The sequence below is a fragment of the Nannobrachium achirus genome (genome assembly GCF_963921795.1).
Source record: "Nannobrachium achirus genome assembly, chromosome: 19".
In the NCBI taxonomy this organism is placed as follows: Eukaryota; Metazoa; Chordata; class Actinopteri; order Myctophiformes; family Myctophidae; genus Nannobrachium; species Nannobrachium achirus.
Window position 1 is genome coordinate 48,825,521 of NC_137826.1, and position 65,612 is coordinate 48,891,132.

The 65,612-nt window shown below is 42.7% G+C and overlaps 3 protein-coding genes across 6 annotated transcripts in view; 2 read left to right on the forward strand and 1 right to left on the reverse strand.

The window, feature by feature from the left end:
• Positions 1 to 8,507, reverse strand: part of klf8 (Kruppel like factor 8) — a 49,792-nt gene extending 41,285 nt beyond the window's left edge. For all 4 annotated transcript variants that reach the window (XR_013963082.1, XM_080749727.1, XM_080749728.1 and 1 more), the window contains exon 1: positions 8,338 to 8,507. Coding sequence is in view for 3 of the 4 variants with exons in the window: in XM_080749727.1 (XP_080605853.1) it covers positions 8,338 to 8,364 (27 nt within the window). In the remaining variant the exon portion in view is untranslated. The remainder of the gene's footprint in view (positions 1 to 8,337) is intronic.
• Positions 8,508 to 9,637: 1,130 nt separating this feature from the next.
• rbm41 (RNA binding motif protein 41) lies at positions 9,638 to 27,497 on the forward strand (the record flags this gene model as incomplete). The annotated part of the gene is made up of 8 exons (XM_080749524.1): positions 9,638 to 9,646; positions 14,794 to 14,879; positions 16,945 to 17,061; positions 19,509 to 19,710; positions 20,222 to 20,417; positions 22,215 to 22,795; positions 26,073 to 26,220; positions 27,385 to 27,497. 8 exons carry the CDS (start codon positions 9,638 to 9,640, stop codon positions 27,495 to 27,497), a joined length of 1,452 nt encoding a protein of 483 aa, XP_080605650.1.
• Positions 27,498 to 33,655: 6,158 nt separating this feature from the next.
• Positions 33,656 to 45,008, forward strand: cldn2 (claudin 2). The gene is made up of 8 exons (XM_080749735.1): positions 33,656 to 33,727; positions 33,883 to 33,998; positions 34,805 to 34,946; positions 37,531 to 37,679; positions 39,507 to 39,791; positions 40,497 to 40,566; positions 41,356 to 41,508; positions 43,083 to 45,008. Exons 4-8 carry the CDS (start codon positions 37,536 to 37,538, stop codon positions 43,283 to 43,285), a joined length of 855 nt encoding a protein of 284 aa, XP_080605861.1. The 5' UTR covers positions 33,656 to 33,727; positions 33,883 to 33,998; positions 34,805 to 34,946; positions 37,531 to 37,535; the 3' UTR covers positions 43,286 to 45,008.
• The last annotated feature ends 20,604 nt before the right edge of the window (positions 45,009 to 65,612 follow it).

The window sequence follows — 65,612 nt, forward strand, 5'->3', positions numbered from 1 at the left end:
AATACTAGAAATTTCACGGCTAATCTACCAACAACCATTATATTTCGGACGGCAAAGTGTTAAATGAGTAGTTCACCCCAAAAATTACTTTTTTCTATTGATTACTCACGCCATGGAGACTGGAATTCATGGATATTGTTAGTTTTTGTCGTACACTCCTAAGACAACAATTTGATTACAATAAATGTACCTCCATTGATTCCAGATGGGGACCCGAAAGTATTTGGGTCCCCATCCGGAATCAATGGGGGTACATTTATTGTAATCCATTTTCTTTCTTAGGAATGCGACAAATACAAACAAACTCATTATCTGTCAATATGAAACAAATCAAAAGTAAGTACTTATTCAAAAGAACTATTAAACAAATATTAATGAGAGACAACACACTTTGAATAATCAATATGTTTTTTTGTACATTTTCTTGTATTATTTTATATTTGTATTTTAATGTATTTTAGATTCAGACTGACGTGTGACAGTTGTTGTTTGTATGAATATTGTATGTTGATGTTGTGATGTTTTATGTGGACCCCAGGAAGACTAGCAACCGTGGCAGCGGAAGCTAATGGGGATCCGAATAAAGAAAGAAAGAAAGAAAGAATATGGTGTGAGTAATAATCAATAGAAAAAAAAGTCATTTTGGGGGTGAACTACTCCTTTAAGTGCTGAAATGCACCATTTGCTCAGGGGATACATTGAATCTTGACCAGATCGGGTCAAACAATGTGTGTCAGAGGTGAGACTTGACCTTTGATCTAAATGTCTCAATAGAAGAGCAGAGAGACCAAAAACAACCACCCCAATAGTATAGATTATATTGTATCAACATACTCTACCATACAGATTGGCCATGAATTAAATACAGAGGGCTTTCAATGTAAAAAAAAATAAATAAATACCGTAAAAGGTCTTATTTGAGATGTTCCTTTTAGGCAGGGTGTTTAAATGTACTTCTACTGTACTAGATTTCAATTGTATTGAGTACACTTGTACTGTTCTCCATAAAATAATCAATCAATCAATCAATTGGACTCAATTAATTTGATAAACTACATGAGTGAGGCTTTAACCTAATTCTATTAATACATCTATTATAAATTAATATAAATCTTTTGTAACCTAATTCTATTAATACATCTATTGTAAATGATCCACTTTAAAAAGTCGAAACTGCACTCATGGAGTTTGAACCAAATCAATAAAGTTGATTCAGTCAGTCAGTCAGTCAGACAGTCAGTCAGTCAGACAGACAGACAGACAACCCAGTAGCAAAGAGAACAGAAGTTTCCAGTTGTTAATAATTGTCTAGTGTAGACACACCCTGACTCAACTGACACACGCGTGCGCGCACGCGCACGCACACACACACACAAACACACACACATACAGTAGATGTACAAACACACACACACACACGCACGCACACCCACCAGTGTCATGTTGAGTTAAATAAGAATGAATGTAATAAATGATGTGTGTGAGACAGTCCAGTGTGTGTGCGTGCGTGCGCACGCCACGTAGGCTCTGAGTTAGGGATGGGACTAGGCCTGGGGCGGTATGGACATTTTGTTACCGCGATTACCGTCTTCCCATTTACCGCCGGTACTGCGGTAATTACCGCACCCCCGTATCTATTAATTAAGGTTCGGCGATAAGCCAAAATATTGCAATCATCTTCCCAAAAGTCGCCTCTCCACAGTGGAGAGGCGACACAGCCTGACTGCCCGAGTTATACTTCTCCGTACAGCACAGCGGGTCTGGCTTTCAAAGGAGCAGATCTACAAGCTCACAACACATCGCATCCGCAACGCGTTCTGAGCTTTTAGATCTGCACTGTCGGGTTACCATAGTAACGTAGGCTAGCTACTTGGGCTTTTCAGACAAACAGCTGTGTGAACAAACCAGAAGAGGAAGGGTAGTCAGATCGTGTACAGTGATTCTGTAAACTCACGTCACGTCACGTCACGTCACGTCTAGGGTTGGACACGGTAACCGCCGTACCGCCGTAGGTAGACCTCGGTTTACCGCGGTGTCAGTGTGCTTACCGCGGTAAAAAAAAGTTTATTTTTTATTGGAAAACCAGCGAGTTTTAAAACGGGGGAGAAGCGAGGACCGCATGCGCTCCATGCCGCTCTGCTCTGGGCCGTGTACCACAGTTTGGAAGCCACATACCGTACGTCACTCTCACTCTCAGAGACACAGACAGTCAGACCTACACAGGGCAGCCTGCGTAGAGGAGTACAAAGCAGCGTAAACTTTCTCTGTAATCCACACGACACAAGGATGTGAATACATACATTGTGTTGTGGCATATCTTTTTTTATTCATACGGATTACTGGCGGAGCGCGGGCCGCGTGGACTAAAACCGAAAATGAAACTATTTTACTTTTTCCACCGCGTCGTAACCGCGTCGCACGTTGTGCCCCGTCTGTCGGCGCGTCGGAGATTTTATAACCTTTTCTGTCAAGTCTTGTAACTAAAACCTGTATATAGCAGCACTCAATCACTGCGATTTGAGAGTTGAGACGACGTGAGTTTACAGAATCACTGTACACGATCTGACTACCCGTCCTCTTCTGTTTTGTTCACACAGCTGTTTGTGTCTGAAAAGCTAAGTAGCTAGCCTACGTTACTATGGTAACCCGACAGTGCAGATCTAAAAGCTCAGAAGTTCAGAACGCGTCGCAGATGCGATGTGTTGTAAGCTTGTAGATCTGCTCCTTTCAAAGCCATACCCGCTGTGCTGTACGGAGAAGTATAACTCGGGCAGTCAGGCTGTGGAGATGCGACTTTTGGGAAGATGATTGCAATATTTTGGCTTATCGCCGAACCTTAATTAATAGATACGGGGGTGCGGTAATTACCGCAGTACCGGCGGTAAATGGGAAGACGGTAATCGCGGTAACAAAATGTCGATACCGCCCCAGGCCTAGTCACGTCACGTCTCAACTCTCAAATCGCAGTGATTGAGTGCTGCTATATACAGGTTTTAGTTACAAGACTTGACAGAAAAGGTTATAAAATCGCTGACGCGCCGCCGGACGGGGCACAACGTGCGACGCGGTGGAAAACGTAAAATAGTTTCATTTTCGGTTTTAGTCCACGCGGCCCGCGCTCCGCCAGTAATCTGTATGAATAAAAAAAAGATATGCCACAACACAAGGTATGTAATCCTTGTGTCGAGTGGATTACAGAGAAAGTTTATGCTGCTCCGTCATAGAGTTGTGCTCCGTACTCTACTGCCCTGTGCACTGTGTGCAGGTCTGTGTCTGAGTGACGTATGTGGCTTCCAATGTGTGGTACACGGCCCAGAGCAGAGCGGCATGGAGCGCATGCGGTCCTCGCTTCTCCCCCGTTTTAAAACTCGCTTGTTTTCCAATAAAAAATAGACCTTTTTTTTGTCTTTTTACCGCGGTAAGCACAATGACACCGCGGTAGACCTCGGTATACCGCGGTACGGCGGTTACCGCCTCCAACCCTAGATGGGACGATATGAAAATGTCGATTATTGTGACAGCCCTAACGATCGTCCCATCCCTACTCTGAGTCTTCGGTTCCATTCCCACGCCCAGCGGACCTTTGCTGCGTGTCACTCCCCCACTCCATTCAAAGCCATTTCAATTCAAAAGAGCTGTATTGGCATGAGAACATACGTTTACACTGCCAAAGAGCATCAACTCTCTCTCCCTCTCCCCTCTCTCCTCTCTACACTGTGGACAATCAAGGAAGGCAAGAACCCCCCCACCCCCACCCCGATTAGGGCTGTCACAATTATTACATAATCGTCTAATCAATTATTTTGTCATAATCGTTTCCATGTTGAAAATTGAAAACCCTAACCCTCAACCTAACTCTAACCCTAACCGCATGTCGGACTAACGGGACGTCGGACTATCGAAATAACCTGTTTAAAATCTCCGCGTTTTTGTAACCACCATATGATCACTCTATTTAGTGTCCCAAAAAACATCCCCATCTACCAAAACAAAGTGAAAATACAGTGAGAGGACAGTGTGTTTCTGCAGGTAGACCCCACCACACCACTCCAGTCAGGGACATGCTGGGCCCCTGATTCAGCCCGGGAAAAAGAGTTGGAGAGGCCCTCATTGCGCGCTATAGAGAGAGATCTCTCCCTATAGCGCTGCTGCTACTCAAAGATTTGCCATTTCAGATCATGACAAGTGACAAGCCAGTGATGAGCCAATTACAAGAGTTATATTTCGTCGTTGTCGGGTGGAAACCTTGTATGTCCAAAACGTTTGTTTTGTATTTATCATATTTAAAAATGATTTAAACTAGTGAAAACAGCCGATCTACAAGCACACAACGCCTCGCACCACGAGGCGTTGTGTGCTTGTAGATCTGGCCTAAAAAAAAAAAAACCTTGGTTTCCGGTTGGCTGTCATTTTAGGGCTGAGTAGGTAGGGAATTTATTTTATTTTATTTTTTATTTTTTATTTTTTTGTGGGCATGATGGGTAGCAAGGAATTTTATTTTATTTCCTCATGGGAAGGATGGGTAGGTAGTTTTTCTTTTTTTTTTTTTTTTTTTCCTATGGCAATGATCGATATGCTTCTTTTTTAATATTCTGTTTTCCTGAGTTACCAATTTCTTGAGAAGCCGACTTGTCTCTCTCAGGGGTTGACACTAAGGTCTCAGAGGCACTTGCCCGTCGGGCAAGTACAGGTCATGTTCTACTTGCCCTCAGGTCATGGCCACTTGCCCTCATAATCGCAAAATCGTAACATTTGAATTAACGTTCATTTTAACGTATTTTTTACCTTCTACTTGCAGTGATGTTGCTAGGTTTTCAATATAATGGGGGACCCACAGGTGGTCATTCAAATAGGTCCCAGAAAAAAAATATGGGTCCCCAATTAAATGTTTTTGAGAGTTGTGAGCTTGTAGATCAGCTATTTTCCAACATTTGCATCTTAGTATAGTATAGTTTGATTACTTTTGATGCAGCAATGGTCTTTTTTTCTTGTCTTTAAATTTATTTAAAAAGTCCTTAAATTATTAATTCGTTGTCATCTAGGGACCCCCCCCAAATCATTTGGGGACCTCTGGGGGGGGTCTCGACCCACATGTTGACTCACTTGACTGAAGTGGAAGGGAGAATGTAGTAAGTAGTTTTAGTGGATGAATGAAAGTGGAGCAAAGATATTTGTTTCAAGACAGTTAGAAAGTGTTTATTGCTCTGGTGTTTTCTTTTTACAAACTGTGATTCTCTTCGAATGCTTTATGCTTGTGTCGCAACGTGAATGAACAACGTTGTGCGTCAGAGCGGCTCTTGGCTCGCTCCGATGCCGACTACCGTGTGCGGTTCGCGGCTAGCTTTCCTGCTTGGTTCGCTGAAAAGAGAGGCGGCCACGGCACGTCGCGATGGTAAAATCTTGCTCTTTCGAAAGACTATCATTTCGTCCGGAGGGTTTTACCGACTCACCCCATGGAGGCTAAGGTTAGAGTTGGGTGTAAAAAAGATGACATGTAGATACAGCGAAGCTATCCCCGTCGCGACAGACACTCTGTGGAAAGAGGATTGATCCTTCAAACGTATTCACATTTAGGTTTTGCGCGAATGAAACCCACTGATTTATACATAGTTGCAGAAGTTGCAGCTGTGTGCGCGTCGTGTCTTCATCTTAATGTGATCTTGTAGATTAGCTGTTTTCGACGGAGGCACGGAGCACGCACGTGTTTGCGTGTGTGTGTGTGTGTAGGGACTGGGGAGGAGGGATGGACTGATGGGGGGAGAGAGAGAGAGACGGAGCTGACGCAATGACGCATGAATAGTAAAACAAAACATTTGCGCACATGATATTTTAGTCGAAAGAAAACTTTGATTAAACTTCGCGAATGTGGTCGCACCAAAGATATTTTTTGTAAGACGTTTTTGATCGACTCGGTCGGATTTTGACTTAATTTTATTTATTTTTTTATTTTCACTCCAAATGCCAATAAAATCATCTGGGTCGCACGTATTTAATAGGGTCGGTCGCCAACCGGAAACCAGAGAATTTTTTTGTTAGGCCTCTGCTGTTTTCACTACTTTTGTGCAACGGCCTTGTATGATGAAGCAGGGCTTTGCTTTGCGAAAAAATGTATACATTTGAAACTTGGAGATTTCGAGGATTTACTTTGTTGGCCGCCCAGCCCCCAAAATGGAACGAAGGCCGACATTTTATTTTTATTTTTTTCCTAATGGCCGTTCTGGACAGGCCGGGAATGAACCGGCCGTTCGGGAGTTGTCCCGCTTTTCCCAATGGCCAGCAGCACGTCGTCCCTGACTCCAGTGGATGATAACTGCTGCTAGAGGGAAATGATGGGAGGAAAAATATATATATTATTGATATGTTGTAAAGTATTGTTGCGACCGCCAGGTCGCAGTTACTATCAAAACCTCGACCAGCTGTCCGTCACACGTCACACTTTTACCCTGCTCATATCTCCGCAACCGTTGCCCATCAATTCTCACATGACCCTCTTCTAGCGTCACCATGAGGCCGATTCTTGCAAAACACATTTTTGGACACTGCTCCTACAGATTTTGCCCTAAAATCACGCAAATTGGTACACAATACGTCTACACTCATGTCATCAACATGGATCTCTCCCATATAGTGCCACCATCAGGCCGATCAGACACTGCTCCTACACTGACGGTCGCTTATCTCCCGATTAGGGAGTCTTACTGTAATGTAACTTGAAGGAGCAGCGGTTCTACTCCAGAGTCTCTAACGGATGACTCGGGAGTAGAACCCCTGCTCCTTCACTTGGAAAGGAGCCAGCTTAGGTGCTTCGGGCATCCAGTACGGATAGCTCCCAAGCATCTCCCTAGGGAGGTCCTTGATGCACGTCCCACTGGGAGGAGACCCCGGTTCAGACCGAGGGCCAGATGGAGGGATTACATCTCCACACTGGCCTGGGAACGCCTGGGGATCCCCCAGGCGGAAGTTGCTATAGTGTGGCTCTGGAGAGGGACGTTTGGAGCTCTCGGCTGGAGCTGCTGCCCCCGCGACCCGACTCCGGATAAGCGGTTGAAGATGGATGTTATAATGTAAACACATGGCAAAGTTACATACTATGCCTGTTGAAATATCACTTTAAATGTCTCAATAGTTCTTCTATATCAGCTGTTTGAAAATAGCTCATCTACAAGCTTGTAGATCAGGGGTCTTCAACGTTTTCAGACCAAGGACCCCTTAGTTGAGAGAGAGATGAAGCAGGGACCCCCACAACCTGTTCATAGATTCCATATACCGGTAGTTTCATCGTTTGACAGCACAATCATCAGTGTATTTTGGATTCATGTCAATTTGTGTTTTCAGATATTTAACCACTTGAACCGTCAATAGTTCATAAACTTGACCTTTCACTCTGGTCTGCTCTTTTTTCCCCCTCTACACCAAACCTCTTTGCCAAAAAAGCCGATCTACAAGCTTATCCTCGCACAAAGATTTTGAGGACCCTCTGTAGTAACTCTGAGGACCCCCTAGCGGTCCCGGACCCCCGTTGTAGATCAGATACATAATAACAACACAAATCTTGCATGGGGACGTCCCTGCCACAAAACATTTTTCCAGATATGGGGTATACGGGGTCAAATACATACTAACTCGGGGGTCCTCGATACAAAGATTTCACGAGAACCACCGGTTGAAAATTAAACCATGCATTTAAATAATTAACCACTGATGGTTCGGGCTGCATTCATCACACTGACTGACTGTACATACGACACACTGCGTGAAGGTGTAATGCACCTGGCCCATTTCCCAGGGTTCATAGCGCGCGCGTGCGAGCGTGTGTGTGTGTGTGTGTGTGTGTGTGTGTGTGTGTGTGTGTGTGTGTGTGTGTGTGTGTGTGTGTGTGCTGGCCCTTTAAGAACTAAGATGGCTGCAGCTTCCTTCCTGCCTCTCAATGATCAGAGAGAGAGGGGGAGAGAGACACAGAGACAGACAGAGAAAGAGAGACATACACAGAGACAGCTAGAGAGAGAGAGAGAGAGAGAGAGAGAGAGAGAGAGAGAGACAGGTTTCTTTTTTATATCTATATGAGCTCCATTGTAACAGTATTAATAACAACAACAACAATAATAGTCTACTAATGACAGTTACATTACAACTGCTTTGCTTCACACAACCCTAACTGTCTCCTTATACTTTTTTGCATAACAGCCAGGCACATGTTGGTCTGAACTCAGGTGAACCACTGGCGCGCGCACGCGCGTGCACACACACACAAACACACACACACACACACACACACACACACACACACACAGTGCGCAGTAGAGAGAGAGAGAGAGACAGCGGGAGGTGGGGACTTACTTTCATACTCCGTGTCTCTGTGTGCATCTTGCAGAGAGAGGGGGGGTCGCCTCGCCTCGCAGCCAGCCAGCCAGCCAGGCAGAGGGGGGGTGGGGTGGGGGGGGAGAGGGGGGCGGGGGAGTGGTGGCGGTGGGGGGGGTCCCTTCTTCTGGGTGGATCCGGATCCAAAACTGGAACACACCCGGCGCCGATCTCGATCTGTGAAACGCGGCGGTTGGTTCACGTCTTTCGGTTCGATCTCCTCTCCTCCTACACCGGACACCGGTCCGATCCGCTCCGTTCCGGGTCCCCGGCCTGTCCCTTTAGCCTAGTGGCCTGTTATATAGTCCGATGGTTCCAACGGATCGTGGTGGTGGTGTAGGCCGGGCCTGGAGCGCGCTGTCCTCGGCTTAAGGGCTGGTACTGTTACCGTGGTTGGATCTGGTAGTGTTCTGTAATGTTGTGTGTCTCTGCTCTCTCTCTCTCTCTCTCTCCTATCCAGGCACTAGTAGGCAGCCTCTCCCTTCTCTGTGTGTGACCCCACCCTGTCCCCACCCACTCCCCCCCACCCCCACCCTGCAGCCCCACCCACTCTGCTAACAGAGCTGGCTGCCCCACCCACCAGCGGCACCCACCCACCCACCCATCTCTCTCTCTCTCTCTCTTCTCTCTCTGCTGCCACTCCTATAGTGCTGCAAAACACCACCTAAAAAACACACACACACACACACACACACACACACACACACACACACACACACACACACACACACACACACACACACACACACAAGCCACAGCTTTCTGTGTATCATTAACCTATGGCGACGACAACCTCAGATCTACAAGCATATGCAGCACTGCTGGCTTCTCATAGTATGTATGAGAACTATTATCCTGTGCACAGCAGCGCCTGCCATAATTGCAAGTTAACTGTCGTGACCTTGTAGATCTGATGTTTTATTTTGCTTGATTTGGTTTTTTCAGGATCTTCTCGTTTTCATAATCTTCACCAACATTATGGCCAAATTACACCTGAAAGTTGTTACCGGTCTCACACACACACACACACACACGCACGCACGCACACACGCACGCACGCGCGCACACACACACACACACACACACACTCCCCCCATTTTCTCTCCCTATCCCCCTCTCTCTTTCTCTCTCTCTCTCTCTCTCTCTCTCTCTCTCTCTCTCTGTGTGTGTGTGTGTGTGTGTGTGTGTGTCCTCGATTAAACCCCCCAGGCTGACGTCACACACACACACACACACACACACACACACACACACACACACACACACACTGACACCGAGGATGAGGAGGGTGAGTGTGTGCGACGATGAAGGTGGGATCATTCAAGGTGATCAGCATGCTTGGTGAAGAGCTAATGTAACACGGTGACGTCACAGGCTGCTAACCACACCCTTCAGCAGGGAGCTGGGTGTGGCACATGCCCTCTTAAAGGGACAGTACGCCCACTGCAGCTCTGACCGTGTACAACCTAGAGCAGGGGTCCTCAACGTTTTCAGGCCAAGGACCCCTTAGTTGAGAGAGAGATGAAGCAGGGACCACAACCTTTTCATAGATTCCATATAGTTTTATTGTTTGACAGCACAATCATCAGTGTATTTTGGATTCATATCAATTTAACCACTTGAACTGTCAATACTTAATAAACTTTACCTTTTACTCTGTAATTAGTCTGCTCTTTTTCCCCTCTACACCAAAGCTCTTTGCCAAAAATAGCCAATCTACAAGCTCACAACGCCTCGCAGCGAGCTAAAGTTCTCAGAATAAGAACACTCAGAATAAGAACACTATAGGGTTCAAGTGGTTAATATAAAAAAATATAACAAAAAGGTTTCTATCACAAAAAGATTTGGAGGACCCCCTAACTCTGAGGACCCCCTATAGGGTTCCTAGACCCCCTGTTGAAGACCCTTGATCTAGAGCCTATAACCACCAAACCTTGTTGCCAAAAATATCGATCTACAAGCTCATAACGCATCACGTTGTAACGTGTTGTGAGCTTGTAGATCGCCTATTATTGGTGAATGAATGTTCCCTCCAGGTAGGATGTGGTTGCCGGGGTTCGAGTGGTTAAATGTCAAGTATGAGGTCATTATCAATCATACATAATCATAATGGAAACTATACACAATATGATATAAATGTATAAGGTATAGAGTAGCAATGAAATTCAGGGGTGCCTTGAATGAAAAGGTTGTTTACAGGGGTGACCTGAGACTAAAAGGTTTGAGAATCACTGTACAGTGTACACACGCTATTTTTGGCAAAGAAGAAAGTATTTGACGGTTCAAGTGGTATATTCAGTGATTGTATTTCATTCAAATAAAAATATAATTGGTACATTTTCCATTCATTCTCCTCACTAGAATGTGTGCTGACCATATAAGGACTTCCACCAAGGCCCGTGTTGCGAGCATACTGTAGCTAGATTCGGTTTTCAGAGGTGGCCAGCCAGTCCTCGACCAATCAGGGTAGAGTATAGCCGTAGTTATGTTATGATGTTTAGTTATGATGGTCAAAATAAAGTTTTGAGAACCACAGTCGCTTTCAATTAGGAACGTCTGCTAAATGCCTAGATTGTAAACTACTGAACTCATAAAATGCCACAGTCTCGTAGTAAATCAGTATCATACATATCCTGAAGCTGGAGACGTAGGCCTACCGATATTCAGTGATTGGGTCTAATGATCAAAACGAGAACATTATAATGGTGTAAAAAATCTATTAAAAAACTAAACATTTCCACGCTGTAAGGCCAGTAAGGGACAAGATGACCCCCGGACACTTTCACCTTTAAATGTCTAAAAATACACATTACTCCAACATGATGACAGTGCTGTCAAACAAGTCTAAGCTGTCTAGAAAATCTATGAAAATCTTTCTTCTGCAACACAATTTTATACAATAAGTATGTCCCTGTTTCATCCCTCTCTCAGCTAAGGGGTCCCTGGCCTGAAAACATTGAAGACCCCTGGCTTAACGGAAAGAGCAACTCTCAGTCTGAATCATCAAAAACCAAGGAGTACTAGTGAGTTTTCAAACGTGATTTAAACTCAGGCTAAGGTGCTTTGACTCGCTCTCTGACATGGGGTGGAAGATTGTTACCACAGCGTTACTACAGCGCAGAGGTCTTCAACAGGGGGTCCGGGACCGCTAGGGGGTCCTCAGAGTTACTACAGGAGGTCCTTCAAATCTTTGTCTGATAGAAACCTTTTTTCTCCTTTCTTATATTAACCACTTGAACCCTAACGTCCATATTCTGAGAACGTATTATTAAGTCCATATTCGGAGAACTTTAGCCAAAAATAGCAGATCTACAAGCTCACGACAACAGCTTGGAGATATTTTCTGCAAAGAGGTTTGGTGTAGAGGGGAAAAGAGCAGACTAAGTACAGAGTTAAAGGTCAAGTTCATTAAGTATTGATGGTTCAAGTGGTCAAACACCTGAAAACACAAATTGACATGAATCCAAAATACACTGATGATGGTGCTGTCAAACGATGAAACTATAGGGCATCTATGATAAGTTTGTGGGGGTCCCTGCTTCATCTCTCTCTTGAAAACGTTGACGACCCCCTGCTACAGGCCCACATGTGTAAAACAGTGAGTGAATCTTCTTTTTGTTCAAGCTACATCGTTTTGGTTATTTCCATAGGGGGGAAAGAAAGGGAAGAAGAAGAGGGGGGGGGGGCAAATGGGACAATAAATCAATAAAAAACAGACAAATCATCTACATATTTACACAATAGTACCTGAGGTAAGACATACAGTACAGGTGCAGCCAATATATCGTCAAACCTCGTATCTCAAGTTTCAATTTTTTTCGCAAAGTAAAGCACTGCTTCATCATACAAGGCCATCGCTCAAAAGTATTGAAAACAGCTGATCTACAAGCTGTTTTCGGCTGTTTTCACTAGTTTAAATCATTTTAAAAATGATAAATACAAAACAAACGGTTGCACTGCGAGGCGTTGTGTGCCTGTAGATCGGCTGTTTTCACTAGTTTAAATCATTTAAAAAATGATAAATACAAAATAAACGGTTTTGGACATACAAGGTTTCCACCCGACAACGACGATATACTGTAAGACGCCCTAAGGGCGAGAAGCGACACATGGGCACGTGAACATGCGAGCTGGGAATGGTACAGATATGGGCTTAATATTGACCAGTAAGACGCCTAGGGGCGAAAAGCGACCTCGCCCTTCCATGAATCCCTTTTATGGAGACCCCTGCTCTGAGTATCTGACATCACAGAATCCCTTTTATGCCCATATATGGAGATCCCTGCTCTGAGTAGCTGACATCACTGTGATGTCACCTGTGATGTCACAGTGATGTGTCAGGGGAACCAAAGTGTCATGCGTTATTGCGACCGTCAGGTCGCAGTTCAGTATCAAAACCTCCACCGGCCGTCCGTCCGTCCGTCCGTCCGTCCGTCGGTCACACGTCACACCTTTGCCCTGCTCATATCTCCGCATCAGTATGACATCACACTGCTGACATCAGTATGACATCACACCGTACACAAATGACCCTTATATAAGACCGGCATTATCTACCGACAGATTAGTAACAAGTTGTCAAAATCGTTGAAGGTTGAATCTCCAGATATGGAGATAACCAACACATCCCTCCATATATGGAGATAACCGACGAATCTCACTAAGTCTGACCTCACAAGCCCCATATTTGGACACGATGGAGGTTTTTAAGTTATATGTTGTTCGTGTCCAAATATGGGGCTTGTGAGGTCAGACTTAGTGAGATTTGTCGGTTATCTCCATATATGGAGGGAGAACCAGCTTATGAGCCGATGAGTTGTGTCAGAGTCGAGATCCTGCTTGCATCTAATCTGTCGGTAGATAATGCCGGTCTTATATAAGGGTCATTTGTGTACGGTGTGATGTCATACTGATGTCAGCAGTGTGATGTCATACTGATGTCAGCAGCTATGTCTCTATATATGGAGTTATATGTTGTTCGTGTCCAAATATGGGGCTTGTGAGGTCAGACTTAGTGAGATTCGTCGGTTATCTCCATATATGGAGGGATGTGTTGGTTATCTCCATATCTGGAGATTCAACCTTCAACGATTTTGACATCTTGTTACTAATCTGTCGGTAGATAATGCCGGTCTTATATAAGGGTCATTTGTGTACGCTGTGATGTCATACTGATGTCAGCAGTGTGATGTCATACTGATGCGGAGATATTGGCATACTAAACTGCGACCTACGGTTGCAATGACATCAGGGATCTCCATATATGGGCATAAAAGGGACAAGGATGGAATTAATTTGCAAGTGTGACTCACGTTGCGGTTGGTTGTTTAAGTTGGACAAAATGTGTCCATTATTTTCCCAAATATGGATGAGCTGGGATGAGGTTGTACACACTGTGACGCACATGGGCTTAATATTGATGACATCAGAGATCTCCATGTATGGGCATAAAAGGGACAAGGACGGAATTAATTTGCAACATCATTGTGATTTCAGAACAGGTCAGCTATATCTTTCTGCTGAGCTGGGATGAGGCGTTGTGATGTCAGAAGAGTGACCGATGGACAGACATGCAGACATGAGCTGGAGCCTTTATAGCAACCTACGGTCGCAATGATATGTTATATGACATTAGTTAAAGTGAAACCTATGTAAAAGTGAAACCTATGTAAAACCGCAAAATCGAGTTTGGCCGCGGTCGATGTAGGGGGTTTGTGGCTGGGGTGGTGCTTTTCTTTAACATCTAGAGTATAGGCCTTTGTTATTACAATATAACTAGCACATGAGTATAGAACTAGTAAATCTCTATGGTAGAGTATAATACAATATAACTAGCAATATAGGCATATGTGAAATTGATTGTTTGTTTGATTGATTGATTGATTGATTGATTGATTGATTGATTGATTGATTGATACCTGTCCAGTATCTCCGATATGTTCGGTGAGTTGGACTTTTCGACATGCAATTTTCCGAACTCTAATTCGGTCTAATGCTTTTCAGAAGTGGCGAATGACGTCATTTTGTAGTCGAACCTTACCTTTTGACCGAAAAGTTCTGTTTCGGTCAAAGTATGGACAGGTCTTTAGTAGTTTAGCAGGAAAAAAGTACAGGAAAGTAGCTTACAGCTCAATATAATGTCTGCTTATTGTTTTGAATGGAAAGCACTTTTCTGGGTTCTCTCCCGATCTCTCTCTCTCTCTCTCTCTCTCTCTCTCTCTCTCTCTCTCACACACACACACACACGCACGCACGCGCACGCACACGCACACACACACACACACACACACACACACACACACACACACACACACACACACACACACACACCTTAATGTATCCCTTCCCAAAGTGGTTCTATCATAATAATAAAAGAAAAGAAAAGAAAAAACAAAATTCCAATGTGTGTGTTTGTTCTGCGACCAGCGTGTGCAGGTGCAATCTGACTACAACTCCCACAATTCCACACTCCGCGGAAACAGGAAGAAAAACCCGGAAGAAGGGAGCATCATCATGCGACGGTAAACAAACCGTTTCCATCTCATTTTAATTCCCACATGTCTACAATTACACTCCAGTCTAACGATATGATGATATGATCTGTAGCCAGACATGATCATGTTCTTTTTCCAACAATTGTGCCACTTTGTTTGCTACTTATTTGTCCAGAATCACAGATAATGCTAACTAATTAATGATGATGCTAATGCATCCAATAACATGTCAGCACAGCTTTATTGAATCTTAAATCAAATGCAACGTTTACCTTTGCTTAGTGTATTCTTTTTACTCCCTAGACCAGTGATGTTCTTAATGAAGGGTATTTTAGTTTATTTTGTAAAGCGACTGGCTATCTAGAATAAAATACATCTAAATTGCTTTGTGTGATAGAAACTTTTTTCTCCTTTTTAATATTAACCATTTGAACTTTAACCAAAAAGCAGATACAAATAGCAGATCCACAAGCTCACATCGCAGCTTGTAGATCGGCTATTTTCAGCAAATAGGTTTGGTGTAGAGGGGAAAAAGAGCAGACCAAGTACAGAGTGAAAGGTCAAGTTTATTAAGTACTTACATGAATCCAAAATACACTGATGAATGTGCTGTCAAACAATTAAACTATATGGAATCTATGAACATGTCGTGGGGGGTCCCTGCTTCATCTCTCTCTCAACTAAGAGTCCTTGGCCTGAAAACGTTGAAGACCCCTGCCGGGCTACACACTCTAATTGTGCTCATCATGCCAAGGGACAATCTACAATCTATCTCTTTTTTTTGTTTGTTTTGGTAGTTGAAATAGTGCTTAAGTGTTCAAACTGTTACTCATTTTGCTCCAGTTTGAGACCAAAGGTCCACCACAAGTATAGTAGAATATTGGAAATCCTGGACACCACAAGAATGGTTGTTTGGTAGGGGTGTAACGATATAGTAACTGAGGCCGAATCGAAAAATCCATTTTAATTTGCTACTATATCGATAAGCAAACAGCAAAATATTGTACTGTTTGGCTTTGTATCGTTTCACAATGCAAATAATCGGTATCGAATCGTTTTGCAATGCAAATAAACTATTGTATGTGTAGCCCCAGCCAATAAACCGCCCCGCAAACGCCCTGCCAATCGAGCTCAGCTCTATTGGCACAGTGGTTTGGGTGTCGGACTGGCGAGTGGGAGAGTGGTGTTCGATTCCCGCTCCTGCGCATCTCTACAATCTGGCGTTGTCGGCAGGATGAGGAGCGTGATATCCTTGCGTGAGGGACATGAGGGACGTCGTGTGCGGTGGTCCGCGGCGTGAAGTGTGAAGCGCGAGGATGCGCTTCGAAAGACCGAGGGGGTGATTGTAGCCCCAGCCAATAAACCGACCCGCAAACGCCCTGCCAATCGAGCTCAGCTCTATTGGCACAGTGGTTTGGGTGTCGGACTGGCGAGTGGGAGAGTGGTGTTCGAATCCCGCTCCTGCGCATCACTACATATGGATACTAAGTACTTGTGCCTTGTATTTAGCAATTTTAAGGAGACATTTTCAAAAGAGGGGTTTAATTACTTCTCCGTTCCATATAGCTGCTCTTGGTCTATGGATAAATGTGTGTAAGCTCTGTGTACATGTCAAGGTGTGGGTTTGTCCATACTGTATGTGTTGAAATATAATGTCCATGTATTTTCTGGAGAATCACAGTGTATTTCTCCCTTAAAAACCTGCACTATTGACAGGTTTCGAATATTTCGAATAATATATAGGAATATACGTTTACAATTCGAAAAAAAGATTCAGCTTTGGTTCATTTTGTGAGGATTCATCAAACAGAAATTAGCTTTAGGGATTCGTGATATGAGTTATGGTATCTTGCCATAACTCAGCAGATCTTGCCATCTTGCCAAAAACAGCAGATCTACAAGCTCACATTCACAACGATGCGTCGTGGGCTTATAGGTCTGCAGTTTTTTGGCTTTTGTGGTTAAAAATGTCAATGTGGTTAAGAAATGCCATTCATAAAATCACTGTCCCTTGTGTGTGTGTGTGTGTGTGTGTGTGTGTGTGTGTGTGTGTGTGTGTGTGTGTGTGTGTGTGTGTGTGTGTGTGTCACAGTGTGAGTCGTGCGTCCTGTGAGGACGGCCCGGTCCTGGAGGACCAGGAGACAGAGGGACAGAGACAGCTGCACAGTCTGTTGCTACGGCAACTCAACACGGACGCAGACCTCAACAGGTGAACAGGACACGATATATTGATTATTAATTATTATTAATATATTAATACCTGAGGTCGTTTCTACAGATGCCTTCTAAACCAGTAGTTCTCAAACTTCTTCATGTGAACTTAAGGACCCCAAAAATGAATGTGCGGTGCGGACCCCTCCACCTGAAAATGTCTTGCACCAGAGAAGAAGATTTCTTCCGAAACACGTGTGCGCTTTGTGAGCTTGTAGATCTGCTATTTCTTTGAACAGCCAACGCTTTAAAACCTAAAATTACAGTGCTTTCCCAGAGTTTATGGGTTAATGCAAGAATAATGAAATAGAAAAAAGAAAAAAAGAAAAAGAAAATACAATTACTTTGAGGTTTCAGGGAACATATAAAAGCCTGGGTTTCGGAGGCTAGGGAAAATATAATTAAATCATTTTAACTGTCTTAAATCTCATATTATTTACAAAGCTTTACTATCTGAGGGAGCATTTGGGCACATCAGAAAATGAGAAAAGTCAGGTGGTGAAACATGAATTAGACAGCCAGGAGCGCCATCTTTTGGATTACAATGGTAACAACTTACATCTTTCAGACTAAGTGAATGCTACCATGAACCCATTAAGATCTGAGGCTGTTTCTTCAAATGACAATGTAATCAGTAGTTCTCAAACTTCTTCGTGCCAATTTTTGAGCGGCGCTCCTAAGAGTGCCTGTTCGTGTGTCTGTAGCCACTTTTCCTCAGCGTTTTGCCATAGTAGCAATGTGTGTGTGTGTGTGTGTGTGTGTGTGTGTGTGTGTGTGTGTGTGTGTGTGTGTGTGTGTGTGTGTGTGTGTGTGTGTGTGTGTGTGTGTGTGGAGCCATATTACATCATATTACATCACCAATTATCTGTAGACACTTTTCCTCAGCGTTTTGCCATAGCAATGTGTTTTCCTCAGCGTTTTGCCATAGCAATATGTGTGTGTGTGTAGCCATATTACATCACCAATTACATCCTAGACCTATCTGTAGCCACTTTTCCTCAGTGCTTTGCCATATCAATGTGTTTTCCTCAGCGTTTTGCCATAGCAATGTGCGTGTGTGTGTAGCCATAGTACATCACCAATTACCAATTGATTGAAGACGTTATGCAAGCACGACCACCGCTCACTTCACATTGGGTGTGATTTTTTTACATTCTTCCCACATTCTCTTCCTGAGACGTCACAACCGTATCCTCCTTTCCATCCAAGTGCCTCAAGTCGTTTCACTGTCTGTGTCCACGCACCGTTCTCAGACACGTTCACGGCAACAGCAACTGATCGCTGCTATTTCACTGCATGTCTTTGCTGCCCATTAGTTGATACCCTCACAAAAACATGCAGTAATCCTGGTCTCTATAATGCCTCCCCCTGGCCAGCCGGAGGCGCCTGATGGAGGGGAAAGGAACTGGTTGGAATAACGTGTTCCTTCCACACGCTACGTCCATCCCAGGGAAATTCCCCCTGTCAGGTGAAAAGAAACAACTTGGACTACCCATGCATAGAAGGAAGCATGAGGTTTGTCCGTTGTCTCTCCAGGCGTGGCAGAGGTAGAGCAGAGCCCAGGATTACATAGGCAATTGGCACTGGTTGAAAATGGGTAAAAAACATGGCTTGTGTGTGTCTGTGTTCGTCTGTGTGTGAGCGACCGTCCCTCTCTAGGATTCACCTTTTATTTGCCCAGCTGCATATCTGGTACCACTTAAACCCTCTATGATTGGTATAACTGACCTGGAAATAACGTACAGTAAACTACGTAGGGGCGTCACTTATTTACTGCATAGTACTGTGTTCTGTCTGTCATTCAATGTTATATGAGTTAAAACAATTATACCCTTTCCTATGCAAACCTCTTGACTTCAATCAATCAACTTTTCTTTTTTCTCTCTACCAAATCTCTTTGCCAAAAAAATAGCAGATCTTGTAAATCTGCTATTCTTTGGGGGCAAATGTTCTGCCCTGGGATAACGGATCACAAATTGTAATATATAATCGTGACATGAAATCTTGTCTCATCTAGGGCTGTCACAATTATTACATAATCGTCTAATCGCGATTATTTTTCATAATCGCGATTATCTTTCATAATCGTCATAATCGTTTCCATGTTGAAGTAAAACATTGTGGAAATAGCAAATCTACAAGCTCACAATGCGTCGCGATGCGCCGCGTTGTGAGCTTGTAGATTGTCTATTTCCACTTCAATGTTCTTTTTTAAGTATAAAGTTGTCAAATATGTCAGTAATTTCTTTGTATATTTAGGTCATGTGTCATATCTACCATGTGCAACTTCAAAGCCGAAAAAGCCAAACAGAAATGTAATCGTCAATGACAAAAACACAATTAAATCGTTAATCGCAATTATTTGAGTGACAATTAATCGTCATGTAAAATGTCATAATTGTGACAGCCCTAGTCTCATCCCTGTGTGTTTACTTTTCCCCGCAGGTGCGTAGCGAAGCGGCAGTGCTTCGCCCCGGCCTCTCTCTACAGGCCGTTCGGGGAGCAGGCCGCCGGGGTTCGCAGCCTGTCCCAGTTCCAGGCTCTGCAGGACGGACAGAAGGACGTGGACGGCCTGCGGGAGCTGGGACTGACGGACGTAGAGATCCAGCTGTGGTCCAGCAGAGACGCGCCCGCCTCCACTGACAAGGTACCACCCCTAAAACCCTAAACGAATAATCACATTACTTCCAGGTGTAGGGCTGTCACGATTATGACATTTTACATGACGATTAATTGTCACTCAAATAATTGCGATTAACGATTTAATTGTGGTTGTAGATCTGCTGTTTTCACTACTTTTGTGCGAAGGTATGATGAAGCAAGGCTTTGCTTTGCGAAAAAAATTACAAATTTGAAACTTGGAGATACGAGGTTTCTGCCCAACAGTGACGATATGCTAGTCATGTTTCTGAGCTTTTCTTGGGTCAGGATAATAGAGATCTATTGTATACAAGCTGTGAGCTTGTATATCTATTTTTTAATTGCTAAAGTATAAAATAATTACAGGTCTTAATGTACTAAATGCTTTATTTGTATGTTTAGAAAAATGTATCCATTTAACATTTTTTGTGTCCTTAAAATCATTGCTGCTAACATGCCAAAATGTTTCCTGTCAACTCTGTGTGCGTGCGTGCGTGCGTGACTGCGTGTGTGTGTAGGTGTCTCCAGCAGCCAAACAGCAGCGTCTGCAGGTCATCAAAGACAAGATGGCCGCCAGGGCGGAGCTTCTCTCCCGCCCGCAGCGCTTTGCGGCCAGTCGGCCAATGAGCAGGCGGGAGATGGAGATCGAACAGGCGCTGTTCCACGGAACTTCAACCGACAACCCTGGGTTCCTGACCGCACTCTACCACCGAGGTACCGTAAAACATGTAATATATAGACTACTGCAGAGGTACCGTAAAACATGGATTCTAAAACGGCTAGTTCCATTCCTTGATTCTGACCAGAATCAACCAGAATCAAGCATCCAAACAAGCCGGGTAATAAGAAAGTATAACCCACACCTTGAATCAGTTTATATCAAACCCAGGTGTGTTATTTCTTTCCATAGTGTTCCACAGTGCACCATTTATCTGCAGCTGTGTTGTTGGCAAAAAAGCTCGGAACTACTTTCTTGTAGCTCGGAACTTTCTTGCATACTTTGCAGTGAATTATTAGTGAAATGGAACAGTTTTAATTGGTACATGTCTATGATTTTTCATGTTGCCATATTGTAACCGTTTTAGAAAAGCAATAAGCCATGCAAGGCATGTGGTTACCTGTATTTGATAAGGGCTGAGAGTATTTTATAACGCCTCTCAGCCGTTATAAAATACCAGGTAACCACATGCCTCTTGTGGCTTATTGCTTCACTATATAGACTACCTCCATGGTACCGTAAAACATGTAATATATAGACCACCACCGAGGTACAGTAAAAAATTAATTGCGACCGTAGGTCGCGGTTTACGATCAGAGCCGTCACAGTTTGCCCATACAGTATATGTCCGTCTGTCCGTGTACACTTTTGTAAGGTCTATGCGTTTGACGCTCTGACATCATGCTCTGACTTGATGTCAGGGGAACCACACTAGCAGAATCCCATTTATGGAGTTCCCTGATGTCATCAATATTAAGCCCATATCTAACAGGACTTGATTGATTGATTGATTGATTGATTGATTGAAGGCTTTATTAGAAGTTTGCATAGGAAAATGTACAGATTCATGACGGTACAGTTCACTGGTACAAGGTCTACTAAAAGGAGATCCATGAAAAGACTAAGCTTATTTCAACAGGAAACCATTAAAGTATCTCATATAACATTGAATGACAGACAAATAGAACACAGTACTATGCAGTAGATATGTAAAGAAAAAAAGAAAACAGTAGGTCTATACAATCAGTAAGTACAGTATATACAATATATACAAGGAAGGGGCAGGTAACAGTAAGTCTAAACAATCAGTATGTACTTCATATGGGAATGCCCATATATGGAGGCCACATCGGACACATACCACACTAACAGAATCCATATATGGCCAAGACAGATGACTAAAGGGGAGCACACCCTGGACACGGGAGGCGGCGCGGAAGCGGCTCGTCAAAACATACGGCCCCATTATTTGAACTAACCCACACCGGCGCCGTCAAACGCTCGCAGCCGCGGGTCTGCCGCCTCGCCTGCCGCGCCGATGCGCCACTGTTCTATTTTTCCAGCGTTGCCGCGCATTGAACATGTTCTCCCATGGTTCTCCCCACCGGGGGAAATGCATGTGCTGTGTGGCAGCGCGCCGCATCCAGTTGGGGTTACCTCGCGGCACTTCACGTGCATCGATACCGTGACGCAACGCTGCGCAGCCGCCCGCGTCCAGTGTGTGCTCCCCTTCAGACAGCCCATATCTGTGTGGCTGATTCTACAGACATCTCCATGTATGGGCATAAAAGGGATTGTATGTATGATGTCAGATGTGATAGACGTCATAGGATTTTCACATAACGAATACTGAGTAAGCATGTTTTGGCTCTCACAGCATATCTCCATTTACAGTATATGGATATCCATATATGGGTACCATCGTTATTGTTTTTCACATGTGATGTATAGTAGATATATAATATATATCTATATAGAATATAATCTTCAACTTGAATGTGTTTCAGATGTAGGTGCGCAGGCCGACCAGCAGGGGGCTCCATCCTCAGATCCTCTGGACTCTCTTTACAGAGACCTCCTCTCACCAAAGGAAGGCAGCCAATCAGAAGGCTCAGAGAGACAGACTGACCAATTAGAAGCAGACCTCTCTCCAAGGTCATGTGAACACCGTGACCAATCACAAAGCACCCAGAAACAACACACTGTCCAATCACAGAGTTCACCGAACAACGTCGACCAATCACAAGGCACGAAAAAAGACCAATCACGTGACCTCGCTGAGCACCAATCGAAAACGCCAGGAGAGACGGAGCGGTTACCCAGCCTATCGGAGAGGAGGCCTGGGGCTTTGGACCAATCGGACGCTCAGGACGCTGTAGGACGGCAGCCATTGGCCGCTCCGCACACGATCAACGCCAGCCGGCCAATCGGCAGCCTGCGTGTAGCAGGGAGGGCGGGGGCAGACAGACCACTGGCGGTCAGCGGAGAGATCGAGCCAATAACAGAAGAAGACATCGTTGAAAACAGAGCGAGTGACGAAGAAATAAAAAACATTCCACGATTCAAGAATTACGACCCAGGACAGCCGTCTAAGGTCAGATTAATTTTGCATTTATTTATTAAAAATGTTATACGGAGGGGACACGGTGGCGCAGTGGTTAGCGTTCCGTCTCACAGCTAGAAGGTCCTGGGTTCGATTCCCGCCGGGGGACGCTGTGGGCACTGGCGGTGTGTTCCCTCTTCCGCGTCATCAGCGCCCACACCCTAGGTGGGGTTGGCGATAGGGCCTTTCTGTGTGGAGTTTGCATGTTCACCCTGTGTCTCCTAGGGTAGATACCCTCACAAAAACATGCAAGTAATCCTGGTCTCAATAATGCCTCCCCCTGGCCAGCCGGGGCGCCTGATGGAGGGGAAAGGAACTGGTTGGAATAACGTGTTCCTTCCACGTGCTATGTCCATCCCAGGGAAATCTCCACTGTCAGGTGAAAAGAAGCAACTTGGACTTCCTCATGCATAGAAGGAAGCATGAGGTCAGTCCGTTGTCTCCCCAGGCGCGGCAGAGGGAGAGCAGAGCCCAGGATTACATAGGCAATTGGCACTGGGTGAAAAAATGGGTTACAAAATTGTGGGATAAAAAGTTTAAGTAAAAAAAATAAAAAATGTTATACGGTCAGATTAATTTCGTATTAATGCATTTACTGCCGGGGCCACAAGGTGCCGCTAGAGTGCCAGACATTTCTGTATAGGCCTTCGCTCTAACATCCGTCTACAGAGGCAGTAGTGGCTTGGGCTTTGACTCCAACCACTGTTATGGATGAAGACCGGAGGAAGTTAGCTAACAGTTAGCTATTAGCTTCTTAATTTTTTAGAAGCCCGATCTGAAGCTATTTTAGCCGCAAAAAAACGTTGTCGCTGCGCTGGGAACACAGTTCAGAGAAAAAGGTCTCTAAAGATGTGAGTTTGTATTGGAGTGGGCGGCGCGGTGCGGCGGCGTTGCCCGAATACGGGCCAATGTAAACAGCATCCAGGCCTGGGGAATGGATGGAAAATTAGACCGGGGCTTCGTTTAGGCCTCCGATTAATTAATTCATTTTATTAAATATCCCGGACTAGTACGGGATAGGCACCCCGGAATACGTTGCGCTGCCGACAGTATAGATTGAGTTTTTTTGGGGGGCTCTAAACTTTATTCTAAACCTTTTTCAATGGAATAAATCGTCGGACCATCTAGCATCACTTGTTGGAAAGCGTAGGACGAGCCAGGACCACCCACATCTCTACAAGCAGCTCAGGGTAAGTAAAATAGCAAAAAAAACATTGTATTGGATTGAAATAAAGCCGAACTTGTCCGGGATAGGCACAAAAAGGGTTAAAGTCGAAATGAAAACAAGGTTTATAGTGACGCAGTTCCTCCTGAAACGCTCGGGAAAGAAGGGACATGGCGCTGGATTGAAAGAATTTGTTGAATTTAAGGGTTAAGGATGAGGATGATAACCTAATCTGCAGTGAAATAGATAAATGATGGTATTTACAATCTGATTCATGCTCAGCCCTGCACCAATCAAAGTCACTGGATTGGTTTAAAGCAGGGGTTCCCAAACCTTTTTGTCTCAGGGCACCCCATGAATATTGTTTTAATCTGAGGCACCCCTACATTATAATTTTCACTCCCAGCACCTTATATTTATAGCATATCGTCGTTGTCGGGTGGAAACCTTGTATGTCCAAAACCGTTCGGTTTGTATTTATCATCTATAAAATGTACTAAACTAGTGAAAATATTTTAGTGATTATGTTGCGAGGAAAACGTTGAGATAATAGCCATTTGGTTAGAACTGACTGAAAATAAAGTTTAAAATGACACTAAATATTTTTTTCAAGTGTCCAAATAAATTCCAAATATTATCAAGTTATCTTGCGGCACCCCAGGGTGCCCCGTCACCCACTTTGAAAACCCCTGCTCTACACCAAGTAGGTCGGAAGTGGCTTATTGTCGGTATCAGCCGGTAACACGCGGGAGTCTGTCCCCGTTACAATGCACTAGACCCCTGAGAGATGGACTGCTGAGGTGGAGCGCCACACCTACCATCAGCTCCCAGTACTTGCCGCACGACTTGCCAAGCCGTGCTACTCATACGCTGAGTTGGCGGTGCCCGGAATCGAACCCATGACCTTGTGGGCCAAAGGCGAGAGCTCTACCGACTGAGCTACCTGGGCACAAACCCGGGCTCTACACCACTGTGTCCCAAACAGTGGTCCTGGGATTCATGTCCGGGTCGTGGACCAATTTTTCCGCATAGAATAGATTCTCTATTTTCAGCCAAAGTTCCCCACAGAATCTGGATGCATTTTTACACATTATTACTTTAAGCATTATTTTCTGCTTTAAATATTCTAAAATAGCAGATCTACAAGCTCATAGCGCGAGCTTGTAGATCTGCTATTTTTCAATAGCTAAAGTATAAAATAATTCCAGGGGTTAACTGCCATGACGAGTCTGTTCGTCAAATTACGCAAGGCTCGCGTTGCCATGATGAGCTCTCGTCACGGCATGGAATGAGGGCGCTCGTCCACAGTCTGTGATTGGTCCCAGCAGCACCGAAGTAGAGTGCAACCAGAAGTTACGTGATCTGAATGAAACTAAGATGGTTTACTTTCGTTAAAAAAAACTCTTGCTTTGTGATATATGGGGCGAAAACAAGCCACAGTCATCTATCTGCCCTGTAGTAGCTCTGAGCACCCCCTAGGGCAGAGGTTCTCAAACCTTTTTGGCTGCAGATAATTTGATAATATTTGGAATTTATTTGACACTTGAAAAAATATTTAGTATCATTTTAAACTTGAAGTACAAAGTTATTTTCAGTCAGTTCTAACCAAAAAGGCTTTTATCTCAACGTTTTCCTCGCAACATAATCACTAAAATATCGTCACTGTCGGGTAGAAACCTTGTATCTCCACGTTTCAATCATCATACAAGACTGTCGCACAAAACTAGTGAAAACAGCCGATCTACAAGCACAAAACCCCTCGCGATGCGAGGCGTTTGTGCTTGTAGATCTGCTGTTTTCACTTGTTTAGTACATTTATAGATGATAAATACAAAATGAACGGTTTAAGGTTTCCACCTGACAACGACAATATGCCATAAATATAAGGTGCAGAGAGTGAAAATTATAATGTAGGGGTGCCTCGGATTAAAAAATATATATTTATGGGGTGACCTGAGACAAAAATGTTTGGGAACCCCTGGCCTAGGGGTCCTAGACCTGCTGTTCTCCCTTTTTATGTACATAAAAAAAAACTGAATAAACCCTGCAATAAAATAAATAATAATGTGTCGTGTATATCTACTGTATCTCTCCACACTGTAGGTTGTGTGTGTGAAGAACGTCAGTGCACAGGCGTCGTTGGCCCAGCTGGTGGCGCTCTTCTCCCGGTTTGAACCTGCAGGCGGTCCGGCGGTGGTGTACCGCCTCCTGACCGGCAGGATGAAGGGACACGCCTTTGTTACACTGCCAGGTTTGTGTGTGTGTGTGTGTGTGTGTGTGTGTGTGTGTGTGTGTGTGTGTGTGTGTGTGTGTGTGTGTGTTTATAGTTGCATTTCCATAAAGCTTTTTCGAAAATAGGAAGCGAATTGTCAGAAATTCGAAAAAAGAAAAAGCGAATTTAGCCTGTTTCCATCCGCTGTTGAAATGCGATTCTTGGGAGACCGCTGCATCTGGAAGGTAGCCGATCTGCAAGCTGACAACGCGCTGCGGATGCGAGGTGCTGTGAGCTTGTAGATCGGCCACTTTTGACACGCAACACGGTGTGTCGACGAAGTGTTATCCAGGATTTACTTGGGTGATGTGACGGACGAGGCTTGCACTCCACAGTGCGCCGTAAAATAAACACCCAATGCGAGGTACAGTAGTAGGAAATGCGGCGCTAACAAGTTGGTACTGTAGCTCCCTTCAGCCCCCTTCAGCCAATTCAATGTATTTTAATTTTGAAAACCTATTCGCTTAGTGTTTCCATTTCCCTTTTGCGCATTTAATTTTTTCGATAAAGCCCCAAAATCCACCTCCTCCAAGCGCATAAATGTTTTTTTGAAGTGTTTCCATAAAAAGATGTATGCGCAAAAGCCTTAATGCGCAAAAAAACGGCTTTATGGAAACACCACTAATGTCTGATGTTTACCATTCTTACATTAAGTTGGTGCTTGTCTCATGGGCAAGTCGGGCGGGCAAGTACAGGTCATATTCTACTTGCCCAAAGGTCATGCCCACTTGCTCGAAAAGTAAATCGTCCATTATAAAATGAAAGGTACGATTTTAATTACAGCTCAATTTGACACTTATTTCTTTACTTTCTGGGGCTGTGCGATTAAAAATGTAAATTTTACCTCAATAAGTACAAATCCAACAGTAATAGCAACAGTAAAAACAGCACATTATAGGTAAACTCAGGCCACGTTCAGGTGTTTAGACCGATATCTGTTGTTGTGTTTATAATATAGACAGTTACGTCTCCTCTCAAATGAGTACTTGCCTGGTACTCTGAAAAAATCAAACATGGTCCGAAAATAAATACGAAACGGACGGCAGTGTGCAAACATGATTGACATAACGTGAGGATGCAAAATGTCCTGTGATTGGTCCTCTGTTCCTCTCCAGTAACATGTCTTGTGATTGGTCCTTGCAGACGTACACACAGCCCAGAAGGCCCTCCAGCTGCTCCATGGTTACCGGTTGCTAGGGAAGCCACTGGTGATTGAATTTGGCAAAGAGAAGAAGAGTGGTGAGATTAAAGACTGAAGAAGAAGAAGCAGAGACTCTGTTCATCTGATGTCTTAACCCACTGTTTCCCAAACTGTGGTTCAGGACCCATTTGTGGGTCGCGGACACATTTTTATAGGTCACGAGTAAAATGTCAAAACAAAAAAATTATAATCAATGATTTTTCAAAATAATTTCATGAATAAATAAATAAGAAATACAAATCTTAGAAATGACATGAATTAGAAAACAAATGTTTAAGAATTTGTGGCAATGGCCTATTTGTGAGCTTGTAGATCTGTGGACGGACAGACAGACATTCTGTAAATTAATAGTTAGATGACAAAATTCAGTAAAATGTATATGTTCACTTGCTACTACAGACGAACCAAAAGCAAATGACCAGGCATGTGCACACATAGACATCAAAGGGGGCTTGAGCCCCTGCCCTTTTATCCATCTGTAAAAAGTGCCCTCTCCAGACCATGAATGCAGTTTTTACTATGGTGAAAGAAACGCAAATTCTCTCTTTTCATGCCATACTTGAAGGCAGCATTTAAGATAATTGCTTTGTCCAAACTCTCCTGAACTTGAATGCAGCAACTTATGTTGAAAGAATTGAAAGAATGACTAGAAAAGAATGACTAGAAATCAAGCATCGAAAATAGCCGACCTCCAAGCTCACTACGCACCCCACGACGCGTTGTGAGCTTGGAGGTCTGCTATTTTCGATATTTTCACCAAAATAACCCCTTTAGAAATGTCAGCCCCTGCCTCTCTAATATTCTCTGCACGTCCCTGCAAATGACCATTTGGGACACAAACGATTTCCGGGTTAAGCTGGAATGTGTTGAGTGAGAGAGTTAACCGAGATTTGGGTGGCGTGAAATTGGCTCTAGTCTCTAGGCTCTATGTACATGTAATTTGTGTATATTTGAATGTTAAGGTTTGGCGTTTGAGCTTGTGGATCAGCTATTTTGTTTTTCTTTGTTTGAAGTTATTTTGAAAACTTCTGAAAATAGAATAGAAAATAGAAAAGTCAGCTTTGTATACAATTTATTTACCAATATTTGGTATCTTTACATACGATGCTATGATCTGTTTTGCTCGCAATAAACACATCACAAGAAATATTGTTCCTTTTTTACCCTTCTATTTTGGACTTTCAGATAATAAGATAATAATTAACACATCTTGCCGTTGCGATTGAATTGGATGCTGCTTTACACCCCACCTCCCCCCAGGTAAAGCATGAAGCATGTGCCTTACATGTGTGTTCAATCATTTTGGTAACATCATAATTGTACACACAGTTCTCTCTCTCTGTGTGTGTGTGTGTGTGTGTGTGTGTGTGTGTGTGTGTGTGTGTGTGTGTGTGTGTGTGTGTGTGTGTGTGTGTGTGTGTGTGTGTGTGTGTGTGTGTGTGTGTGTGTGTGTGTGTGTGTGTGTGTGTGGCTGTGTGTGTGCGTGCGTGCGTGGGTGGCATGTCTTAGTGGATTCTTTCAAGTTGTAGGTCAGTGTTTTGGACACTAGATGGTGCTTTCTGACAGCTCCTCAAACAGCTGGTATGTTACAGTTGATTGAAAGGCAAATCAATTTATATCAAAAATGGTTTTCATTGTGTATTACATTCACACACACACACACACACACACACACACACACACACACACACACACACACACACACAGCCTACATCACAAGTAGTGTGTTTTGGCACAAATTTAGAGAATGGACTGGAATAAGGTGACATGATTTGAACATGATTGACGTTTAAGGCCCAATGTTTCAACAATTGCACAGCAACAAATTGCAGTAAAACCTGTTTAGTTAGTCATTATGGACATAAACCAGGGGTCTTCAACGTTTTCAGGCCAAGGACCCCTTAGTTGAGAAAGAGATGAAGCAGGGACCCCCACAACCTTCATTCATTCTTCGTTCATAGATTCCATATAGTTTCATCGTTTGACAGCACAATCATCAGTGTATTTTGGATTCATGTCAATTTGTGTTTTCAGATATTTAACCACTTGAACTGTCAAAACCTAATAAAGCTGACCTTTCACTCTGTACTTCGCGAGGCGTTGTGAGCTTGTAGATCTGCTATTTTTGGCTAAAGTTCTCAGAATATGGACGTTAGGGTTCAAGTGGTTATTATAAAAAAGGAGAAAAAAAGTTTCTATCACTTAAAGATTTGGAGGGCCCCCTGTAGTAACTCTGAGGACCCCCTAGGGGTCCCGGACCCCCTGTTGAAGACCCATGACATAAACAATAAGATAATGGTGTGGTTTGATTGATTGATTGATATCATACTTTATTAGACGTGTACATATAGGAATAGTACAGGACAGTACAGCTCAGATACAAGGTTTACTATTAAGGATTTAGACCACAAGAAAGCAGGGGCGTCAATTGGGTATGGCAGGGGTATGCAGCTGCCATAGTGTCTAGGGGGACAACAAAAGTTACTTTTAAATATAAATATTCATCATATCCATGAATGTCTCTTGGTCTATCTGTGCTGGTTATTATGTTGTTAAATTACAGTAAAATAACTACAAATGCAAAATTTTACAAAATGGTCTCTTCTTTAAAAAGGTATTATAATTATATTCTCCACACTTTTATTCTCCCCATGTTGACAAAATGGTATATTCCCAGGTTCCGCAGGTCAGCTGCACAGGTGCAATTCATTATTGTTAATTGTGGCACATTTACTAACATGCCAAGTTTAGCTGCACTTGAACAACCGTTCCAGGCTGCCATATCCAGCCCAAGAAACCATAGAAACCTGGGGAAAAACGGACGAAACACGATTTTTGATGAGGACTCTCGTCTTTGCCATACACTAGCTTTTGCTGAACTGACGCCACGGCAAGAAAGTGCACAATGGCTTGCTTGCATTGCATGTAAATATGATATAATATAATATTCATATAATGTAATATTTATACGTGCATTAATAACTGATCTCAGAACAGTGACCAGTGCGCTCATTAATATTCAACTTCCGCATAAAACTGACCCGCGGCAGAATAATGGAGCTCTGTTCCTTTTGTCATGTGGGCCGCGTGTGTGTGTGAGTGTGTGCGCGCGTGCGTGCGTGCGTGCGTTGTTAACATCACCTCCTAATTCCCTCAATCTCTTCTCACATGGCAGTGCCTACAGCCTGTTAATGGGATTAACACACACACACACACACACACACACACACACACACACACACACACACACACACACACACACACACACACACACACACTGCCAACTAGGAAGAGAAGAGTGGTGAGTTGCTGCACACAGCATGAATACTGACCAGGTACCGTACACTGTGTCACTGTGTGTGTGTGTGTGTGTGTGTGTGTGTGTGTGTGTGTGTGTGTGTGTGTGTGTGTGTGTGTGTGTGTGTGTGTGTGTGTGTGTGTGTGTGTGTGTGCGCGTGCGTGTGTGTGTGTGTGTGTGTGTGTGTTTTCATTCCAAGATGTCTTAGATTGTCCCATCTATCTATCTGTCTATGCATTACCTGAGACAATATACATATTTGAACATTTTGAATATAGATATTTTTGTATTTACCAGACTGTAAACCACAAACTAGATTTTTTTAATCTGTTAAATTCTTTATGCACTCCCCCCTCATTTTGTTGAATTAGATGTATTTTTACTCAACTCACATACAGTATATTAGGAATTATAAGACATAATACTTATGGAAAGTGGAACAACAGTATATCTCCAACAGTTTGTGGAACAACAGTATAAGTCCGTACAAGCAATATTCAGCAAACAAAGGGAGCAGATAACATTAAAACAGACAATTGAACAAAATTAGGGTTGCAGAGTGCATTAACAAACAGATTAAAAATTACTAGTTTGTGGTTTACAGTCAAATATGGACTTAGACTGTTATTCGTCTCAGGTACTCAATTATTTAGCACAGGGGTCTTCACTTCAACAGGGGGTCCGGGACCCCTAGGAACAGACTAAGTACAGTGAAAAGTTGAGTTTTTTTTAAGTATTGACGACGGTTCAAGTGGTTGAATATCTGAAAACCCACATTAACATGAATCCAAAATACACTGATGATTGTGCTGTCAAACAATGAACCGATATGGAATCTATGAACAGGTTGTGGGGATCCCTGCTTCATCTCTCAACTAAGGGGTCCTTGGCCTGAATACGTTGAAGACCCCTGATTTAGCACCTTTTTATCCAAAGTGTTTCACAACCATGTGTCATTCCATTCAGCCAGGTTGTATGATTCTGGCAGTTCTTATGTCTAGGTTAGTGACTGCAGGTCCTCAAGCTATGCCAGTGGTTCTCAACCTTTTCAGGCCACGACCCCCAAAATAATCATATTTTAACTGGGAACCCCCCCACCCTGACGAGCACTATCAGTTGAGGCATTACATTTTGTATAACACGGTTCTATGGTGAAAATAGCAGATCTACATGCTCACAACAACGTGCTGTGAGCTTGTAGATCTGCTATTTTTCAAAAGCTAAAGTAGACAATAAATCCAGGTCTTAATGTAGTCATGTCATCAAAATGCATCTGTCCCATCTAGCGCCACCATCTGGCCGTCTTTTTTTAAAAACACATTTTCGAACAATGCCCCTACAGATATTGGCCTAAAATCACGCAAAGCAGTATCTCTAAAGTCATGTCATCAACATGGATCTGTCCCATTTCCCATATTGCCTCCTGATTGTCTACCATTGCCTTCTAAAGTTTGTCTATGCGACCTGGCGGTCGCTTATCTCCCGATTTAGGGAGTCTTACTGGTGGCTTAAAAACAAAATTAAAAAACATACATTTCACAGAAAGGCGTTTAAAACCCTCTTAAAGGGGTATTTCACTTTTGGTAATTTTATCATATAATCAGGCTTTTATGAACACCCTGAACAGTTTTTAATTAGCTTGATTGAATATTTAGATATTTGATGTAAATGTTACCAGGCCCTCCAGGCCCAGGGTATCTCCCCACACACATAATTTTTTATGGTGACTCATACTACCCTCCTAATATGTGAGCAGGCCGTGTTTTTTCGATAACATTTTTCATTTATTTTTAATCATTATTTTTTTGTATTTCATTTTTTCCATTTTTCCAAATAATTATTAAAAATAAATGAAAAAAGTTATCGAAAAAACACGGCCTGCTCACGTATTAGGAGGGTATTATGAGTCACCAGAAAACATAATGGGTGTTTTTAATGAATCTATCATGGTTAAAATGGAGTTTGAAGTTACAATGGGTGTGTGTATGTGGAGAGAGGCCTTTCCACTGCTCCTTGCTGAAAGTGGAATATCCCTTTAACGGCAGTCTGTTTGGAGCATCTAACATCATTGTTTGTCTTACTGTGTTGTGGCTGTTTTGTTAATCTGACTCATTTTGGATGTACAATTGTTTCTCTGTGTGAAGAACAAAAAAGTGGGTTTTTGGCACAAAACTTATCTACAGTTTCTACCTACATATTTAACCTGTGTGTGTGTGTGTGTGTGTGTGTGTGTGTGTGTGTGTGTGTGTGTGTGTGTGTGTGTGTGTGTGTGTGTGTGTGTGTGTGTGTGTGTGTGTGACCTTGTTTTTAGCATGTCGTACCAAAGGTCTTTTGTTTTTTGGGGGAAAGAGACAGAAATGATGATCAATGTTTAACCGATGGCCAATGCAGCGTTGGCAGGCACATGCGCACACAGACATCAAAGGGGGCTTGAGCCCCTGCCCTTTTATCTGTCTATAGAAAATGCCCTCTCCAGACCATGAATGCAGTTTTTACTATGGTGAAAGAAATGCAAATGCCCTCTTTCCATGCCATACCTGAAGACAGCATTCAAGAGAATTGTCTTGTCCAAACTCTGCTGAACTTGAATGCAGCATCTTATGTTGAAAGAATTGCCCTCTCTGTGTAGAAATCCATGCCGTTACGCCACATCTCCAGTATTGACTTTGATATGCTTAGTTCAGTGTGGTATCACACCAAAAATAGCCGACCTCCAAGCTCACAACGCGTCGCGCTTGTGAGCTTGGAGGACGGCTATTTTCAGTGCTTCCACCAAAAGGCCCCTTTGGAAGTTTCAGCCCCTGCCTCTCTAACACTCTCTGCACGTCCCTGAACGTTGGTGTGTGTGTGTGTGTGTGTGTGCGTGCGCGTGTGCGTGCGCGCGTGTGTGTGTGTGTGTTTACACATGACGGGGTGAAGGACCACTTGATCCAGAAAGCGAGAGTGGAGATAAAGCTAGACAGAGCGATAGAGTTGAAAGACTGTAGGTAGGCTACTGTACACCGTGCACACAGATCATAACTCCTTGTATCGTATAATAGACGGTATTGCATACAGTTGTAGTTTCTACAGTATACATGGTCGTATTACATGTAGTGACGATCGTTTTATGGACTTCCTGCGTCCCAATGTTCTCCTAAAGGACACGGGAAGGATGGAGTGACCGAGGAGAAGATGAGAAGATCCGTCTTCTTGACTCCATCGTCTTCCGAACAGAGATCTTGGTCGCAACGTCCAGCCAGCTTCCAGTGGTGTAAAGTAACTAAGAACATTTACTTCTACTCCACTACATCTTGGATCTAAATATTGTACTTTTACTCCACTACGATTATTTGAACACTTTAGTTATTAGTTACTTTGCAGATGTACATCATAATTAGGGCTGGGACTTTAACTGATTAATAGCGATTAATTAATTACAGAAAATGTACGTTGTACGCAATTAAAAAAATTAGCGCATTTTAATCGCACTTAGTTTTTGCACCACAGAACCTTCAGTTTCGGGCATATGCCGATCATAGCGATGCACCAACCAAGAAGAGACAACAAACGCAAAGGGAGAAGTAGCCGATCAGAGCGCTTTGCTTGGCCCAGTGGATGCGAAATTTTGATTTAAAAAACTCATTCGTTGATTCACTCGTACAACAAAATGTGTTTTACTTGAAAAAAAAATGCTTCGGGTCAAATATTAATATGTGATTAAAATGCGATTAATTAATTACAAAGCCTGTAATTAATTTGATTTTTTTTCCGCATCCCAGCTCTAATTATAATATAATAAAACACACGTTATCCCACTTTAGCCCTATTTTATACCTTGGCTATTTGAAAATAGCCGATCTACAAGCTCACAACGTGGCGCGATGTGTTGTGAGCTTGTAGATCCGCTATTTTCAAACATTTAGAACTTGAAGTGCATTTTGATGCCAATTCTTTCATACTTTTACTCAAGTACATTTTGAATTCTGGACATTTACTTGTAACGGAGTACATCTACAGTGCAGTATTGATTGATACTTTTATCAGTAGAAAATGTGAGTATTTTTTCCACCTCTGCTGAACAGAGATCTTTGTCCCTCCTGAACCTGCCGCCACATCTGGGACCGGTGCAGATCCTGCAGCCGTCTGCTTTCAGGAGCTGAAAACCCAGATGTGAATCTGCCCACTCGAAAAGCTAAAGTCTAAAACTCTCAACATCAGCTTCAGGTGAGATATCTGTTCCTCTCTCCCAACTAACAGCTTTGTCTAAAAATATATATCATTGTGGAAGGCTTTTCTGCCTTTATTGAATAGGCTAAAGCAAGGGTCCGGGACCCCTAGGGGGTCCTCAGAGTTACTACAGGGGGTCCTCAAAATCTTTGTGTGATAGAAGCTTTTTTTCCCCCTCCTTTTTTATATTAACCACTTGAACCCTAGCGTCCATATTCTGAGAACTTTAGCCAAACATTTTCGGCAAAGAGGTTTGATGAAGAGGGGAAAAAGAGCAGACTGTGAAAAGTACAGAGTGAAAGGTCAAGTTTATTAAGTATTGACGGTTCAAGTGGTTAAATATCTGAAAACACAAATTGACATGAATCCAAAATACACTGATGATTGTGCTGTCAAAGAATGAAACTATATGGATATCTATGAACAGGTTGTGGGGGTCCCTGCTTCATCTCTCTCTCTATTAAGGGGTCCTTGGCCTGAAAATGTTGAAGACCCCTGAACTAGAGAGACAGGAAACGGGGAGAGAGAGAAGGGGAGGTGACGTGCAGCAAGGCCGTCGAGCTCGGGACTCAGACCGGCGACTCGCCGCCGGGCTGCATTAGAGCCTATGGGCTCTATCTTCGTCCATGCCTTACCCCTTATCCCTAAACCAGGGGTCTTCAACGTGTTCAGGCCAAGGACCCCTTAGTAGAGAGAGAGATGAAACAGGGGACCCCCCCACAACCTTTTCATAGATACCATATAGTTTCATTCTTTGACAGCACAATCATCAGTGTATTTTGGATTCATGTCAATTTGTGTTTTCAGATATTTAACCATTTGAACCATCAATACTTAATAACCTTGACCTTTCACTCTGTACTTAGTCTGCTCTTTTTCCCCTTTACCCCAAGCCTCTTTGCCGGAAATAGCCGATCTACAAGCTCACAACGCCTCGCATTGTGAGCTTGTAGATCTGCTATTTTTGGCTTAAGTTCTCCAAATATGGACACTAGGGTTCAAGCGGTTCATATAAAAAAAAAAAGGAATAAAAAAGTTTCTATCACACAAAGATTTGGAGGACCCCCGGTAGTAACTCTGAGGACCCCCTAGGGGTCCCGGACCCCCTGTTGAAGACCCCTGCCCTAAACTATTTCGCAATGTTTTACTATATTGAAAAAGGGGTTTTGAATATTTCAAATGGCTGATCTACAAGCTCACAGCGTGTCGATTTAGATTGGCTATTTCAAGTATTTTAAATATTTTTTAAAATAGTAAAAAAAGAAAAGCAAAGAAGTTTAGGGATAAGACATGGACAAAAATATAGCTGTATATGGTCGTTGTCAGGTGAAAACCTTGTATGTCCAAAACCGTGTTTTGTATTTATCATTTTTAAAATGATTTAAACTAGTGAGAAAAGCCGATCTATCTGCTGTTTTCACTACTTTCGTGCATCGGCCTTGTGTGATGAAGCAGGGCTTTGCTTTGCGAAAAAATGTACACATTTGAAACTTGAAGATACAGTGACAGTGACGATATGTCAGAGTCAGAGTTGGGAGTTTGAATGAATGTAGAATTATGTGCCGGATGTAGTTTGATTTGTATATAGATTTGAGGGGACTTAATTCCATTTTAAAAGAATAAGAACCTCTCTCGCACATTTATGCCAGTGATCACCCTCCCCTGTGCCAATGTTGGCACCTGTGACTAAGGTTGCCTACCCTTGCTCTAGGGCTAGGCCATCGACAATCTAAGGCAGTGTTTCTCAAACATTTGTGGCTGCAGTACCCCGTTATACTGATTTATGAAGCTGAGTACCCCCTTCCCCTGACTACAGCATTTTGCTTAGAAAAAATAACATCAAAAGTCCAGTTCCCATGCCAATATGTTCAAAATGAAACAGCATAATGGCAAATAAACATTGCTTTCTATTCAATAACAGTTGTACTAGTCAGGGTATTGATGTCATTTGGTTTAACAATCTACAAATGAGCAGGTTCACATAAAGTCTGTCAATGTTTTATCATTGACCATAACACTATACACATACCTAGTTGGCTACATACAATGTTAAACTGCTAAAAATCTGTGAAAAAATCTGTGAAAACATTGGGTATTGTTTTAAAAATAAACAACCTTCTATGACAGGGGTCTTCAACGTTTTCAGGCCAAGGACCCTTTAGCTGAGAGAGAGATGAAGCAGGGACCCCCTCCTACATATTGCGTGATGCAGATTTTCATCAATTTCACGGATAGATTCATAGACTTGTTTGACAGCACTGTGATCAGTCTATGTTGGATTTGTGTTTTTTGTTAACATGACCTGTCACTTTGTACTTAATCTGCTCTTTTTCCCCTCTACACCAAACCTATTTGCCGGAAATAGCCGATCTACGATCGATTAATTCCTATTTGATTTATTTTCTATTTATTTATTATATTCCTCAGAAAAAAGAAAGTCTCTACACCAGACTAGACTCTTAACAGTCTAGAGTCAGACTTATAGCTCTGCAACCATTTTTAAATCTCACTCAAAAACTCATGTTTGCATCTATCTATCTAAAATAAATTCTAATCCATCCATCTCTCCATGTGTCTCCAGGCCTCATGGCGTCTGCCGGTCTAGAACTGATGGGTTTCCTGCTGGGGCTGCTCGGCATGCTGGGTACTCTGGTGGCCACGGTCCTCCCCTACTGGAGGGTCTCCGCTCACGTGGGGTCCAACATCGTGACGGCCGTGGACAACATGAAGGTTGTAGAATTATTTGATACTTTAGCTTGGGCATTCACAAAATATTCAAATATTCAAATATCAAAGTCACTATTCGACGTTGTTCACCGAAGTCGAATATTCGCTTATTTTGTTAATTGTTTTCTCTTTAAAAAAGATTTTTTATAAAGCTTAGCTAGATAGAAAGTCATAAGAATGTTGTCAATGCACCTTTTTAGGCTGTGACCCCCAAAACTGGGGACCCCCACCTTGACAAGCACTTGTAATTGTAGGTATTACATTTAATGTGACTCGGTTCCGCAGATAAATACTGTGAAAATAGCAGATCTACATGCTCACAACGCGAGGCGTTGTGAGCATGTAGATCTGCTATTTTCACAATGTTCGCCTCTTGCTTACTTAATATTTGACAGTTTGGACAGTCCTGTCGAATATTCGACTATTAAAATACTTTGAGGTCGACTAATTAGAATACTATAAAACACTATCCGTGAATGCCCTAACTTTAGCAATTGAAAAATAGCAGATATACAAGCTCACAGCGCGGCACCGAGTGCCGCGCTGCGAGCTTGTAGATCTGCTATTTTTGAAAAGTCATGAAAATGTGTGCAAATCTTTGAATATTATGTATTTTTAAAGTGAACATTTATAACTCAGATGTTTGCTTCTGGGGGGTCCCTGATACAAAATATTTTGAGATGGGGGTCCGTGGCCAAATACATATCATTTTGGGGGTCCTTCACATGAAAGAGTTTGAGAACCACTGACATAGAAACATAGTTTTTCAAAAAAGAAATTAGAAGACACTTATAGAATCGGGTAAAAATTCAAATGTTCACGATTTTTCAAAAAAGCTCAGCGCGCCACCAAGTGCCGCGCTGTGAGCTTGTAGATCTGCTATTTTTTTAATAGTTAAAGCATAAAATAATAACACGCAATAATGCGTACCCGGTCTAAATGGATTTTTAATGGATTTATCTGTGTTCTGTGGAATTTTGCTTGTGTGTCACTTTTATCAGGCTTGCTTTACTAGCATGGAAAATGATGGGTACAATTAAAGCCATTAACACGCAAAAAGTAGGCGTACAGAAATTGATTTGATGACTGAAGCAATGTAAGACCCGTTTTTAATTATAACCGAGTCATTACTGCAATGAATATCTGTATGATTCCATGCACTGCCCGCTTCAACCCAATATACGTACATTTTGCCATTTGAAAACTACAAGCTCACAATGCGTCGCATCGCAGATCTGCTATCTTCAAATATTCTTGTTTTATAATGGGACCTACTGCATAATTAGTACTTTTACTTTTGATACTCAAGTACATTTGGAATTCCAAACTTTGAATTGTAACAGAGTATTTCTACATTGCAGTGTATTGATTGAATTTTTACTATTGTGAAAGAAATGCAAATGCCCTCTTTCCATGCCATACCTGAAGGCAGCATTCAATAGAATCGCCTTGTCCAAACTCTCCTGAACTTGAATCCAGCGTCTTATATTGAAATAATTGCCCTCTCTGTGTAGAAATCCATGCCGTTACGCCACATCTCCAGTATTTACTTTGATATGCTTAGTTCAGTGTGGTATCACACACCGAAAATAGCTGACCTCCAAGCTCACAACTTGTCGCAGTTGTGAGCTTGGAGGTCGGCTATTTTCGGCGCCTCCACCAAAAGGCCCTTTCGGAAATTCCAGCCCCTGCCTCTCTAACATTCTCTGCACGTCCCTGTGTGTGTGTGTGTGTGTGTGTGTGTGTGTGTGTGTGTGTGCGCGCGCGTGCGTGCGTGTGCGTGCGTGTGCGCGTGTGCGTGTGTGTGTGTGTGTGTGTGCGTGCGCGCAGGGCCTGTGGATGGAGTGCGTCTACCAGAGCACGGGCGCCTTCCAGTGCGAGACCTACACCTCCGTGCTGGCCCTGCCCTCCGACCTGCAGGCTTCCCGGGCGCTCATGGTGGTCAGCCTGGTGCTGTCGGCGCTGGGCGTGGCCTTCTCGGCGCTGGGCATGCAGTGCACCGTGTGCCTGAGCGCCGCGCCCGACGCCAAGAGCCGCGTGGCCGGGGCCGCCGGCGGGCTGTTCGTGACGGCCGGCTTCCTGGGGCTGGTGCCGGTGGCCTGGACCACCCATGAGGTAGGGCAGGGGTCTTCAACCCCTAGGGGGTCCGGGACCCCTAGGGGGTCCCCAGAGATACTACAGGGGGTCCTCCACATCTTTGTGTGATAGAAACTTTTTTCTTCTTTTTTTACTTTAACCACCCTAGCGTCCATATTCTGAGAGCTGCGAGGCGTTGTGAGCTTGTAGATCTGCTATTTTCGCCAAAGAGGTTTGGTGTAGAGGGGAAAAAGAGCAGACTAAGTACAGAGTGAAAGGTCAAGTTTATTAAGTATTGATGGTTCAAGTGCTTAAATATCTGAAAACACAAATTGACATGAATCCAAAATACACTGATGATTGTGCTGTCAAACGATGAAACCATATGGAATCTATGAACAGGTTGTGGGGGTCCCTGCTTCATCTCTCTCTCAACTAAGGGGTCCTTGGCCTGAAAACGCTGAAGACCCCTGAGGTAGGGTGTCATTTCCCAGGGTTTTTTTTTTTTTTTTTTGTCAAGGGCCGAATAAATACATTTATTTGAACTGGGACCCCCCAAAATAATTATTTCCTCTGTATCTGCGTTGACACTGCTGTGCTGCCTCTGGCGACTGATTAAAAAAAAGGTCTGTCTGTCTGTCTGTCTGTCTGTCTGTCTGTCTGTCTGTCTGTCTGTCTGTCTGTCTGTCTGTCTGTGTGTGTGTGTGTGTGTGTGTGTGTGTGTGTGTGTGTGTGTCTGTCCAGGTGGTTCAAACCTTTTACCAGCCGGGTCCGTCCAGCATGAAGTTTGAACTGGGAGACTGTCTATATGCAGGTCTGTCTGTCTGTCTGTCTGTCTGTCTGTCTGTCTGTCTGTCTGTCTGTCTGTATGCAGATCTGAAAAACACATTCAGATACGCATAAACGCATAAACAGACCTGTTGATGAAAATACTTACCGGTATACATTTTGTGCATTTAAGATCTGAAAATCTATACAACAGGTAGTTGCGACCATTCAATCTGATCGCACTGCAAACAAGCATGACATCACACCTAGCCGTTCTCAAATTAAGCCAATCAAAATATACAATCTGGCTAGGCTAGCAGTTTGCATGTGAAGTTTGCAGACATAGTATAGCTAAATGAATCTGGCATTAAAATATATCGTCACTGTCTGGCCAAAACCTCTTAACTCCATGTCAGCAATCTGGCCAGCCATCATCAAAGAAAAGGTCCTTTTCACTTAACTGGAGCTCAGTTAGTCTGTTCTTGAGAGACTACTATGTCAGTGGTTCTCAAACCTTTTCATGTGAAGGACCCCCAAAATGATATTTATTTGGCCACGGACCCCCATCTCAAAATATTTAGTTCCATGGACCCCCCCAGAAGCAAAATTTGAGATACAAAACGTTCGCTATGAAAATACATATATTCAAAGATTTGCACACATTTTCACGACTTTTTCAAAAATAGCAGATCTACAAGCTCGCAGCGCGGCACTCGGTGCCGCACTGCAACCTTGTAGATCTGCTATTTTTCACTGGTTAAAGCATTCGATAATTCTAGGCCTAAATGGGTTAATTCAAATGCACATGACCTAAAACAAGGCTGTCTCTACGCAGGTCTGGCGTCTGCGCTGCTCTCCATGCTGGGCGGAGCCCTGCTGTGCGTGTCCTGCTGTGGGGAGGAGAGGCAGCGAGGGGGGCGGGCAGGGGGAGGAGGGTACCCCTACCCGGGCATGGGAGGGGGAGGGGGCACCCTGAGAGGAGTGGCAGGTGAGCACACTTCTCATGCTTTTATCCACCGACACTTCAGGAAGAAACCCCAAATACAAAGGGAATACATAATTGCTCATAACAACCACACCAGGGGGTCTAATGAAGTGCTGTCAATCTCCTAGACACATGACAACCAGAAAAAGTACAAAACTATGGCACCGCCTCTTTAAGTTTCAGTTTTCGTGTTTGATGATCAAGTGGGGGCGGGCTTTGGTGTGCGTAAGGCCCGCTCCCACTCGACCATGATTGGATCCTGATTGGAGGAAAACTTGTCACCCAACAGTTTTTGATACTGCTTTTTTCTCCTCACGGGAGATAAGGCTGAAGTCCAAACATGGACCAAACACTCTATAGTAACTACTAGTACTATCAGAACATACTGTAGACCCATTTTGTTATTATTTGAATTAAATTAAATCACTTACCCTATACCTTTTAGTCTGGGATCACTTCACTTTTCAGGGTTGTAACCGGTCTGGAGCGGAAACCACAACACGTCATGTTGTAGTCCTACTCAAAGGACTACAATTTGCCGGAACTATCAAACCGGATTCAGTTCCAAAATATTCCCCTGCGCTCAAGGAAATACTTTTAGGGCCTACCTAATAAACTCCTTGATGCGGAGTAGTTTTGCTTTTGAAAATAAAAATCTGTATAAATGTTTCTATATGCATCTTTTAGTTCAGCTATTAGCAACTGGCAAGACTACACTAGGCTACTCGAGCATTTTAACTCATACTCTGCGATCCCCGTCGAAACCGGGGATTTCCCGCTGTACCTCTCTGCGATGCCCGTCGTTCCCGGAAATTTAATTAGCTTTAATCATTATGAAACCATTAAAAGTATGATCGCTGTATATATCCGTTTCGGAGACTTTAGGCCCGCCCCCTAACTGTATTCGGTCGTATTTCCCGTTTGGACCGGATTCCGTATCCTGTCCAAGGCCCCATCGTAGCTTCCATCCCATCTGTTTACATTGTAAACAGAGGAAGGAGCTGCACGTTCATTTCACGCCTTTTTTCACCCGTTTTTTTTTTATTTGATAGCTTTTCGATTCTTGTGCCCGCCTGGCATATGATCCGCGCACATATCGTCTGCTATGTGCGCGAACGTGTCCACGTGTTACCATGGCGCACAGCTGGCTTTTTCAATGTTTTTTCATGTAAACACTGGCGGATAAGCAGGGATACAGCGTGGCAACGGATATGTCTATTTCAATGGGGTTTTTTTTAATCGAAAGCTGTCACCGAGTCTACACGTCTACTAGATGAGTCGCGCACAGATTGTGCACGATGCGTGCGCGTGCCCACGTTAAAAGGTAAGAACAATTTGGCAGCTGCTTACTACAGCTATGTTTAAAATGGCAGCGAAATTGTTAATAAACGGGGGGAACCAAAACAAAGCTGGTTTCTGTGCTTTAGGCGGAAACCAAACGGCCTGTTGTGAACGAACACCAGGCTTTCCCCCAGAAAGCCTGGTATGTGAGGTTACCCTACCTCTAACTGCTGTGCTGCCTCTGGGCGACTGGTTTTCCCTCTTGGGATAATAAAGGTATCCATCTCTCTATCTAGGAGTGCGGAGCAGCTCGCAGACCTACCGCAACCCCACCCTGCAGGTGGGCGGGGCCACCAGCATCCACGCACCCAAGGTGGGAGGAGTCGGCAGGCTTCACAGCACCAGCAGCGCCTCGCACTCCGGCACGCACGGAGGCGGCGGCGGCGAGCGAAACCCCAGGAAAGCGGTGGCGGGATATGATGTCACGGGATACGTTTGAGGGCGTCACAGGATATCCATGTAGGGGTTTGGGTTTTCCTGGGTGGGATCAAGGAAGTTATTTCAGAAGGAAGGGAAAGACATGATCAGGGGCGTCACAAGGGGGCGGGGTTAGTGGGACTGAGTTAACAGGGCCCAAGGTGGAGGAGCCTGGAATTATGTTATACTTTAGCTATTGAAAAATAGCAGATCTACAAGCTCACAGCGTGGCACCAGTGGCAGGCATCATAGCCTAGTATGTGGTATGCGCCTTGACCACTAGGCCAGCGGGCGCCCCACTTTCAAACATTTTGTACTTTTATTTTTGGAGCTCTAAGTAGGCCTAATTTTTGATGCCAGTACTTTTACTCAAGTACATTTTGAATTCCAGACTTTTACTTGTAACAGAGTATTCTATAGTTCTATATTGCAGTATTGATACTTTAAAACATTTGAGTACTTTTTCCACCAATGCTACCTTGTACGAAACAAAATGAAAATTATTATCCCAGTTTAATTACAAATGTTTGATAACCCTGGTGTTCATATTTTGGGCAACTATAGCCTATATCAGGGGTTTCCAAACTTTTTTGTCTCAGGGCACCCCATAAATATTTTTTTAATCCGAGGCACCCCTACATTATAATTTTCACTCCCAGCACCTTATATTTATAGCATATCGTCGTTGTCGATAAAATGTACTAAACTAGTGAAAACAGCAGATCTACAAGCACACGTTGTGTGCTTGTAGATCGGCTGTTTTCACTAGTTTTGTGCGACGGTCTTGTATGATGAAGCAGGGCAAAAGACATGAGGAGATACAAGGTTTCTGCCCGACAGTGACGATATTTTAGTGATTATGTTGCGAGGAAAACGTTGAGATAACAGCCATTTTGGTTAGAACTGACTGAAAATAACTTTGTACTTCATGTTGAAAATTATACTAAATATTTTTTAAGTGTCCAAATAAATTCCAAATATTATTAAATGATCTCGCGGCACCCCTGGACTGCCGTCGCGGCACCCCAGGCCCAGGGTGCCCCGTCACCCACTTTGAAAACCCCTGGCCTATATAACATTTGAAATATTCATCTTCTTTGGGTATGGTGGGGAAGTTTTATACTTTTGAAATATTTAACTTTTTTAAACATTTATTTTTTATTTTAGATGATGATGGAAAAAAATTATATCAGGTTAAACTCAACATACTGTATTTTTTTGCTGAGTTTATGTGCTTGTATTCAGTCATTATAGATTATGATGCAAGATGATTTTTATGACACTAATCCTCTGATTAGAGCTGGATTTACATTCCAGCTGATTAAAACTAAATGAACCCGAAAGCCTCGACATGATTTAACCATTTAATGTTTAGTTCATTCCTTTGTTTGGAAATAAATGCTTTTATTATTATTTTTATAACAATGATTTGTCTGTTTTGTATTTTCCCTTGCATACTTATGAGAAATGTCATACCTTTCCTAGTAGGAGATAAAACCAGCAGAACTAGAGGTCCCGGTAGGAGATAAAACCATCGGTTCTAGAGGTCCTGGTACAGTTTACAGTTTAGGCATTTAGCAGACGCTTTTAATCCAAAGCGACTTACAATAAGCAGGTAATACAACACTTTAATAAGCAAGATAATATGTCAGAACAATATAACAATGCATAGGAATATCAATCTAGAAAAAAACAATAACATAGGCAGACCATGCACCTAATCAGTAAAAGAATGTTTCTAAAAACCTAAAAATAAAATGCTAACTATAGCTTCATGTATGTTCATTGAGTGTTACAGTAGTGCTATGGGTTTAGGTGGAGTCTGAAGAGGTGAGTCTTCAGTGCACGGCGGAAGCTAGGGAGTGAGTCTGTAGTTCTAAATGTGACAGGGAGTTTATTCCACAGTTTGGGGGCCGGGAGGGAAAATTGTCTATAGGACGAGTGGATTTTTGTCCTGGGGTTTTTAGGACATAAAACCATCAGTACTAGAGGACCTGGTAGGGGATAAAACCAGCCTGTCCTGGTAGTAAATAATACCATTGGTACCAGGGCTGGCAGAGTGGTGGGAACCAGTGGTGTACAGGGATGTTATGGGTTTGTTATCTCCCTGCCGTGACCTGTAGGTGAACAAACAGGTCGATATGTATACATGTAGGTTTAGTGATACTGAGATGGTGGTGGACAGCCACAGTGTGTTACTGTTGCACTGGGAGCTGACCAGTACAACCACAGTGTGTTACTGTTGTGTTACTGTTGTACTGGGAGCTGACCAGTACAACCACAGTGTGTTACTGTTGTACTGGGAGCTGACCAGTACAACCACAGTGTGTTACTGTTGTACCGGGAGCTGACCAGTACAACCACAGTGTGTTACTGTTGTACTGGGAGCTGACCAGTACAACCACAGTGTGTTACTGTTGTACTGGGAGCTGACCAATACAACCACAGTGTGTTACTGTTGTACTGGGAGCTGACCAGTACAACCACAGTGTGTTACTGTTGTACTGGGAGCTGACCAGTACAACCACAGTGTGTTACTGTTGTACTGGGAGCTGACCAATACAACCACAGTGTGTTACTGTTGTACTGGGAGCTGACCGGTACAACCACAGTGTGTTACTGTTGTACTGGGAGCTGACCAGTACAACCACAGTGTGTTACTGTTGTAACGGGAGCTGACCAGTACAACCACAGTGTGTTACTGTTGTGTTACTGTTGTACTGGGAGCTGACCAGTACAACCACAGTGTGTTACTGTTGTACTGGGAGCTGACCAGTACAACCACAGTGTGTTACTGTTGTACTGGGAGCTGACCAGTACAACCACAGTGTGTTACTGTTGCACTGGGAGCTGACCAGTACAACCACAGTGTGTTACTGTTGTACTGGGAGCTGACCAGTACAACCACAGTGTGTTACTGTTGTACTGGGAGCTGACCAGTACAACCACAGTGTGATACTGTTGCACTGGGAGCTGACCAGTACAACCACAGTGTGATACTGTTGTACTGGGAGCTGACCAGTACAACCACAGTGTGATACTGTTGCACCGGGAGCTGACCAGTACAACCACAGTGTGATACTGTTGCACCGGGAGCTGACCAGTACAACCACAGTGTGATACTGTTGCACTGGGAGCTGACCAGTACAACCACAGTGTGATACTGTTGCACCGGGAGCTGACCAGTACAACCACAGTGTGTTACTGCGGAGAATATATAAGGGGGTGAGCTCGGAAGGCACAGAGCTGCCTGAGCCCTGAGAGAGTTTGTTCATTTCTCTCAATTCAATTCAATTCAATTCAATTCAATTCAATTCAATTCAATTCAATTCAATTCAATTGGCTTTATTGGCATGACATTTCACAAAAGTTGCCAAAGCACAATTTAATTATGACATAAACGACAAACAACATAATGTAAAATCAATGAAATTACAAATAAATGAGATGATGCAGTGTAATTCTGTCTCCATCACAGCCTCTCCTCTCTGGTCAGCCAGGTCTGTCTGTGTCTGCCCTTCTCTATTGCCAAACCATGATCACTCAGTCTGTACATTGTCAACGTCTTTCTCAGGTTTTTATCAGTTACAAGTAGTCTGCCACAGTATACTGCCTGATTAGAACCAATGTTTCTAGTTTGTGTTGTGATTGTGTAAGCTCATTCCAATAACTGACTTTTTATTTAGTTCAAATGTGGTTAGGTCTAATCTTCTGAGTGATAGTGTAGCTGCACTGAGGCTGGCTGGAGTTTGTGATGTCAGAAGGTGAGAAGTCAGCTAGTTTCATGACCCTTTTGACTGAGGGGCCTCCTTTGTATGTTCAACTCTTGGTAGGCAAGGGCTTTATACATTATGGTAGCAGGCGGGGTCACTCTTTTTAATATGGCTCCAGAATATTATAGATATTTTTTGTATATTTAGAAGTAAAGGATATTAACCTAATTCAGCCCATGCAGAGTTTGGGCTTTTTCTTTGTGCCCGGATTATAGTTTTGCAGAACTACATGCAGGATCGCAACTGGATTTTTGTCTAATTTTGCCCAATCAGTTTGTAATGAAGGTCCCCATATCTCACTGCCATAGAGTGCAATGGATTCCGATTTAAATATGTTGAGCCTATTTTGGATGTTGGGTAATTTCTCTGTAACCGTGATCTTTTTTTTTTTTTGTCAAATATGTTTTATTGCCAACAGATTATCAACAACAGGATGTATTCAGTTATAAGATTAACAATTTTCTGTTTTAGCATATTAAGAAAAGAAAAGGAAAGAGCTGAAAACAAACAAGAAATAAAATACAATATGGCATCAAAACAACCCCTTCATACCCTCCCACCCCTACTGCTCAGTGACGAAACGCATAATAGAGAATCAGAGTGAATTGTTCAATGGACATGCATTAGAATAAACAGTCTGTTTACAGTAACATCATCCTTCTACTCAGGTAACGGACAAGGGGCAGCCAGATCTTATCAAATTGTGCCTGTCTGTCTTTAAGTGAATATCGTATTCTCTCAAGGTGAAGTGTACTAGTCATTTCATTAAGCCAGTGTTTGAATGCAGGTGCTTCCTCTTTTTTCCAATGAGTTAAAATCAGCTTCTTTGCTGTAATCAGACCATATGAAAGGAGATGTCGTTGTGAACTTGTCAAGTTGGAAATGGGGTCTGATGTGCCTAAGATAATTAGTATTGGGTCAGGGTCAATTTGGGTGTCCAGAATATCAGAGAGCGCCTCAAAAATCTTAATCCAATATCTCTGTATTTGAGGACATAGTGCGAAGCTGTGTAATAAGTTTGCTTCCGGTGCCTTGCATTTGTCACAGTTTGGGGAGATATCTGGGAATATCTTGTGCAATTTGGATTTGGAATAATGAAACCGTGATCTTTTTTGGAAGGTCAAGATTTTGGTCTTCTTCATATTTACTCTCTATTAGTGTGTGTGTGTGTGTGTGTGTGTGTGTGTGTGTGTGTGTGTGTGTGTGTGTGTGTGTGTGTGTGTGTGTGTGTGTGTGTGTGTGTGTGTCTCAACAGAAAATGCCTAAACTTCAATGCTGAAAGATTCTAGTATTTACCACTAGATGGTGCCATTGGACAGCCGTTCTATCCTCTCCTGTTAGATCAGAGGCCAAGTCACTCAGATGTCTGCTCTCTCCTTCCTCCAGCAATCATGGTGGTGTTATGGCAAAACCGGTGACCTTTTGAAATGTGTGACCCTTCTGTGGACTTAAAAATCAAAACTAGTTGTATTGTCACATCACAGGGTTACAGACTTGATTGATTGATTCATTGATTGATTGATTGAAGTATTTATCAAATATGAGGGGTAATTAAAATAAATACATTTGAAAATAAAAAGCAACCAATGAAACTGTCCATTTGATTCCTAACTATCATTTAGCTGGGGGCCCCTTGGAACTCAAGGACCTCTGGGGGTCCCCGGACCCCACGTCTTTGGCATTTGTAGCCTACACACTCCGAGTTACATACCCATAAGGGTCCATTTGGTTCCTAACTATCATTTTGCTGGGGACCCAGAAAACCAATGATGTATTAAAGTCACTAATATTAGAGTTTCCCCCTGATTCACTCTGGAACATACAGGGGCTTTCATTGATTCCAAAAGCTATACTTATATAATGTTGAGGGTGAATACATAAAAAACAATACAAAGTTTGCGTGTAGCGCAGCAAAGAGCTAAAGCGCAGGGCACCGCCATCTTGTTGTCAAGGCAGTTGACATGGCAACGGACTCTGCCCAATCAGAGGCAGGTATGGGCGTGATCAGAGGCAGGCAGGGGGCCCCTCTTTGGGGAAATCTCGCTTTTTCGACGTGTCAAATGTTCGACGGCCCGCAACTTCTACGCGCCGATAGTTCGACTTAGGGTTCGCGAGATTTCGGCGCCGCTGTTTCGACGGCACGTTTTTTCGAAAAAACTGACGCCGGTCCTTCGACAGGGCGGCACGGTCTTTCGACTGGCCGGCACGGTCTTTCGACAAGGCTGCACGTATTTCAAAAAAAAAAAAAAAAAAAGTCTCTCTCACACACGCTCACCGCTCCTAACCCAGCCGTACCGACCCCGACCCCATAGTGTTTTGTTCTTTCTCGTCTGTGTCTCTCTCTCTCTCTCTCTCTCTCTCTCTCTCTCTCTCTCTCTCTCTTTCTCTCTCTCTCTCTCTGTCTCTCTCTTTGTCTGTCTGTCTCTGTCTCTGTCTCTGTCTCTCTCTCTCTCTCTCTCTCACTCTCACTCTCACTCTCACTCTCAACAACAACATTACCTGAGGACGTGGGGTAAAGTAATCTTTACGGACGGGATAAGCAGGGCCGTGCTTAGGGCCTAGGAGGACCCAGGCAAACCCCAGTTTGAGGCACCTGGGTCGGGACCCATGTGTGGGTTGCGGACCAATTTCTAGTTGGAGTCGCAAGTAATGCCTGTTTACATTTGGTTTCCTAAACTTTTGTTTTTAATTATTTGAAAATATTTTCAAATAATTAAGATATGAGAAAATAAATCATGAGTTTAATGCAAACTAGCATTTTTTCAAAAATAATTCCATATAAACAAAATAAGAAAAAGCAATTGTGCTTCACTCTCACATGAATTTTTACAGTTACAAGATAACATAATGGGAATATCAGAGTTATTACCTACAAATAACTAACTACCTTAATGATAATAAGAACAAGAATAACTTTTAAGTGCCTGTTTTGCAGTGGTTCTCAACCACAATAAATACATGTAAATCACAGGCAGCCTGTTAATTATATTTCAATTCATAGCTACTTCAATTATTGCCTTTATGCAGACAAATACATTTACTGCACCCAGCATTTAGCATGTCAGAGTGGTTGTTGGAGTGCCTCTGTGCGGCTGCAGAGTTCATGTGCAACTTCTTCCAGATAGATTGATTGATTGATTGATTGAAGACTTTATTAAAAGTACAGTTTCATGACAGTACAGTCAAGCCAAGGTCAACTAAAAGGAGATCCTAGTAAGCTTTTCGGCTTATTTACACAGGAAACCTTTATGTATCTCATATAACCTTGAATGACGGATGGATAGAACTCCATCATTTGCAAAAGGGGGGCCCTGCGATTTTCACTTGCAGGGGGGGGCCTGCGATTTTCAGGGACTATCGTAGATTAAATGGTTAATCGGTTATTCAATGAATTTATACATGCATATCAATACCTATTAGATATGTCACAGCAGGGCATGTATGCATATCAATAGACCATTGTCTGAACCTGTTAACTCATGTAATGTATGTGTAAGTGCCGGCCACTTGACATCATTCAAACACCCCCCCCCCCCCCCCCCAAACACTGAATTACCAATGCTTGGTTCCAAAAGGTGCCCTTTTTTTCACTTGAGCACCCCCCCCCCCCCCCTTCAAAATGTCTCTGCACGCCCCTGCCTCTTAAAGTGATCCCTGACAAGTTAGCCATGTAGGCCTTATTATGTTATAATAACCCTCTTTAACCAAAATATACAATTTAAAACACTTACAATATATTCCTTTGAGAGAAAAAAGTTATATTTTCAACCCATGGGGGAGCCATTGCATTGTTCGACGCATGCAGTGATGACGTAGAAGATACATTTTGGCTGGTCGGGCCCATAAGGTTAATATGGAAGGTCTAAACAACGTTCTCTTTACAATATTTAAAACATTGTCTTGAAGCTCAGATTAACTGTAGTTAGTAGTGTGGTGCTTTTCTGTTCTGTTCAATCAAGTAGGATGTTTTGCCAGGTTAGTAAAGTGTTTAATTCAACATCTAAAACTTGTTTACACCGCCATTTTAAATTGGCCCGTCCAGCCAAAATGTATTTTCTACGTCATCACTACATGCGACGAACAGTGCAATGGCTCCCCCCATGGGTTGAAAATATAACTTTTTTTCTCTCAAAGGAATATATTGTAAGTGTTTTGAATGGTATATTTTGGTTAAAGAGGGTTATTATAACATATTAAGGCCTACATGGCTTACTAGTCAGGGATCACTTTAAAGATGTATGTGACATCACAGAACACACATGAAGGAACTGCTTGGGTGATTAGGGCCATGGCTTACTAGTCAGGGATCACTTTAAAGATGTATGTGACATCACAGAACACACATGAAGGAACTGCTTGGGTGATTAGGGCCATTGTTATCTGGTCTGCACCTTTGAGAGCCAAGCTCTTTTCAGATTCCAATGAGCTATGTCCAAAGCAATTGTTTCATGTTAACCCTCACTTCAACTGTTCTTTGTTCAACAGCTCAACGGGGGCCCATGCATGCCCATGTTGGTTAAAAAAATTATAATAATCTCATGAGGCCCACAGCCTGTGTGGGGCTGCCTATTTTGCCTGTGTGGACTGCACGGCCCTGTTTAAGAGTAGCTTAATGAATGGCCACAGTCAGTGCGCAGCAGGCTCCACCAATCACTTAGCTTACTTGTTAAAAGCAACATATTATTAAGACATGACAGTAATATGGGTGCAAAATGTACTAGCCCCATATAAACGTAAAATATACTCTCCTCCCTAGCTGTGGGCATATGCCATAGGCCTATGCACATATGAACCTGCCGGTCTGTGTCCAATAGAAAGTTGCAGAGCATGGAGTTTAAAAAAAAAAAAGTACAAGGTTACATGCGCAAAAATAACAGATTTACAAGCTATCAACACCGTCGGATAGATAGTAGTCTACATTAGCTTGCAGATCTGTTCTTTTAAGCATGTGCCACCGCGCACAGAGAGAGAGAGAGAGAGAGAGAGAGAGAGGAGAGAGAGAGAGAGAGAGAGAGAGAGAGAGAGAGGAGAGAGAGAAAGCGAGGAGGCGAGAGACAGACAGACGATTTGTACTGTCATGAAACTGTACTTTTTTCTATTGCATACTTCTAAAAAATTCTTCAATCAATCAATCAATGTGTGTGACGAGAGAAAGAGAGGGAGAGCGAAGGAGACGAGAGACGAGAAAGAGAACAAAAAAAAACGATATAGGGTCGGAGGAGGGTAATGCTGGGTTAGGAGCGTACGAGCGTTGTCATTGTGAGTCTGTCTGTGCGTGTGTGTGAGGGAGACTTGTTTTTTTCATTGTCGAAATACCGTGCCGTCTTGTCGAACGGTTGTCGTGTCGGACAGTTGTCGTGTCGAAACATTGGCGTCCTTTTTTTCGAAAAAGGGTGCCGTCGAAACAGCGGCGCCGAAATCTCGCGATCCCTAAGTCGAACTATCGGTGCGTCGAAATTGCGTGCCGTCGAACAAATGACACGTCGAAATAGCGAAACGCTCCCGTGTCTTTCCCCCAGCCTTTATAAACGGTGGAGCCTAGCTCGCCCACAGGTGAACGGAGTGTTTCTTCTAACCCTAACTACTGGTATGGTTCCTGTACTTCTAGCTTACTGTTTTTCTCTCTCGCTTTTCAGTAAACTACAGGAGCTTATCGGAGTGGCGACGGTTCTTTTGCAAACAAAAAAAGCGTAGAGAATCACTCCGGGTGCTCGATTTTCTCGTTAGAAGCACCGTGAATGGCGTGGACAGCTTGGCTGCCATGAAGAGTTTGTCTCTGTCCAGGTGTCTTCTAGGGGATTGTTGCATTGAGCAGATTAAAGTGAGCAGGGTGAACTGACTGGTCTTCTCTATGGTCAGTCAGAGAGCCCACGCTCAAACATCCACATTACATTGATTTATCCATCACGAGTTGTGTTTGGAAGCTGTTGCAGCTAGCTGTTAGCTGTGCAGTGTAAAGCAGTGCTTCTCAAACTTTGACATTTGAAGGTCTCCCCTTAACTGTACAAATGGAACCAAATGGACCTGTTAAGAGTACATTTGGTTCCATTTGTACACTGTCAACGTTACAGACTTGTAAGGGTCAACTTAGACCCCCATAAAGGAACATTAGATTACATTAGAGCTCAGTAGGCCTACTTTGTTTTTGTTTTTTTCTTTGATCTTTTTCTTACTTCTCTGTAATGTTGTAAATAACCTTATACAGCTGTGCTGCCTCTGGGCAACTGATTTCCCCCCTTAGGATAATAAAGGTATCTGTCTGTCATAGTCCCTGAAATCCAGTTTGAGAACCACTGGTGTAAATTAACTAGTACATTTACTCAAGTACTGTACTTAAATACAATTTTGAGGTACCTTTAGGCCTACTTTAGTGGAGTATTTCCTATTTCTAATGCTTTTACTTCTACTCCACTATCTGAGAGGCAAATATTGTAGGCTACTAGTTTCTTAGATTTGGATTAGGACAAACATACTAAACCTTGATGATTTAAAAATAGCCGATCTACAAGCTTACAATGCTTTGCAATGCATTGTGAGCTTGCAGAGCTGCTATTCAAAATATTGTTATACAGAAAACTTGAAATGGGACATTCTGGACAATCATGCATAGGCTACTTTTGGTAAACACCTCAGCCCATTTGAAAATGGCTGATCTACATGCTCACACCAAAAGTTGGCCAGTTTGCTTGCCACATGCATTTGTTGAACGCTGTTGCAGGCATCAAATAGAAAATGGGTCTTTCTAGTAATTCATGTGTTTCCGTCCATCTTGAAGACCAACACAGGTGTTTCAATTGGCTGCTTAATAGAACTAATGTTCTACAGCAATCAGAACACCTGTGTTGGTCCTGTACATGGCTGCTGTACCCATGAATTGGATGGTTGATGGCCACAATGGATACAGATTCCTGTGGTTTGTCAGCACTGAAATTACTACCTTGAGTTGGATAGCTCACTACATTCCTACTAACTTAACCAGGGGCGTCAATTGGGTATGGCAGGGGTATGCAGCTGCCATACCCTGGGTCCAGGGGGGGGGGGGGGGGGATAAAAGTTACTTAAATATAAATCCATGAATGTCTTACTTAAATATAAATCCATGAATGTCTTTGTCTATCTGTGCTGGTTATTATGTTGTACAGTAAAATAACTACAAATGCAAAATTTAACAAAATGGTCACTTTAACAAAGTATTATAATTATATTCTCCACACTTGTATTCTCCCCATCTTGACAAAATGGTATATTCCCAGGTTCCGCAGGTCAGCTGCACAGGTGCAATGCATTATGGTTAATTGTGGCACGTTTACTAGCATGCCAAGTTTAGCTGCACTTGAACAACCGTTCCAGGCTGCCATATCCAGCCCAAGAAACCGTAGAAAGGGAAATAAATGTATCATGCCTGTTGCTAAGGCTAAGGCAACAGACACCAGTCATGTTGCCACTGAACTTAACTCTCCTACCACCAAACCCCACGCTGTGTTGTAGGCCAAACGATAGTTGATACAGGAATGGGACATCGGAACAGTGACACGGGCCGGCACCGAATCCTTAATGCTCCTCAGAGGGGAATCAAGTTGGCATCGGCACTAGGCTAGACTAGAGAGTTTGAAAAAAGGGACCCCAATTTAAACAAGCCCAAAAGCTTTATTGCTGTGTTTATCCTTTTAGTTGACCCTGTATCAGTGAACTGGCCTGCACCTTTTCCTATGCAAACTTCTAATATAGTGTTCAATCAATCAAAACAAGGTGAAAATTAGAGAATTATTTGTACTAGGCCTACTATGAGAACGGAGGCTTTGTTTTCTGATGGAATTCCTTGTATAAACAGGAGTTAAACTAACTTTTCCATATTGGAAAGATTGCAAGAAAATAGACAATTATTTACTGCATGCTGGCAGAATGGCATTTCGCATAAAAGCCGATCATATAAATTCTATTCAACACATTTAACATGTAGTTTTGTACTAATATTTACCACTAGATGGTGCCATTGAACAGCCGTTCTATCCTCTCCTGTTAGAACAGACGCCAAGTCCACAGATGGTGTGTTTCCTAAACCCACCAGGATTGAGTTATTGATCGATTGATTGATTGAAGACTTTATTAGAAGTTTGCATAGGAAAAGGTACAGTTTCATGACGGTACAGTTCACCGGTACAAGGTCTACTAAAAGGAGATCCTAGAAAAGACTACGCTTATTTCCACAGGAAACCATTAAAGTATCTCATATAACATTGAATGACAGACAAATAGAACACAGTAGGTCTACTATGCAGTACAGTCAGTAAAAAAAATGAATGAACAAAATACAGTAAGTCAATACAAACGGTAAGTATAAAGAAGGGGCAGGGGAGGGTAGGGCTGGGCTGGGCTAGGTTTGTTTTTACCAGTTGCGAACCTCTGCTGCCTGTAAGTGGTTTTTCAGGGCGATTTTAAAGGATGCTAGTGATCCACACTCCTTTAAGACCTTCGGTAAGGCATTCCACATTTTTGTGGTATAGCAGAAGAACGAGTTTGACCCTTTCTTTGAGAGTTGACTCTGGGTTGAACGTGATCTGTGGCGCTGCCTCTGGTGTTGTAATTGTGGACATCCTTAACGTTTTTAAAGTATTTTGCCAGGTACATGGGTATCTTAGTGGTGTAGTGTATCTTGTACACCAGGCCCAAAATGTTGCTGTAGGCTACTCTGTCATCTACTCTGAGCCACCCCACTCTTAACTGGTGAGTAGCGGTGAGGTGAGTCTGATAGGGAAGGTTAAGCAGGACCCTAATTAGTTAAGACCATAGACTAGAGTATATATAAGGTTAAGACCCCCGTTTCACGGAAACGCGAGGACTTCCAGGAGTGGCTGAAATCCTTGCCGGACACATGGAGGGTGGATAAGGTCAGACCTAGTAAAGGCATGAAGACAATATAAAACATGTAGGCTAGAGAAAAGCCTGCATTTGCACAATGCACAGCTATTAATTTGTCACTACAATGCTCAAAATAAACTGTGCTAAAACAAAAACGTGAAACTTACTTTGTACTGTGCTTAAAAAAGGTAAAACTTTGTAACTTTGCTAAAGAGAAAAACATACTGAGAAAGCTATTAATTTGACACGAATACATGAAAGGTCGACCTAAAACAAAGTCGACCCAAACTCATTTCCCAACATGCAGAATAGATCGAAATCTAATCTTTGCTTCTGGGGGTCCCTGGAACAAAATATTTTGCGATAAATTTACCCCCATTCGTTCCGGATGGGGACCCGTTTCGAAACGAGTCCCCAACCGGAATCAATGGGGGTAAATTTACTCGAATACAATTTTTGTCTTAGGAATGTGACAAAAACCAAAAAATATTATTGAACTCTACTCTCCATGGCATGAGTAATCAATAGAAAAAAAGTAATTTTGGGGATGAACTACTCCTTTAAGGCCACAGACCCGTTGGGAAACGAGTTTGGGTCGACTTTGTTTTAGGTCGGTTTTCCTGTTACCATTCTTCACTACTGTGCTCAAAATAAAAACTCTTACTAATTATCAGTTGTTATAGTTTGGATATGGCTTTGGGCGTATTATGCTGTGTGTATTATTGTAATGGATCGGTAGGGCGTAGGTACAGTATTGCTTTGCACTTACTTGTCAACTTGAGCGAGCAGCACTAACGTTCATACACACTTTCATACTTAAGATTATTGAGAGGGGCACTTCCACGAGGCGGGTCTTAATTCAATCCTGGTGGGTTTAGGAAACACACTTGTTGCAAGGGGCAGGGGAGGGTAGGGCTGGGCTGGGCTAGGTTTGTTTTTACCAGTTGCGAACGGCTGCTGCCTGTAAGTGGCTTTTCAGGGCGATTTTAAAGGATGCCAGTGATCCACACTCCTTTGACCCTTTCTTTGAGTTGACTCTGGGTCGAACGTGATCTGTGGCGCTGCCTCTGGTGTTGTAATTGTGGACATCCTTAACGTTTTTAAAGTATTTTGCCAGGTACATGGGTATCATAGTGGTGTAGTGTATCTTGTACACCAGGCCCATATTGCTGTAGGCTACTCTGTCATCTACTCTGAGCCACCCCACTCTTAACTGGTGAGTAGCGGTGAGGTGAGTCTGATAGGGAAGGTTAAGCAGGACCCTAATTAGTTAAGACCCCCGTTTCACGGAAACGTGAGGACTTCCAGGAGTGGCTGAAAATCTTGCCGGACACATGGAGGGTGCATAAAGTCAGACCTAGTAAAGGCAAGAAGACAATATAAAACATGTAGGCTAGAGAAAAGCCTGCATTTGCACAATGCACAGCTATTAATTTGTCACTACAATGCTCAAAATAAACTGTACTAAAACAAAAACGTGAAACTTACTTTGTAGCCTACTGTGCTTAAAAAAGGTAAAGGTAATTGAGTTACTATAGGGCCCAAGGTGGAGGGGCCTTAATTATTTTATACTTTAGCTATTGAAAAATAGCATATCTACAAGCTGTGAGCTTGTAGATCTGCTATTTTTGTAAAGTTATTAAAATCTGTGCAAATCTTATTTTGTAACTCAAATTTTGCTTCTGGGGGGTCCCTGGAACTAAATATTCTGAGATGAGGGTCCGTGGCCAAATACATATAGGCTATCATTTTGGGGATCCTTCACGTGAAAAAGTTTGAGCACCACTGACATAGAAACATAGGTTTTTCAAAAAAGCTTAGAAGGATTTGAAATATTCAAAGACAAATTTCACGATTAAAAAAAAAAAATTGCAGATCTACAAGCTTGCACAGAGTGCCGCGCTGTGAGCTTGTAGACTTGCTATTTATGTAGTTGCTTGCAACGTAGGTTCAGGAGTGGAGACCCACCTCTGCTCATCCATGCCACTTCCCTGTCACAATCACCTCATCACATACACCTGCCTCACTATCTCCTGGCCAATCCAGTCGCAATCACCACAGTATAAAAGCACCTGTGTTTGCCCCCCCTACCTGTTTGTATCTGCAAAAGTAGAAACCAAACGCCCTCCCTCCCTCCCCAAACACCTATTCATTTTACAGTCCTTGCTCTCCTAACGTAATTTTTTCTCTCCATCCTCCAGGAGCCCAAGGCATGGGAGTAACGGAGCCGAGGCCTGAGATAGCTCCCGGGCTGAGCATCCTCGCCATCACTCCGGAGACGACCCCCACACTGCGTCTCACCATACCCTGGGCTCCTTCACCTTCGCACTACACTCACACACTCAACATTCACCTTCACTTCAATCAATAAACATGTTCAACTTGAGCAGAGGTGTGGTTTCTTACTAGTGAATCAATAGTTAAAGCACAAAATGTGAGTGAATCTTTGTACCCAGGGCCCAGAATTTGTTGCGACACCCCTGGTTGAAGTATTTATTAGAAGTTTGCATAGAGAAAGGTAACAGTTTCAGGAACCTCAGGGAAAGCCTTGCGGCTTATTTCCTTTGAGATCCACTCATATAACATTGACAGACAGACAGATAAAACACAGCACTATGCAGTAAATATCATCAGAAAAACTGTTGTAAACTAAAACAACAATGAAAAATAAAAGGTATTAAGTGGAACCAATAACATTATGAACATAGGGAAGTCAGACTCTATCCACATTAGTGTGTGGAACCACACAAAGATCCACAAGAAACAATGAAGGTATATAAAAGCGTCAGGGGGAGGTAGTCTAGGATCACTTCTCTTTTCGGGGTTGTAACCGGTCGGGAGCGGAAACCACAACACGTCATGTTGTAGTACTCAAAGGACTACAATTTGGCCGGAACTATCCAACCGGATTCAGTTTTAACCCAAAATAATTCCCCTGCGCTCAAGGACATACTTTTAGGGCCTACGTACCTAACAAACTCCTTGATGCGGAGTAGTTTTGCTTTTGAAAAATCGGTTTGGTATGTGCATCTTTTAGTCCAACTCGTAGCGACAGGCAAGACTACACTAGGCTACTCCAGCATTTTAATAGGGATTGGAGAAACAAACGGGGGAAACAAAACAAAGCGACGCCGCTTCTTCTCATGGTTTCTTAAGTTCATGAAGTTAACATGTAAGTCAGTGGTGTAAAGTAACTAAGCACATTTACTTAAGTACTGTACTTAAGTACAGTTTCTGAGGTATTTGTACTTTACTTGAGTATTTCCAGCTTTCAGTACTTTTACTTTTACTCCACTACATCTCAGAGGCAAATATTGTACTTTTACTCCACTACAATTATTTGAAAAATGTAGTTACTAGTTACTTTGCAGATATAAATTATAATATTATAAAACAGAAATTAATCCACTTTAGCCTTATTTTATACCTGGGCTATTTGAAAATATCTACAAGCTCACTAGGCTATTTGAAAAAATCTACAAGCTCACAATGCGTCGCATCGCGACGCGTTGTGAGCCAATCAAATTAATTAACTGTACTTAGACTACTTACTGGTCAGCTGTTGTTGTGGGGCAAGGGGCAGATTACACTGTGACATGAGTTTCAGTCTATTTCAGACCGTTTTCAGAGAGACCACGTGACCTACTGTATCATACATACTATTATAATTTCGGGGCGTTTCAGCGGGCCTTTAAGTAAAACATCTTAGTACTTTTTCCACCACTGGTGTAAGTAATATAACTAAATACATTAGCCCGGCCGGCTATGTATTGGGGTTTATTTTTGCTTGACAGTAGAATGATGGATTGGGACATTCATTTACACAATAAGTTACATTAAGATATGGATGGAGATAAGCAACAATATGCAACGTGGCCCCCCTGGAGTGAGTGTTGAAATATAGTGGCCCTCTCCATCATCAAAGTACTACACTCCTGGTGTAGTAGGAGAGACAGACAGAAATCTCTATCAGTGACAAGCTAGTCTCTCGAGAACAGACTTCTACGCTCCGCAGAAGGGAAACAAGAATTGACACACAGTCAATATAAAATCTGTGGATTGGTGTGTTGACGTTAGTGTAAAAAAAGTTTGAAAAAAAATTTTTTTTGAAAAAAAAAAAAGTTTGAAAAAAGAAATTTGAAAAAAAAAAAAAAAAGTTTAGGTCCAAAAATGTGTTAAAAAATCTACCTGCTGGTGGCGCTATATGGGACAGATCCATGTCGATGAGATAAGTGTAGACATACTGTGTAGCGATTTGTGTGATTTTAGGGCAAAAACTGTAGGAGCAGTATTCAAAAATGTGTTTTAAAAAATTTGGCGGGGGTCCCTGGAGCTGCGGGGGTCCCTGGAAGGGTGGAGGTTGTGGATTGGCAGACAAGGATTGTGTGTGGAAAATTTCACATGGATAGGGGCAAAAAAGTGTGATGTGACGTGACAGACAGACTGACTGACGGACAGACAGGCGGTGGAGGTTTTCATAGTAACTGCGACCTGACGGTCGCAATTATAATCATTAGTATTGTTTATTTTAATTATTATTATTAAGGAACTCTAGAAATCTCAGTTGGAACTGTTACCCCAGTGACCCGATGCTGGATAAGCGGTTGAAGATGGATGGATGGATGGATGGATTATTTTAGAGTAAGCTACTTTATTTACCATTATTGTGTACTCCGCCACATGGGGAGCAATCTTCAATTCAATCTTCAATTCAAAGAAGCTTTATTGGCATGATAACACAAACGTTTACACAGTGGTGGAAAAAGTACCTACATTTTTATAATTAAGTAAAAGTATCAATTCTGCAATGTAGAATCACTCTGTTACAAGTAAAAGTCCAGAATTAAAAATGTACTTGAGTAAAAGTACAAAAGTATTGGTATCCAAATGTACTTAAAGTACCAAAAGTAAAAGTACAAAATGTTTGAAAATAGCAGATCTACAAGCTCACAACGCGTCGCACCGCAATGCGTTGTGAGCTTGTAGATCGGCTATTTTCAAATAGCCTTGGTATAACATAGGGCTAAAGTGGTTTATGTATGTTTTAAACTTTAGTTATTGATGTAGATTAGCATTATTGGGCTAAATGTAAAGACGCTACGCTGCGCCAACCGTGAATTCAACACAATCTGCTGTTGAGCAGTTTAACCAATTTGCTACGTACGTCTACACAAACGGTCAGATTACAAAGATAAATTGCTTAGTGAAGGCTCACGGATGTCACCATAGGGTACGCTCCAGCAGAATGTCCCGTAATGATCGTATTATTTAAAGAGGAGCATTTTAATCCGATCGGTCGTCGTTTCCTTCAAAAGGTATTAATGTATCTAAGTGCAGTACACCTCGCAACCGATGGGGTCGCATGGCTGAAAAACAACAGAAAATGACGTCTGATCGGATTAAAATGCTGTTTATTAAACAATACGAAAGATACAGGTAATTCTGCTTGAGCGTACCATACTGTGACATCTGTGAGACTTCAGTAAGCACTTTATCTTTGAAATATGAACGTTTTTGTAGACGTACGTAGCAAATAGGTTTAACTGCTCAACACGAGGTTGAAGTGAATTTATTACACACCGTGACTCGTGCGTTAGCCTGCAGCTAGCGCTAGCTAGCGTTAGCCTGCAGCTAGCGCTAGCTAACGTTAGCGTTAGCCGTTAGCCACACATCCAGAATAGTCTAAGTCAATTTTCCAACGGCGAGTGAACGATTGCATTCCGAGTTGGGTCGCCGTTTTATTCCATGAGTAATTGTGTATAACATGCCTGCGTTAGCCTGCAGCTAGCGCTAGCTAGCGTTAGCCTGCAGCTAGCGCTAGCTAACGTTAGCGTTAGCCGTTAGCCACACATCCAGAATAGTCTAATATATGTCAATTTTCCAACGGCGAGTGAACGATTGCATTCCGTGTCCTTCATGGATTTTTTTCCCCCTGGCTGTCAATGTTTTTATTGTTCAAAAAGAAAACGTTCTGAACGTTAAAACTAGATAGTTTTAACGGAACGGATCCTTTTTTTCCAAACTCGAGAAGAAGAACAGCGCCAGAACAGCGCAAGGCCGCTCCCAATCATGAAACTAGCTCGGTTACCATGTGACATGGGGACAGCCAATAGGCAAATAGGTCGCCTAGGTAGCCTAGGTAGCCTGAATGTCTCAGCACAATCGCACGTCTTTAATAAAATCTGTTTCACAGATTTAAAAATCAAACCTCTGTTCGAAGTGGAGCGGTGAATCTGTGTGTTTGTGTGTGTGTGTGTGTGTGTGTGTGTGTGTGTGTGTGTGTGTGTGTGTGTGTGTGTGTGTGTGTCTAGTCTGCATATTCCACAACAGTGCACTTCTCAATCTGTTCCTGTGAACTTATGTACAATCAAAAGGGAACACATAATTTGGTGAACAGCTGTGTCACGTTGAAACTGGCTTACAAAACCACAACAAGAAATAGCTGTAAGAACTATTTATACACATGACAAAGGTATCGAATGAATTGAATATAGAACCACAATGGAAAGAAGTCCCCAGGACTTGTTTGTGTTAACCTTTCAACCGTATTATCTGACTCACTGTACCACGTGCACTGTTTACATTTCTGACTAATAAAGTATTCAATCAATCAATCAATCAATCAATCAATCAAACATGGTATGAAGCTTTTTGAAACAAACCAAGACGTTTGCGTCACCTGCGCCCAGATAAGCGCGCTCATTTACCTGTAATCATTAACTTTTACTGTGTGTGTGTGTGTGTGTGTGTGTGTGTGTGTGTGTGTGTGTGTGTGTGTGTGTGTGTGTGTGTGTGTGTGTGCGTGTGTGTGCGTGTGTGTGGAGGTTTAGTTAAAGATAAGACTTGAGCTGCAAAGAAAACAAGAGCTGGGCAGCTGCAACATTCCTCTCTGAGAGAGAGAGAGAGAGAGAGAGAGAGAGAGAGAGAGAGAGAGAGAGAGAGAGATAGAGGGAGATTTTTAAGACATAAGTATTCGAACAAGAAATAAGTATTCGGGGTGACACTACAGGTTTTAACTGACAATAGCAAGACTGATTGAAAGAAAGAGAAACACATAACGTCTAAACGTGAACTTATATTACAACTTGGGCTGGTCTCATTTGCATATTGTATGATAATGAGGCATTATACAGAGAGGCATTCCATCACCTCCGTGCTACGAATATAAATACCTACTGCGAAACAAGGCCCTGAAAAGATTTGTAAAACCGGCACGGCTCTCCAACATTTTCCATGTCAATGAGCCCCAAATTGATCTGGACTGGGGGGGAGGGGGAGAGAGGGGTGGGGGGTTGGGGTTGTGTGTCAGGTTTTGGTCAGTTTGGGGTCAGTTTGGTGGTCTGCATGCCCCTTTTGGGGGAGGTCGCAGGGATCATGACCTCGTTGGAGGACCAGACAACATGTTAAAAAACAAAGCCATGCAGCCACAGGTCGCTGCAGGGTTAAGAATGGAGGGAAGAACCAAATCTGGCTTACCATGGTCAAAGAAAAGTTACTCTTCATTACAGTTTAGAGTTTAGGAATTTAGCAGACACTTTTAATCCAAAGCGACTTACAATAAGCAGGTAATACTATAATAAGCAAGATAATATGTCAGTACATCAACAACAATATAACAAAACAAATGCATAGGAATCAATCTAGAAAAACAATAACATAGGTAGACCATGCACCTAATCACTAAAAAGCGTTTCTAAAACCATGCTAACTAGCTTCATGTATGTATGGTCATTGAGTGTTACAGTAGTGCTATGGGTTTAAGTGGAGTCTAAGAGGTGAGTCTTCAGTCCACGGCGGAAGCTAGGGAAGCTAGTCTGTAGTTCTAAGTGCGACAGGGAGTTTATTCCACAGTTTGGGGGCCAGAAGGGCAAATTGTCTAGGACGAGTGAATTTTGTCCTGGGGTTTTTAGCGAGGGTTCTGTCAGCATCCCTGTGTTGGTTGATCTGAGGCGTTGTGAGTGAAACAATGTTTCACATTAAGTTAATCATCTGGGGACCCCCCAAAATAATTGGGGGGTCGTGTGTGATGTGATGACGTCATCAAACGATAAAGTCGACTTCAACTCAACGAGTCAAGTCGGCTTGCAAAAATCACAAGTCGTTAATGCCCTAGCGTGCACGTGTGTGTGTGTGAATGTGTGCACGCGACAGATCTGTTTTCTATTCCTAGAATCAGAACCAAACATGTAAGTAGCATTTTGATTTATGCTCCACACATATCTGAAACATATTCCTATAGGCAATGTCTTCTTTTAAATACAAATATAGGTTCACTACCTTTAAACATAAAGAATGATGAAACGGATTTAAAGGTCCTCCCCAAAACAACTTTCATTTTCCTATCGTGCATGCAATTTGTGTCTCCATCCGGAATCAATGGGGGTCAATTTATTATAACCAAATTATTGTCTTAGGAATGCGTCAAAAAAATAAAATAATAATGTTAACATATAAATGATTCAGTTGCGTCAGTTCAGTAAAAGCTAAGCTGCTATGGCAACATGACTGGTGTCTTGCGCGTGCAAGACACCAGTCATGTTGCCATGCCTTAGCAACAGGCACGATACATTTATTTTAAGAAGTACATTTTATTTTTTTCCCCCGTTTCTATGGTTCTTGGGCTGGATATGGCAGCCTGGAACGGTTGTTCAAGTGCAGCTAAACTTGGCACATTAGTACCCTAACCTGTGCAGCTGACCTGCGGAACCTGGGAATATATACCATTCTGTCAAGATGGGGAGAATAAAAGTGTGGAGAATATAATTATAATTGTTAAAGTGACCCTTTTATGAAATGTTGCATTTGTAGTTATTTTACTGTAATTTAACAACATAATAACCAGCACAGATAGACAAAGAGACATTCATGGATTTATATTTAAAAGTAACATTTATTTTCCCCCTATGGCAGCTGCATACCCCTGCCATACCCAATTGACGCCCCTGAAATGATTCCAGCCAGAAGAAGATAAGATTAGATAACGGCACGTTTATCACGATTTATCAAGTGTTTTTGACACTACAGGCGTCATGCGTTATCTTCACAAAGTGAAGACAGTTTAGTTTGCGTTGTTCTTCACATGTAGGTGGCAGCCAGCCAGCCTTAATTAAACTAAGCGCTGATTAAAACTGATTAGGCCGCTTGCTAACTGCATTAACAGCAGGAACATTTGGGCTCCTTTTGCCCAAGAGTTTGTCTCTCCCTGTCTCTCTGTGTGTGTCTGCAAATGTCTGCATGTGTCTCTCCAAGGCATGTGTGTGTGTTGTTGTAAGGCCAGGGGGTGAGTGAGTGCGAGGCAGGGTCGCCAGGTTTTGCGATGGAAATAAGCAAATATGGAGATAAATAGGCCTACATGAAATACATCGGCTATTCGAAAATAGCCGATCTACAAGCAATGGTGTATAGTAACTAAGCACATTTACTTAAGTACAATTTTGAGGTATTTGTACTTTATTTGAGTATTTCCAATGTCCAATACTTTTACTTCAACTCCACTACAATTATTTGAAAACTTTAGTTACTAGTTATAAATTAATATATTATAAAACATACATTAATCCACCATATCCATATTTTATACCAAGGCTATTTGAAAATAGACGATACAAGCTCACAATGCGTTACATTACACGACACGTTGTGAGCTTGTAGGTCTGTTAACAGTTGTACTTTCACTTTTGTAAAACTTTAAGTACACTGCAGTATTGATACTTTTAC

Bases quoted from the DNA above. Each gene is read 5' to 3' on its own strand.
- cldn2 (XM_080749735.1), top strand. From the start codon at position 37,536: ATGGCGTCTGCCGGTCTAGAACTGATGGGTTTCCTGCTGGGGCTGCTC. The intron at 37,680-39,506 runs GTTGTAGAATTA...GCGTGCGCGCAG, and splicing joins CGGCCGTGGACAACATGAAG to GGCCTGTGGATGGAGTGCGT. The intron at 40,567-41,355 runs GTCTGTCTGTCT...GTCTCTACGCAG, and splicing joins GGGAGACTGTCTATATGCAG to GTCTGGCGTCTGCGCTGCTC.